The 60,948-nt window shown below is 38.9% G+C and overlaps 2 protein-coding genes across 3 annotated transcripts; both read right to left on the reverse strand.

The window, feature by feature from the left end:
- Positions 1-3,924: 3,924 nt before the first annotated feature.
- LOC131526623 (adhesion G protein-coupled receptor F5-like) lies at positions 3,925-11,292 on the reverse strand. Its single transcript, XM_058754969.1, has 14 exons — positions 11,204-11,292; positions 10,975-11,075; positions 10,765-10,832; positions 10,512-10,648; positions 10,194-10,388; positions 8,352-8,549; positions 8,070-8,204; positions 7,560-7,747; positions 7,298-7,468; positions 5,809-7,140; positions 5,613-5,654; positions 4,897-4,956; positions 4,707-4,761; positions 3,925-4,356 (listed from the first exon to the last, which is right to left on the reverse strand). The coding sequence occupies exons 2-14, from the start codon at positions 11,065-11,067 to the stop codon at positions 4,268-4,270; spliced, it is 2,763 nt and encodes a 920-aa protein (XP_058610952.1). The 5' UTR covers positions 11,068-11,075; positions 11,204-11,292; the 3' UTR covers positions 3,925-4,267.
- A 12,326-nt stretch (positions 11,293-23,618) lies between these two features.
- Positions 23,619-57,442, reverse strand: LOC131527640 (fibrillin-2-like). Of its 2 annotated transcripts, XM_058756875.1 has the most exons (44): positions 57,377-57,442; positions 57,028-57,141; positions 55,626-55,708; positions 55,297-55,345; positions 54,974-55,117; positions 49,808-49,963; positions 49,509-49,667; positions 48,691-48,849; positions 48,392-48,538; positions 47,933-48,079; positions 47,665-47,811; positions 47,288-47,434; positions 47,011-47,157; positions 46,708-46,854; positions 42,298-42,444; positions 42,029-42,175; positions 41,730-41,876; positions 41,362-41,508; positions 41,085-41,231; positions 40,779-40,925; positions 35,482-35,628; positions 35,213-35,359; positions 34,914-35,060; positions 34,546-34,692; positions 34,270-34,416; positions 33,966-34,112; positions 33,564-33,710; positions 33,179-33,325; positions 32,826-32,972; positions 32,554-32,700; positions 32,207-32,365; positions 31,734-31,834; positions 31,247-31,314; positions 30,985-31,121; positions 30,670-30,861; positions 30,056-30,256; positions 29,766-29,909; positions 29,275-29,450; positions 29,021-29,191; positions 27,243-28,574; positions 27,019-27,060; positions 26,333-26,389; positions 26,148-26,211; positions 23,619-25,978 (listed from the first exon to the last, which is right to left on the reverse strand). In XM_058756875.1, the coding sequence occupies exons 2-44, from the start codon at positions 57,038-57,040 to the stop codon at positions 25,890-25,892; spliced, it is 6,930 nt and encodes a 2,309-aa protein (XP_058612858.1). In that variant the 5' UTR covers positions 57,041-57,141; positions 57,377-57,442; the 3' UTR covers positions 23,619-25,889. The 2 variants fall into 2 exon arrangements, with proteins under 2 accessions (XP_058612858.1, XP_058612860.1); XM_058756877.1 differs by lacking the exon at positions 29,021-29,191 and having other exon boundaries at positions 27,243-27,425.
- Positions 57,443-60,948: the final 3,506 nt, after the last annotated feature.

The raw sequence follows: 60,948 nt of genomic DNA on the forward strand, positions 1-60,948 counted from the left end.
CTACTGGCAAACCTTGGTGTCAAAACAGTATAGTGGGTAAATTGGCAGTGGGCAGAATCACACACGCAAAACCATAAACAAACATTTCCGACAAGGAACTCACATTTCAAAGTAGAGTAACTGGTTGTAGCTCTACAATTGTGCATTGTAGAGTATGTGAACTTAGCATATTTCCTAAACATCTGCAAACATGGAATTTTTATGCCTTAGAACATTCAGCACAATTACAACACCTTTAAAGGCGCTTTGACACATGCAACTTCTGCTGTGACCACTGACTAACCAACTTTGAATGGGTTTAAACTAGTGCTGTCAAAGTTAACGCAAACGCAAATTCATTTTAACTGCACTAATTTTAATAACGGGCGATTAACGCAGGCGCATTTTCTGTTTGACCCGTGGCCTAGCCCGTAGTTGGAGAAATGGAGATGCAGTGTTGCCAACTTAGCGACCTCTTAAAAAAAGCGCCTATAGCGACAGATCTTTAGGGTTGCGCGTGCACACACCTCTCCCTCTCCCTCACTCTGTGTGTGTCTGCTCTGTTCAACGAGCGACGGAGAGGACCAGAGCTTTCAGTTAAACACAGATATTGTGTTGCTTCTCTAATTTTACATGCAAGTATAGCCAAAATCATAGCACAGCTATTGTCATTATCTTATGTGTATTTGATTTCATCAGACGACGGCTCGGTTATCAGGATTTTTGTGCAGATTAACATCTTGGAAAGGAGAGCTGGTTATGTAGTCTTAATGGATCGCGTTTCAGTCACTATTTCATAGTCATTCCGTTGTCTGACAACAGAAACAGTAAAATATACCCTTGCGAAAAAGAAGTTTATTCAAGTGTGCTCCTTTATACTTGTGCTCCTGGAATCCGTGTTTTCATAGTTATTCGGTAGGGGTGGGCGTATCGATCCTAATATCGATGATACCAATGTTGGTATTGGTATCGGATCGATACTAGCCTGATAAGAGCGATATTTTAGGTTAATTTTTTCTCCTATACACATTGTTTAATATGTTCAACAAAGTGTAGACGTGTCTGTGGGGGTATATTCCGCTCTTTTCACATCTCGTATGCAAACATCGCTACGCTGTTTTGTTGTCATGCCGTCACGTGATCCAGCGGCTCAAGGAGAAGGGTATAGGTGTGTTCGACTTCATGCAGCGCCGCACAGACCTATCGGCGAGAGCAGCCGCTTGCAGTCGGGGGCGGAATTGAAAGCGGAGACGTCAAGTCGGACACTTTCTGCTGCCGATAGTGATGCTCTCGCGGTGTTTGCATACTCTTCTCACAGATGAAGTGATTAACATGCAATATTTGTCAAATGCACAGACGTTTCAGAAATGTTTTCATGAGCAACAGAAACACTTTTTTATATCCTGCTTAATACAGGGCCATCTGTTCAAGAATAAAGTTCAACATAAACATATACTATTTAAATACCAATAAGCATTTATCAGTTTTTTTTTTTTTATTAAATGTGACTCAATATAACATTGTGACTATACAGTAAAAAAAAAAAAAAAAAAAAGCTTTTACTGTTCTAAAAACAGATTTGTGGTCAGTATTTTTTATTTTTTTATTATGCAAAAATTATACAAAGGTTTGTACAAGCATATACAACTCACAACAAGTACAAAAACAAATAAACATTCATGAGAATATGTAAAGTGAAACAATTCATGCCAGGGGTAAATTCATGAGAATATGTAAAGTGAAACAATTCATGCCAGGGGTAAAATTACAACAATTTAAAGTAACAAAAGCTTCATAGGTCTTTTTTTTTTTGCTTTTTTGTTCTTAATTTTATCTAATGTAGTAGGCTACCATTTGTTTAATCTATTTTTATAAAATGTTCAAAGTTTGGCTTAGGTTCCATTTTTTCACACGATTGTGATATTTTCCTAGTAAAATAATATTTGTGAGCAGTATTGGATTTGAAGATGTTAGAAACACAGGTCATTGTTGTCATGTGGTGAATTTGGCCAATCGTGAAACAGCTGTGTGGTCATCAGCGCTCCTGCAGTCTCTCTGGAGAAACTGCGCGAGCTGAGTCAGCCGGCTGCTCTCGAAACGCTCTCGCGGTACTTTGATGCCACACGTGACAGTGACGTGGCGTCGGCGCCGGTTCAAGTCGGACAAATTTTCTAACCGGCATGCACTGCTTCAAGTCAGCCGCCGGTCGGTTTTCATGGCGCCGCATGAAGTCGAACACACCTAATAACTGCAGCCTGGAGATCTCCAAATGGGGGCGGGAACTCCAAAACGGGGTGGGAGCTCCAAAATAGGGCGTGGCTTCCTCCCATTGACAGACAGGCACATGACACGCATGCGCAATTTTTTCTCCCAATCAACTTCAGCGCAAACTCCGCCCCATAGTTGATTCTAAAGATTTTATTGGTTGTGTCACTCACAGTGTTAATTTAATTTCCTACACTATGCTACAAAAAATGCTAACCCCTAAACCTACCCCACACCTAACCCTAACCTTACCCAGTGAAATCGGCTGCACGGCGGGATTGGCACTGAAAAGAAAGTTGCAGTTCAGGAGATAAGCAGTTAATATGATTATGCGATATGAGATCTCCGAGCCGGGCCGTTCATAACTCCCCAACCGGACAATGGCACCTTTTTAGTTACACCCAGCATCACTACCCCATCCTACCCTGTGAATTTCAAGCCCCGAGATGCCCCCGTTGCTTAAAACCAAACGATAGAGTAAAATCTTTCCCCTGCGCTGCGCTGAGACTGCTCGCGGGAGAGCTTGTGAGTGATTCTCGTTTATATCATTGAGGTTCAAACTCGGGTCCGAACACCACTGGCCACGAGCTTTGGGCTCTGCTCTCACGGAGCATAAATTTATTGATTTATAAAATGTTATTTTGAAATGTAAGTCAATAACAATTGGCTGAAACCAGAGCCAATGGTGAAAGTCTTTGCGCGAAGAGACCCCGCCCCATTTTGGAGGTTCTGCCCACTTTTGGAGTTCACGCCCCATTTTGGAGATCTCCAGTCTGCAGTTATATCCACTTGGGCTCAAGCGCATGCAGATACAGCGAGAGATAGAACAGCAGAACTCCGAGCTACAGAAGAAATGAAAAGGGGAGGAAGGAAATCCTTCACATAGTGCATATTGTATATAATTGTATACCGAATTTGTCCTTTTTATGCAGTAGGCATATCACTGTAAGGTGTATACTGAGTTTGGCCTTTTATTATTTCTAAATGCATTTAGCCACTTTAAAGGTTTTCATTATAACGGTTTTCTATGGGAGTAAAATGCTTAACATGTAATTTAGCACGTTTGCATATATATTCTGTACTCTGCAGAAATTTCTGACTTCCATGTGACCTGTATGTTCCACAGCTTTTTCTTCTTAATCAACAACACATTAAAGCCCAAACTAACTCAAAGGAAAACACTTCAGAATGGCATGTCATGACTCATGAGGGTGTAGCTGCCCCCTGCTGTCCACCCAGAGCTACATAACAGTAAATGTATGATATGATATCCTGATCCAGACTACAAACAAAATACTCATTTACAACACCTGTAATTTTACATTCTGTACTTTTTTCCCCAGTTACTCGGTTGAACATTTGATCAATATTATAAATCTGTACAGTACTTAATTTTTGAATGAGGTTGTTTTTACACGTTAGTTTCAAACAGTTTATATTATATTCAGGAAATATTTGACTCAGTTTTTAAAATGCATTTCTTTATGTTAAAAACGGCATACTCAGGAATTGGAAAAAACAAAACAAAAAACATTGCATTAAAGACTTAAGAAAACTACTTGAGCAAATTTAATATGAAGAGGCATTTAATTATTGGTGATGCAGTAACATTTAGAAATTTTGGAAACATTTAGAATTAAGACAAGGAAAAAAACGTATGTAAATGTCTGATATAAAACAAAAGTGAACTTTGCAAAACAGAGAACACTTCTTGAGTTGAAAATGACCCCAATTTGTTAAGAAGGCCTACAAATAAAAAGTCCACACCCTGCATTCACAGAATATACACAATAAAGCAAAGTCATATTGTAGCCTTATTTTTAGACTAATCCTATCAGTAAACACTCTCAAAAATAAAATATACAAAATATCTTTTGTCCCGACTTATTTACCCACATGGTACATATAGTACTTTAAAAAATACATATTAGAACATTTTGAAAGGGTACTGCCCTAGTTACAGTTTTGTACCTCAATGTCTGAGAGAGTATAAACATTTCCTCAAAAAAAAAAAAAAAAAAAATTAATCGTTTATAACAGCATATGAGCCACTGGAGCTTTCTGAAGATGGAAATGCTGAGGAAGGGTTGGCTTCTGACACATTGTACACATCTGCAAACAGTTAAATGTATGTTACTGACAGAACTGTCTACTGTCGTAATTGAACAGTTTTTTTAACCAAATTATAGATATATCTTATGGATAATAACTATATTCATATTAATATGAATAATACATATTAAAAATGTTACACTGTAAAAAGTGATAAGTTGACTTAACTTAAAAAAATTTTAGGAAACCCGTTGCCTTAAAATTATTAAGTAATTTGACAATTCACTTAACCTATTTTTTTAAATTATTATTTACTTTAATTTTAAAGCAACGGGTTTCCTCAAGTTAAGTCAACTTATCACTTTTTACAGTGTAGTTTTTATTACTGATTATTGATGTTATTTACTTACTCCTCCGTCGCAAGAAAGGCAGTCCAGATGTGGATGATATTCCTGCACTGGTGTTCTGCAAAGAGATATCAGCCAAAATAAATCACAAAGAATCAAAGTAAAGTAAAAATGAATATTTAAGCACTCATTAGGAGCTGAATGTTAGTAATGGAGCTAATAGAAGTGTGTGCTGTTTTAGAATGCCATTTACATTGGTATGGCTAGAAGTGAGTTTCTGTAGCAACAGCTTTCCTGGTAGTGACTCACGAACCTGCAATAAAGAAATCTCTAGTTAACTTATTTTGTTTTTAGAAATTTGTTTAAAGTCTCTTAAATGTCTGCCTAATATACAGAACACTTGATTCTGATTTGTCAATCATACCACCCAGCGGTCAGACATTGTCTAGTATTCAAAGAAAATTTTGAGTCTCGTAATTATTGGTTCAAGTTCAAGTCATGTCAGAAATGTCATATCTACAACTTGAACGCACATGAATTTCACTTTCAGTGTAAATAGCTGCTGAAATATTTGCAGAGAAAATGTTTCTTTGGTCAGTCTAAGCCAGGGGTGGGCAGCTTTGGTCCTTTTGCTTTTGGAGTTTTGCTTCAACCCTAATTAAGGTCTAAGGGTTACTAGAAAGCTAAAGGCCAAGTGAGTTTTTATCAAGGTTGGAGCAAAACTTTGAAGGACATTTTATTCTTTGCAAAAGCTTAAACTCCACTCAGTATTTTATTTCACTGGTGGGCAGCCATGTATTAAGCAGAATAAAAACAGTTTAAATAAACGTGAAATGTGAAAATGTATGGTTTAAGGAATATACATTAATACAGTATGTCTATAATGCCAGATCTTTAGATTAAATACAACATTAAATATTAAATTGCATTGCTTAAGTTATTTACAAAGTAACTGAAGTAAACTCATACCTTGCTGTCTAAAAGTGTTCCAAACACCAAAATAAAGAATCCCTAATGAAGGAAGGGTTACAAATACATGAAATTCATAAGACCATGGACATTTATAATAAATCAACTTAAAGCATTAAAGTGTTAATGTTATAGATATGAAATTACAATGAAAAAAATTAATCTTACTAAAAAAAATGGCATTATAAAGTGATACCTGCAGTGAATTGAGGAGTGCAAACACCACATGGATGCCAAAGTCACGTGACACCATGGTTCCAATTCCAAATCCCCATGTTAGACCAAAAATAGGAGTCAAAAAGGCCACACATCTGGCAATGACCACCAGGGCATGTTTCTCATCTGGTTGAGTTGCGGCACCAACTCCTCTCCTCAACATCTTGTACAGAACCACAATCAAAACCACAAGGTTTATGGCTACAATAGTGAGAGCTGGAATCACAAATGCCAGCAGAGCCATAGAGTCAGACCAGTTCAGCCAGCATGCATTTCTTTTGGAAATATAATTTTGAGGTCCAGCTGTTGATGCAACAGTAATGACTGCTATAAGCAAAGGTGCACCATAACCGACTGTGAAGGCAATGACCATCATTTTAGCCCTTGACATTTGAGACAAGACCATGACTGTACGGTAAAAGAGCAACAGTCCTGACATTAACATCCAGAAGAAAAGAGCCAGGTAAAAAAAGTGCATGAAGAAAACCGCTGGACTGCAGCGACCCACTGAGGTTGGCTGCTCTTTGTCTGCAATTGCAGCTCCAATGATAAAACAGATGTTTGCTATCAGCAGGGACACAGCAATGTTGACTATGGAGACATGTCGCATGTAGGATGTGTCATTTCTTCTTATTGACTTCCATACGATTTTCTCAATAATCAGGCATATAATCAAGCTGGCCATCGAAATAGCTACGCCAATATAAGTTATATAGGCTAAGGCCATGCGATAATTGGAATTGGAATCAATGGAAAACGGTGACATTAGGATTGAAAAAGAGGTTGTGTGGTTGCATTCACATGTAATGTTGCCAGTGTTGTTCCGCTTTACTTCACATCCAGTGGAATCCCATGTGTTGAGACTAAAGTTCCAAAAGACACACTGAGGATTTCCCAAAGACTGATTAGTAATGTCAAATGTAAAAGAAATGTTGTTAAGCGTTTCATTAACCTTAACAACAACCACATCTCCATTGATGCGGACATCTGATTTCCTGCTGTCATTAGTACCTTGAGAAGGCAGGACATTGTCAAGAGTTGTGAAGATTATGATGGTTATGATAGTCGCCTGAGGAACCTGTGGCATGACAATCTCCGTAGTTGAGTTTGGCAGTCTTGATGTTAAAGTGAATGAGTTTTTAATTGTAGTTCTTTTCAGCTGAATGGATGTTTCAAAAATCTCAAACTCATCTGTGAGACGGTCACTTATATCCTCAATAGCGCTCAGAAGTTTAATGCTGGTGTTATTTGTGCTCAATTTGTTCCATGTGACATTATCTGACACAATAATATCCACTGTTTTTAGAAAATGCTGAAAATTGAATATAAATTTTATGATTAAATTTGTCCCATAAAATGTGGAATTTGCTACACTATATACACAATACTATACAATTCCAATACAACTTGTGTAAAAGATAACACCTTGTTAAATTCAATTTAAAGTGTAAAAAAAATAATATACATACCTCCATTACTGGTTTATTGATAACAACTGATTGTGCCAAATTAGCAATTTTAGAGAGTATATCCACAATTGCTTGGACACTAGCAGCAGACTGGGTTATATTAATATTGTTCTCTGATGTGGCAATACTGAGGTTAGCCATAAATACTGGAATCTCCTCCACAAGCAAGGACTAAATTGCAAAGTATAAAAATATTAGAAGGTAATAGAAACATTTAAAATGCACAGGTGATTGTTCAGTATATACATGATCAATAGATTACCTCAACTTTACTTGTAAGTTTGTCGATATCTTCAAGTACACAGTTGTCCTCTACTGGTTTCCAAACATTTGATTCACATTTGTAAGTTATGGTGCCTTTCATGCCTGTTCCACAGACTCCTGTCTTCACATCATTTGTTTTTCCAACTCCAAGTTCTTCATTTTGACAGATATCATTCGATGAAGCATCTGATTAAAAGAAAGAAATGAGATTCAATTCTACAATTTATCTCAAAATATCACATTTTGAAAAATTTGGGAATAAATATTAACATAAAACAAATTCCTATCCATAAATCCTTTCAATATAATACTATCATTACAACCACAATTCATATCCCTTGTCAAAAGAGTTCATTTAAAACCAACATATTTTTATTTATTTATTAAATTTTTTTTTTTTACTGTTTACTAAAATTACCTAAACAAATTAGATAGCTGAAATCATCCAATCTAACGGCACAAGATTTGGATAAAAGCACTTTGATGTTTAAAAGAATGAAAGGCTCACCTGCTGTGATTGTCCTAACTGTAACACTGCTCTGGCTATATCCATAGTTCAGTAGTTGTGACAGACCCCTGAGACGACATGTAAAGATTTCGTCTGTACAATTTCCTTTTTGGGTGTATGTGACACTGTCGTTTCCTTATTGGGTAAAACAAAAGAAATGTATGAATAACATTAATTAAAGGGTAATATATATATATATATATATATATATATATATATATATATTTAATTTAAGGTTTAAATGACAACAGTAATTGTTTTATAAAAATCTTTATGTCGAACCTTGCATTAATACATTTTCACCCAGGACCCACTCAATATTGTAGCCAACATTAACAGAACATTTCAGTTGGAAACTGCTGCCATCACAGAGAAAATAGTGGTCCTTTTCACCCACAATGATATTGGGGCGTTTTTTAATAGCAATGTTTTGCCACTGAATGTATGGTACATTGCCTTGTATGATGCATGAGTATCGGCCTGCATATAGAGGGGGAAAAAAAGAAAAGAAAAATACATATTTTGTATATTCATACTTACTATTTATGTATATATTTATTTGCTCTCAAAATAATACCTTTATAATACTACAAAATAAATGTTCATGACATTCACATACTGTCAGTATTCACTTAGGACGTGTCTGAATCCACTTATGCTAGTTTAACGACGGGAAAAACGGTCGGTGCGCCTGGCGCATGGTCTAAAAGGGTTGTCCCTATTCTCTTAATGAACCAATCAGAGTCTAATCTCCAATTCACTTTAAGAGCCAGCTGAGCTCGCACCATGGCAGATTCACAATTTACATGCCAGAATTTGCAAAAACAAAGACAACCCGTCTCCAGAGAGGAAAAGGAGCTGCTTGTGCGCGATCAAATGGGTAGGCGAATTCTGATACATGCAATAACTATCCATTTATCCATTATGACATGTAGGCATTTTTATATGTAGCCTACACAATAATAATCTTTTACATTGTAATCCTTTCATTTTTAATATTTGGCATGTATGTATGTGTGTAATAAGCAGAGTGTACGCGTGTTGTGGACCCGCCTAAAGCCCAATTTATACTTCTGGTCGAACCTATGCCGTAGCTACGCCGTCTGTGTAGTACGGCGTAACCTACGCCATAGCCTGACGTACACCTCTCCAAAATTCTCGGTGCGTTCCAAACGGGATATATCGCCAAAGCCTGCAACCATTAGCCGAAAATTCGTAACGGCTAAAGCTAACGCATCTGGTCCGGCAGTACATGGGAAAGGAGACCAGAGGCTGTTTTTTTTAATGGATGTCAATGGAGGAGAGGCTTCACTACGCTGAATAAACAGCTTTTTAGAGGAAACAGCTTATCATTTAATGAATCGACAGCATATCTGCTAATCTTCAACATGTCTTCCACTAAGCAATACTTTTGGATTTAACTATTTTTAGAGTTCACACGCCCAAATTTTCAGACCTGCTGTCATGTCCCACAACCTCATCATCTGCCATCCATCACCCTGTTTTTATGCACTTTTTTGAGGTTTTGTATCAAAAACAAGTGATGGAAACACCCAATTTAAAAAAAAAAAAAATCTTAATTCGCAAAAATAAAATTTACGCTTGCTTGAGATGTTTTTTGACTATTGCGAAAAAGGGGTGATGGAAACGCATTTTGCGAACAAATTCCTCCATGTTCATAAAAAAAGTCATTTGACTTTGCACTATGGGACAGCATTAACTAACCAGCGGACCAATCTTGTTGCACAGTATCTGAAATGTTGTGGTTATTCTTAAATGCCCGAACAAGTCTGTCATCAAAGTATTTTTTATAATTGCCTCCCAGAACTAGCTTAAACGACTGTGTTTAATAATTATGGATTTGAAGGCATCATAGAGGACTGTGAAGATACTTCACTGGAAATAGGTCTTCAAAAGTATCTAAATGGCACAAGATGTTGTATAATAGAGGCGACAATATAAGACAAGACCAGTATTGTTACAAACCAGAGAACCCTAATTTGATATTGTTTAGAACCATTTTTCTTAAGAGTGCAGTATATGCTATAGTATATCAGTACTAATACACTAAAATAAACACTTAAATATCATAGACAGTACAAAAGTAAATCTCATGTCACTCACCACTGTCACTTTCACTAGCGTTCTTTACAGTGAGAGTTCTGTTGTCCTTTGAAATGAAGTATTTTGTGTTGTCCAGTGCAGCATCTTTGTTATCCACTGTCCATTTTATTTGTCCCTTTGCAAAGTCTGGCTGTTTACAGTTCAGGTCCACCTTTTGCAGAGGATATAACTGATCTGTTGTGAAGACTGTTTGATCTGTAAATAAAAACCATAAAACTCAAATCACCCAAAAACAAACAAAACCCAAACAATAAAATAATGAATATTATGGAACTAGGAAATGTGAAGCGTTTTAGATTCAGCACTGACTACGCTTACCACTTTGAGCAAAAGCATCTTTAACTAAAATTATTCTTTGTGCCCTTAGAGAGTCAGAAAGCTGTGTGTTTGCTGCTCCAAAATCAAGGCTGTTGGATGTTGCACTTATTGTGTAGTCTGCTATAACACTACCAGGCCTATGGAGTGAATCACAAACCACATCAATGTGAAGGCTCTGTATTAACATTATATTTGTTTGAAAAAGTATGAATAAATGGAAAAGTTTTGCAAAAATAGTTTTTGTAAATCATACCTGAAGCCAGTGACTTTTGCAGAACCAACCTTGTAGCCGGTTAGCTTATTAGAATAACTTGTGTCAATCTGTAAAAAGCAACAGCAAAAGATATGCTTGAAACATTTATAGAATATAAATTGATTGTATTTATAGTATTCAAACAATATACAAAAATCAACAAATTACACAAATAATATATTTCTTTAAAATATTAAAAGTAATACTCACTGCTGACTCAATTCGTTCAGATAACTCTTTGTAGGTTATGTTATTACGGTCAGTAAGCCTGATGTCAAAAGTCTGATTTATTGTCATTGACATTCCAATAACTGTAAAATAAGTGTACATTTATGTGTATTGTAACACCGGGTTTAAGCAACAATCCTCAATAATAATACTACCTAGTTGCTAGGGGTAGATGAAATGAACCCATCCCCAACCTCCCAAAAAATATTACCTCAGTTATGATTATTGACAAGCCTTGTATCTATTTGTGCCTGTGCAACTAAAAGCAATACTAAGATCATTATGTAATTTAGACACCAAATATTTGTGTGCAATATTTTAAATTTAGTTTCACAATACTTAGCTGTCTGTGTGGATGTTGTTGCTGAGGCTGTTAAATATTACAGTACAAAAAATTACCAAATTATGAATTTCATTTTTTTTTAACTGAATGAAACCAAACTTAAAAGTTAAAAAACAAAGGGTTTATGAATCTATATTTGCTTCTCTAAACATGCAAAGCAATAAATTAATTCATGTCATGAAACTATACTTTTAGAATCCAAAAATCTAACTCACTCTGTATCAAAATACAGATTGTTACTAACTGTAAACACCACCAACATTAACACAAGAATTAAGCAAGAGTTCTCTATACTAATACTAATCTTCACCATCATCACATGATTAATCTCAGATTTTTATTTTTTTATTTTTTTACTGGGCATACCTATTGTTTCCATAATTGTTTTTGTTGTTGATGGTTGTATTGATGTTGTTGGGCTTGATGGCATAGATGTTGATGGCTTAGATGTCGATTGTGTTGATTTTGATGGCTTGGATGTTGATTGTGTTGAGTTCGATGGTGTTGTTGGCATATATTTTGATTGTGTTGAGTTTGATGGTGATTGTGCATATGCTGATTGTGTTATGTTTGATGGTGTTGATGGCATATATGTCGATTGTGTTGCTGTTGATGATAGTGATTCTGTTGATGGTGTTGGCGTTAATGTTGATTGTGTTGCTGTTGATGGTGATTCTGGTGATGTTAGTGTTGATGGTGATGGTGTAGATGCTGACTGTGTTGCTGTTGATGATAGTGATGGTGTAGATGTTGATGATGGTGATTCTGTTGATGGGGATGGTGTTACCATTGATGGTGATGGCATTGCTGTTGATGATGATGGTGATTCTGTTGACGGTGTAGACGTCGATTGTGTTGCTGTTGATGGTGTAGTAATTGATTGTATTGATAATGTTGATGATATTGATGGTGTTGGTGTTGATAGTGATTCTGTTGATGCTGATTGTGTTAGAGATTCTGTTAATGGTGCTGTTGGTGGTGGTACTGTTGGAAAAATTTACATGACTGGGTTTGAAATGCAGCATGTCTTTTTGTGCCTGTAAACACTTTAAATCCTGTAAAATCTTTATAAAGATACTGACAAATCAGCATTAGTAACTAGTGTTGGGGGTTACAAGTAACGCGAGTTATGTAATAATATTACTTTTTTCAAGTAACTAGTAAAGTAACGCATTACTTTTTATTTTACAAGAAAATATCTGAGTTACTTTTTCAAAAAAGTAACAGCAGTTACTTTTTTTCCCATTTATTGACTGACAGTGCGCTGTGTGAACATGATGTCTGTCACGAATCTGGTCTGTGAACTTCCATTCACTCACCACCAGAGGTCACTCACTCACCACAGTATTCATTGCACTGATCACATTAGTGTTATTACATTACATCCATCGCACAGATCACACAGCTGTCACAGATTACACATTGCACTGATTACAGCTGAAACCCATTAGACATGCTTTATAAGCCATGGACTTTCTCTGCCTCACTGCCGAGTATTGTATGCATTATCGCTGCCCTACAGAGCCTTGTTAGTTTCCCTAGTCTTGCCTTTTTTCGGATTGTGTTTTCCCCTGCCTAGGACTCTTGCTTGTGTTTTGGATTACCTCTAGTCAAGCCTCTTTTGATACTGTTCGCCGATCGTCGACCCACGCTTGTCTTTGTTTACTCTTTGTCTCGCCCCTTGTTATACCTGTTTGCCACTGTTCGACCCTGCCTGTTATGACCACGTCTCTGCTCAATAAAAGCTTGCATATGGATCCTCACGTCTCGTCAGCCCCATAACAGAATACTCGGCCGCACAAGGATCCAGCGGCTTTCCATGCGGATATTGGCCAGGTATGGACACTGCAAGACTGTTATTAACCCTCGAGCAGGGCTTGCGATCGCTCGAGGATTATGTACAGGAGTACTTAGAGCTCGCATATTTTTCTGATCTGCCGGACTGTGTGCTCATAGATTTCTTTTGTGAGGGCATTAACCAGCCGCTCAAATCACTTTTAACCCTTTAAGGTCCTCGTTCGTCTCTAAAAGATTTTATGGACTATGCTCTATTGACTGTTGGTTCACCGTTCACTGTGGGTGTCGCGGAGGAACGCGACACCGCACTCAATTGTATGATTGCAACCGCGCAGGAGCACGCTCACAAAATGGCGGTGACAGCGGAGCCCGTTCACAAAATGGCGGCCACAACAACACCCCGTCATGTTCTTGCTGCCAGTAATGAGCCAGGTCAAGTCACAGTCGATCTTAAAGAGCCTAGTCAAGTCACCATTGATTTTCATGAATCCAGTCAAGCTACCGCTGATCGTCATGAGTCAAGCCAAGTCACAGCGTCTCTTCGTGAGTCAAGCCAAGTCCCAGCTGATCGTCACGAATCAAGCCAAGTCAAAGCTGATCGTCACGAGTCAAGCCAAGTCAAAGCTGATCTTCACGAGTCAAGCCAAGTCAAAGCTGATCTTCACGAGTCAAGCCAAGTCAAAGCTTGCATATGGATCCGCACGTCTCACGTCTCGTCAGCCCCATAACAATGTTACTGTAGTGCTAGACTAAATGTGATTGTGCATTAATTCATCCCACTCGCAAAAAAACTGATTTAGTATTCATCAAAATGAATTAAAACAGTGAAATGTAAAGTCAGAATATGACGCAAACCTGTAATAATTAAATGTTAAACAACACAAATGTATCTAATCCCATTTTATTAACCAATGCCTTTGCTGATGACCTTTGATCCAGTTCAACCGTACTAGGCAAAAATGACTTTAGATAAACTAACAATTGTGCTTTTTATTGTTGAAGAGTGAACCTTCCTCTCCTGTGTTCTACTGTACAGACGTGAATTTACTTTTCCTTCAGCCTGAGGTTTATTCATTCAGTTACGTTTTTAGGGAGTAACGCAATATTGTAATGCATTACTTTTAAAAGTAACTTTCCCCAACACTGTTAGTAACACTTAAAATCTTATCATTCTCCATTAAACTCTACAAAATAACACGCAAGATACAATATGCAATAATAAATACACAAAAATCTGAAAATAGAATGTACCATTGTCATTGAGGCTGATTTTAAATCACGATTAGAATAATGATATCCCTATTCAAAACATAGAAGGCTGAGAGTTCCATATTTGAATGAAACCCTTGAATGAAAACACTTCTGGACTTTTCTTTTTTTACTACCACAGCAAAGCTTTGGTAGAAATCATTTTTTTGCATTATTTTGTGGACACCATAATTCATTACAAAAGTATATAAGTTTAATATACATAAAATATTTGCATTTCCAATCACACTCATTCTGATAATATCTGAAAAATTTGATCTTTCTTATGCTAATATTTAGTCACTTAAAACGAAGGCCTAAATGAATTGTTGAAATGCAGTGTTATTATATTACAGTTTTTATGGTCACACTTTATTTTAAGGTCCATTTCCCACCATTAACAAATCATTAACTATGACCTTTGACTTTTAGTTTAGGTATTGGGTAGGATTAGGGATGCCGAATATGGTCATGCAGAATATGTGCTTTATACAGGTAAGTACTAATAAAGAGCCAATATGTGAGTATTGGTCCCAATGCTAAAAAGTGTTACCATTTTAACAAATCTCAAATGTTACATTTACACAACAACAATGTACTAACAACAGAAGAGTTTTTCCTTTATGTTTTTTAAATGTTTTGAGTACAGATGACAACGTTATCAAAACAAATCCCGTTCACACAGGTCCATGAAATTACTAAAAATGCTGCTTTGTAAAGAAACACTACGTGCCTGCACACATACCTATAGACTGAACACTTAATGCGTACATGCATGACATCACCGTTTTCACAAATTCACGTTTTAATAGTTTACACAGAGACGATAATGGTATAATTTTTAAAAGCTTGCAATTTAAAGCCCGATTTCAAAAATTTGTATTTTCAGGCCCCCAAAACATCTCTGGTTACTTGCGTAACCCATGTTCTCTGAGTAAGGAACAAGATGCTGCGTAACTATGATGCAATAGGAACACCCTCTGGGTGTGGCGATTGTCTGAAGCCCATATAGAATCACGCCAATTTATTGGCTGATGGCACGGGTGGGACCCCAACGCTCTTACGTCACCATCCTTATACTGGCGAACACGCCATCTGCTCCTCAGACTTCTCTGCCGAAAAAGGCCACGAGGAGCTTGGCAGCGGACGCAGCATCTCCTCCCCTACTTAGAGAACGTTCTCTTTTATAGGTTCACTCGACGCTGCGCAGCTATGACGCAATGGAAACGATATACCAAACACGCTAAGCTAAAGCGCTGCCGTATCTGGCCCGATGATGAACCAGATAGCATCTACGGCTGGTTCAAACGGACAAGACCCGGGAACCAGGAGCCATGTCAAGATCCAAATTATAAAACGTGATAAAAGAGAGCGGAGAGGAACATCCTGCCACTATACAAATATCCTCTAGGCGGACTACTCTAAAAGAAGCTTGAGAGGAAGCCACGCTCCTGGTAGATTATGCCCAAACACTGAGAAGTGAAGAAGAACCGCGCACCTCGTAAGCCAGCAAAATAGCTTCCCTCGCCCCATGACAAATTGTGTGCTTCGATGCGGCAAGCCCACGGCGGCCAGCACCAAAGCATACTAACAGCTGAAGAGATTTTCTACAATGGCTAGAGCGCTTCACATAGAGCTTCAATGCTTGGACAGGGCAGAGCATGTGAAGTCTCTCATCCTCACCTGAAGTAAAAATGAAGAGAATGGAAAGAGTGAAGGGTGACCACCTGAGAGTGAAATGATGTGGACAAGACCTTGTTTTGGAACATAACCTGGCCTGGGTTGTAAAGTTACATTAACCAGACCAGAGGCAAAGTCCACATACACCTTGCTGACAGAGAGAGCTTGCAAATCCCCAACTTGGCTTCCATTAAACCCTCCAGGATGACCGATAAGTCCTAAGAAGGAGTTCCAAGGGGCATGCTGGCCTCAGCCGCTTAACCCCATGCATAAACACGGACACCAACCAAATGTCTCCCCAATGGGACGTCATCCACTCTCTCTGAGTGGCAATGGCCGCAACATAAACTCTCATGGTAGTAGCAACCGCTCACGCTGCAAGCTTTTCTTGCAGGAACTTCTGCACTGGACCTATAGGGCAGCTGACTGGGTCCACCGCATGGGCTAAACACTGTGACTCAAAAACTTTCCTCTTGGAGGAATACAGCTTCCCCATGGAAAGGGCTCTGGCACTAGCAATGGTCTCCTGAACATCTGCAGGAAGACTAGAAATCAAAGCTGGTGGCCTTAGAAGGGCCATACCCACAGCTTACAGATCTCAGATTGAGGGTGCCAGATCTTGCCCTGAAGCTGAGATAGCAGATCTTCTCTGATCGGAATCTCCCACGGAGGGCAATCCAGAAAAGGAATCAGCTTCGAGAACCACATCTGGGACGGCCAGAACTGGGCTACGAGCAGGAGACGAACCCCATTCTCCTTCACCCTGCACAGGACTGCCAGAATCAGCTTGTTACAGATGGAAATGCATACAGTCTCAGGTTCGGCCATGGGTGAGCAAAAGCATTTATGCCCAGAGGTGCTGGGGAACTGAGGGAGAACCAAAGTGGGCATTTGGACGACTTCTGCGATGCAAAGAGGTCCACCTCCACCCTGCCGAACAAGTCCCAAATCTGGACTACCGTTCGGCGGTTCAGCATCCATTCCCCCGATCTGAGCTTCTGTCTCGACAGAAAATCGGCTGCGGGACATGAACCATCTTAGGGAGAGGAGCCTGTCTTGGACCCAAAGGAGAAGATAGCGTGCATATCTGTCCAGGGCAGAGGCGGACAGTAGTGAAGTATTTTTACTCTGTTGTAAACGTACTTTTCAAGTGTCAGTAATTTATCAGTGTTTTTCTTTAGAAACATTCCAAAGCATAATATTGTACTTTTTACTGCACTACGTTTCATATTAAATATCATTTAATATTTAATTACATTAGAAATGTATTACTTTATTACTTTTACTCAAGTAAAAGTAATTCAAAGATTCACTCAAGTAAAAATATACTAAATTTTTAATGTTCTTATGTATTAAAGATAAAACAAACAACAACAACTTCTATTCATGAAATGTAGTGCAGTAAAAAGTAAGACATTATGCTATGGAATGTAGTGAAGTAAAGTTTTCCAAAGAAAAACACTCTGATAAACAACAGATACTTTTTAAATTTACTCGAGTTAAGTAAAAATACTTCACTACTGTCCGCCTCTGGTCCAGGGTGCGTGACCGTGAACCTCCTTAATGGTTTATATGAGAAACTAGCGCCATACTGTCCGTCCTGGCAATAACAACCCCTGTAGTGAGGGGAGATGTGTATCAGTTGCCAGAGAGTGCTAAGATGTTCACATGTGCTAAGAGAGGAACTCCCCCGTACAAACTCCACACACTGGTCTGTCCTCAAAGACCGCACCCCAGTCCGTCAAACAGGCATCCTCAACGGAGCCAGAGCAGCATCCATGCACTAGTGAGTGTCCTTGGTGCCAAGGCCAGGCCAAAGGGAAGAACCTTGTACTGGTAGGCCTTTCCCCATACACTTACTGTTTTGTGTCACTGAGTGACCTGTGTGGGGCGCTGAGATGGTCCAGAATGGACACCATCATCCTCTACCGTGCAGGAGAGCCTCTGGCGTCCTGATGCGGGATTAGGAAGCCCACAGGGACCGATGTGAGGGCCTGGTCTGTGACTGGTACAGGGTCTGCTGGCTCTGGGAGAGAACTGAATGTGTCTCCTATTACGTGAGCTGCAGGTGACAAAGAATAGGGGGAAGAAGCCTGGTGCATCTCTCCCCGCCAACCCCCGGGTGGTTTGTAAGTTGGAAACTGCTTTTTTTTTTGTAAGTAAGGCAGGCAGAAAATGGCTGCTTCCATGATCTGGAGAACTCATGATGCAGATCGCTGAAGAAGAGCAGCTTTCTCTACGCTGGCCTCGAATTTAGGCTGCTCAGAAACCGCTCGTCGAGTTTAGAGGACTGGGATTCACGGGGCTCGTGGGGCCAATCAATAGAGAGCTTCTCTGAGGCGTGCTTTACAGCACGTCTACAAACTCTCCGGAAGGACGTGCTTTCTGGCCACTAGGCGGGAGAGAGCGTCGGCTGAAACAGGCCCGAAATCCTCGGAGTTGGACGCTGGTACAAAAGATTTTTCTAGCCCAAAAGAAATTGTTTAGCGCACCTCCGGGCTAGAGCATAAACAAACATACGGGGTCAACCCGTGAATCCACGCGCGCGTGCTCAGGCGAGAGAGGGAGAGAAAGGGTGAAGTCCGTCTGCTCACTCTCCATCGCTTCGAGCTCCACATCCTAACCCCAGGCCGCAGATTCAAGGGGGGCCAAGGCCACTTCCGGAGCGCAACGGGAAAAGACGGATAACTCCCTCTCAAAAAACGCGATTCTAGTGATTCTAATTTTCTAGTTTTCTGATTTTTAGTTGAAAACGTTGTTGTGTAAATGCCCTCAAAGACACATTTCTTAATACTTATGTTACTTTTTCAAAACTTTTCAGACAGTTCTCCTTACTAACTTTCAGCTTGGCACAGCAGTAATTTCCCATCCAATGCACTACCAAAACTCTGTCAAATCAAGTCATTCTTCCATAATACTAGCAAAGTTTGTTACCCAACAAACACACTTTGTCATTCATGAAACAATGACCTAAAACACAAGAAACAGGTAGAATTATACAGTTTTCATTTGTAAAAGATTTTTACAAAACAAGAGCTAGTTTGTGAAATTGCTGTTGTGATGTGGACTTCAGGATTCAATGGGATAGTGCCCCCTCAAAAAAAAAAAAATCCATCATCATTTACCCACACTCATGTCATTCTATACCTGCATGACTTTGTGTGGATAATAATACATATTTAGAAAAATTGTTTATTTACGTATTTATTTCTGTCTATCCATGCGATGGAAGTCTGTGATAACCAAGACAGTTTGGTTACCAACATTCTTCAAAATATCTTCCTTTTTGTCCCATAGAAGACAGAAAGTCATACACTTTTGGAATGACTTGAGGGTGAGTAAATTACTGATATTTAGTTTTTGGCCAAGCTATTCCTTTAAGTTAGATGTTTTTACGTACCTGTTACTGGTTGTGCACATGCTCTGTTATCACCTGGAAAAAAGATAAGCATAGATTAAAAATAATTTGCAAATGGTTCAAAAGTGTCTGACCTACAGGTCTTTTATGTGAATACAAAAAGAAAATGTATAAAATTATTTTACTTGTTATCTCGTTGACTCTTTGACAGAACTGTCTGTCATTTGGAATATCATTGATGCAGCTGCATGTGTTGTTATTGATGCCGTCACAGCTCCCATATACTTTGCATTTATCACATGGCCAGAAATACTGGTCCTCACATACACACTTGTATCCACTGTCATTGAAATTGCACACTAAGAAAGGATACAGTGCACATGTAAGCAAATTTTTAACAGATTAGCACTACTGTATTTGTGTTCAGAAGGTCATGTGATCTTCTTCACCTGTCGTGATGTCCACTTCTAATACTTCAACCACCTCATCTAATTGAAGTGGAAAGGTGATGGTCTGCAGATATTGCCTCATCTCATCGATCACAGAGATGCTTGTTGATTCCAACTCAATTTCAGACAAGATGTCTGTGAAGGGAAGTTCTGTGACAGAATCAACAAACAATCATTGTAAACACAGTTTTTTCATTGTATTTTTTGTAGTAGTGTAGTGTTTTCAGTGTACTTCTACCACAATATATACATTTCTATAATTAATTATATTAACAACAGCAATGTGTAATTATATATATATATATATATATATATATATATATTTTTTTTTTTTAAATAGCAGCCTACATTGTTCACTATATTTGTCAGTTTCTATGGGGGTTAATACAAACATCGTTAATGCTTAAATTATGATAAATCATTTTTATTTAAAACAATTTAAATGTATAAGGCTGTTAAATGTAATATAGATTTTCACTGTAAATATGCAAATTCATAGTTTTTACATTTAAAAAATAAATAAATAAAATTACCTGTTAAATTTAACTTTTTTTTTTTTTTTTTACTGTTTATGTTACGTTAACTTAGTTAACCAATTAACTTTTTTAACTGTATAGTATTTTAACAATATTTTTCTTTTAACACTACAAAAACTTTTACATGTTTTTGAGGGCATTTACTGTTGGCTTGTTTGGTCATCATTCTTACCGCTCTCCAGCACACACATCTCTCCATCACTGGGAAAACCACTGATACATCCACATGAGCCAAAACTGATGTTGCCACAGGCCTCATATGTCTGGCAGTTGTTGTATGACCATGCATAACCATCTTCACATATGCACTGGTAGTCAGACACATTTGGTTGGCACACTGACATAAATATAACACAACTGGTTAACAATAGAATGTTTACACAACATTGATGAAGATGAAAACTAAGCAGAAAGAATGATGGCTGAAAACTGGCTTTTAAATACCAGTTTAACAGGCTCACCTGTTGTAATGTTTGCAGAAGTAATTTCAGTACTGTTGTCCATTTGAAAAGGAAACATGATAAAGGCCAATGATGTTTTGATTTGTTCAATCACCACAGCTTGGGATACATTCATTTCCACAACCGCAAAGTATTCCAATAGGTCTATACATACAGGAAAATTAATGTGACTTTAATAATTATGCAGGCAGATAGTAAAGTACAAGACAAAACCCTTGACAGACAAAATACCTCTCCCAAAAATGTCAAAGTATATTAAGTTAATGTATCTTTTTTTATTATATGAATAGCACTTTTATTAAATTCCATGTATAGAGGACAAACTGTGACACATACAGTACCTGTGCTTCTTGGTCTTCTATGATGCAGTTGCCCATCTATGTAGCTAAACTGGAATAAAACAAATACACATTTATTTTACATATACAATTTTATCACATTAGTTGACCACAGTTGAAGCTTCATACTATTAATTTTATGTTTTATTGCTATAATCATAATGTTAAATATTTTAAATTAGCTTTTAATGGGTACAAAACATTTAATTCATAATGTAGATGAATATCTTATTGACAGTTCTGAAAATGACAGAAATATTCTGTTTTTCATATTGTATGAATTGCATTTATTGTATGAATTGCATTAATTCCTGTATTTGTTCCTACTGTAGTTCCCCTACCTCTAACTCGATACTTGATTCTGGGAAAACAGAATGCGCATTCGCATATGCATTCCGCATTCCATATTCACGGGTCAGCAGGACAGCCATGATGATTAATATGAAGTACTTTAATATTTGTCCTGTATCTTAGGAATTGAGAAATTAAACATGAGGAAAAAATACTAGTAGGAAAACAAAACATTCATTAACATGTAGTCCAGAAATTAAAGGTTGCAGAAAAGAAAATGCATACTGTATGTGTACAGTGCTGCCCGACTTCTTCTACAATGCAAATATCTAAACTTGTATCTACAGCCAACAACCGGGAAAACATTTTTGCGTGTGACTCATGGTGCCAAGAATTAGGACTGGCTGTCTTTGTCCATTGCTTGAAATGCTTCAATGTGGACATATCCGCATCTGCGTGTTCTTGGCAGGCTACTTTAGGTAAAAACTATAATTAACATTAAAATAACCCTAATTAATAACTATGTATCTACCATGCTGCCATAGCTGTTAGAAATTATATAAAAGTAGTATGTTGGCATAACATTCTTCTTAAAACATCAACACATTCTGTCCCATGTGATATCGGTATATTGTGTGTTTATATTTACACACATTTTGTTTTAGTTATTTTTACCATATTTTGCTATATGGTAGATTTTGTTATTTTAACGTGTTTGCACATTTGAATGATCATAAATCATTATGACCCCCCCCCCCAAGCAACAAATTCATAAATGTTTGGAACACTTTGAGGGTGAGTAAATGGCAATTTTCATTTTTCTTGGTGAATAATCCATGTAAGTAGATGTTTTAACAGTTAACTTGAAGGACAAGGGTACAATAACAGGTGTAAAGAAAGACAGAAGATACAGTAGACCAAAAAAACGTTTATTTGTAGTTTATTGTACCTTGACCGGCCATGTTTCTCACTAATGTCCGTCAGTCAAAATCACTTCAATCTATTTCTTCAGAATGAAAGGCAATTATATGACTTATCTAGACACCTTACATCTGTAAAATAGGAACTTCATTTAGAATCAGAGAACAATTATATGAATGTATTTAAAAAATAACAATTAAAAAAAAAAAAGAAAATTATTATTATTTTTTATTTTGAATGGCACATTTCAAAGTCAAGGTAAGAATGTATTTCTATGAACATACAAAAACGCAGTTTACAGCAGTCACACATTTAAAAGAATAAACACTCTTACCTTCCCTCTGGAAACAACCATGAAGAGATGCTGAGCTTTAGGGTCTGAGATTTAGTTTCTTTGTCAAATGATCCACCTCTAACATTTTACTGGAATGAATGTGTCTTTATGCAGGTCACCAATTGTGTGTGGATCACCTGCTAGACAAGTTTGATTCCCTCTATTATGTTCTCTTGTGTGAACAGACAAGAGGGCTGCATTTTAACAGAAACACTGTGGGTTACATTATCAACTCATATTTGATTACATTTGTTTATATATATTGCTAAAAATTAAGATTTTAATGTCTAAAGTCATCTTGCTGTTATACATTTGTATATAAAAACATGCACTACTTTCATGGACATGAGTATAATAACGTAATTATTATTGTCATTACATAACCGTATGTACACACCTTACAGCTGTTATTCAAGATCTGAATGGGAGTTACTCATTTGTTTTGTTTTGTTTGATTTGTTACTCATGATTCATCAGATTACTGTAAATTCAGTGAACACTATTTATATCTAACACACACACAGACACACGCACACGCGCACACACACACACACACACACTATATAACTTTATATATCAAATTAAGGGGTTGTCTTCTGTTATACTGCCAATTAGTTTAAAGGTTCACTCTCTGAATGCAATCAGTATAACAAATTACATATGGCATTAATAAATTGCTATCAACAAACCATGAATAACAATAAAGCTTGTATGACCAGCAATATTACACGTTAAATTAATATTAATGTAATTAATGTACGTCTATATTATATAATAAAGTTTTGTTCCACCATTGATAGAAATTTGATAGAAAAGAGCTCTCTGTTATTTTAACAGATGAAGAGCAGACCACAAGAGAATAGCATTTATTGTCTTTTTCATGCAGAGAAATATCAAGAGAATAGAAAATCATCTGGAGGAATTGAATACAGCGGACTGAAAGGAGCTTGACACAGATATCCTTGTGACACCACATTAAAATACCAGACACTAAAAATAAATCATTGACGGAAAATGTACAGCTCATTCAGCCAAACTGACGGGTCAGGATTATTTGTAGCACAACCTTATTATTTTAAATGAATTGTTTCAGTTCTTTTGAGTAGCATTTCTCTATACCAGAAGTGTCACCTATATTTTAAAATGCGGCAGGCTTGTCTGAAAAAAGGTGACTATATTAAAGCAATAAGCCCCAAGAAGCCATGGTTTACAGTGAATTTATAACAGCTGTTATAAATTCACTGTAAACCACGGCTTCTCAGGGCTTATTGCTTTTATAAAACGGTTATTCCATATATGTAGCAAGGTTTCACAAAATGAAACAAAGCAAATAAAATGTATTGATATTAATAAAAACATTATTCTTCTGCCAAACAATGTAGTTCCTCAGAAACTGTTGCAATTGCAACAAAGTGGTTGCCGAGCAACACAGAGATGTAAACAAAGGTGTATGTTTATAGAGTAATTTACAACAGCTTCGAAAGCAGCTCAACCAATCAGAATCAAGGACCAGAACTATCCGTTTTATAATTGAATTTTGAAGATCCTAAAATCAACTTAAGGTTTCACTTTATTTTGATGGTCCCTTTAAAACTTTCTATTGACTATAAGTAATGTTACACCTACATTTCTACTGACTCTCATTAGAGTGTTAGTAGTGTATTAGTTGACTGGTAGGGTTAGGGTTAGATTAAGTTGACACGTTCTTGCAAAGTTACTTATAGTCAGTAGAATATCTGTTGGGAGACCAACACAATAAGGAGTTAGTACACTGTAAAAAAAAAAAAGTTGAGCGAACTTAAAAAAAACATTTTTTACCAGCTTCAGCAGATTTTTGAGTTTGCTCAACTTGTTTTTGTGGGAGATTCTCAAATTTTTGTTGTATAAACTTAAAACAACAAGTTGAGAAAACTCAAAAATCTGCAGAAGTTTGTTGCCTTAAAAGTTTAAGTTGGCTCAACTTTTTTTTTTTTTTTACAGTGTAGATATGAAGCAGACAGTCTACTAATACTCTTATGAGAGTTTGTTGACATGTAGTTGCAACATTACTTGGTGTTAACAGAATGTTCAAAAGGGACCATCAAAATAAAGTGTTACCCAACTTAAATACCTAAATTATAAAATAAGTAGGCCTGCACTGACTGGCATGACAATAACACATCAAGCACTGCCCAAAACAGTAACAATATGCAAGAACTCACAATGACAATGAAAAATGCCCAAGGAAAGTATGTGCCCATCCCAAATGAGCAAGGTTTGCCAAAAGTGGCAAACTTACATAAATGCAAGTGTATGTTAAATTGGCAGTTTGTTTTGTAATCAAATATTCTAAATTATGAATAGTTGACCAGATTTTTGAAAAACATTTTCTAGTTGAGTGGTCAAAATATCAATTAAATCTATTGTGTTATCCTTGTATTTTATTCCAGCCGTAATGAAATTGAAATTTTCCTAGAAAATGATTAAAAGTGTAGTATGCCGTTTCAGTGCAACTACTGTCCAATACCATAAAGATGATAGTACCAGCTGAAGTATGATTACACAAGATTTGTATTTTAAAGAAAACCAGTTCGAAGGGAGCATAGTTTGCTTTTTGAAAATTCTTATTTGGGTCATTTAATCCAAGACATAGGCTAGAATCTGTGATTGTGAAGTACAGTAAACATCCACATCGGTGCGGTGACTGACAGCTACACATTCACCTCAAAACAGATTCATCCACGCTGAAGCCATGCCGGAGCACAGCCCATGCAAGCAAGATAATTCTGCACAAAGCTTCAATTCCAGGTTTTCAAACAGAGATGGCGACAAAGAGGCAAAACTAACAGACTGCAGCTTTAAATAAATACAATATGAAGAGACATTTAATTATTGGTGATGCTGCAGTAATGTTTAAAAATTTTGGAAACATTTGGAATTTATCATAACTGAGCAGAAAAACAGGATTAAAATGTCGGATTAAAAAAAAAGAGTCAACTTTGAAACTTACTCTTAATTTGTAAAAAAAAAAAAAAAAAAAAAAAAGATAAAAGTTCATACACCAAACACTGGAATCACAGAACGTTACACAATACATTATAAAGGCATACTATAATATTATTTTTAAACTAATAATTCAGAACATGCAGTAACAGAAACTCTTTAAGTGTTCATAATAGCATATGAGCCACTGGAGCTGTCTGAAGATGTAACTGCTGAGGAAAGGTTGGCTTCGGATACGTTGTACACATCTGAAAACAGATGGTTGCATGTTACTCACTGAACTGTCTATTGTATTCACATTAACTCATTTAGCAGTCACATTTATCCAAATGAGAAATACTGTGTAACAACATTAGAGATTCATCCAATTGAAAATACATTCATAAATATTAGCTTTAATATATGCCATCTACTTACGCCTCCGTCGCTTCCTTTGCAAGAAAGGCAGTCCAGATGTGGATGATGATCCTGCACTGGTGCTCTGTAGGGAGATATCAGTCAAAATAAATCACAAAGTAAAATAAAGCACTAAAGCAGGGGGTAAAAGCTGAACATTAGTAAAAGAGCTCATATAATATGTGTTATTACAGAATGGCATTTACCTTGGTACGGCTTGAAAGTTTCTGTAGCAACTGTTTTCCTGGTAGTGACTCACAAACCTGCAATCAAAGACCTCTAGTTAACATCTAGAAATTTCTTGAAAGGCTCTTAAATATCTCTTTATTACACAGCTCTCTGAAAATTTGAAAATGTACTTGATTCTAATTTGCGCCTTTCAGTGGTCAGATATTCCCTAATATTTGCTGTTCATGGCAACCGGTTCTACTATCATGCCTTTTGTAACATTCTGCATACTCGTATCTAAAGTTTTTGCTCTTATCCTCATACAAACGCAGCTGGCAGTATCTCAAGTTATTGATTGTAATGAAAATGGCTTTGGTACGAACTTTGATAGTCATATTACTGTAATGCTGTTGCAGTGTCTGTATTGCTACTAGGATGATTGTACTTTGTAGTGGGATATTGTTTTTTCTCATACAGATAAAATCATTAAATATTTTCAACTCAAACCAATATTTCATGTTCACATATGTGGTGGGCATTTACACAATAAGCAGGATAATCAGTCCAGTAACAGTCTAAATGAACCCCACCCAGTTGATATACTGTTGTCAAATTTATAATGTATGGTTTATACATAACATAATGGCAGATCTCTAGGTTAATTTCAAGATTACAAAGTTAAATGGCATTACTTAAGCTCTGTACAATAGAAGTAAACTCATACCTTGCTGTCTAAAAGCGTTCCAAACACCAAAATAAAGAATCCCTAATAGAAGGAAGTGTTAAAAATACACGAAGGTATCAGTTGAAATATGGTTCAATTTTAAAATACAACAACAAAAAATGGACATATATAATAAATTAATGTGCAGTATTAGTGGATTGCAGAAATTTGAAGACATACACAAAATGTAATCTTACTATAAATTTGACATTATAAAGTAGTACCTGCAGTGAATTGAGGAGTGCAAACACTACATGAATGCCTAATTCCTGTGACACCATGGTTCCAATTCCAAATCCCCATGTTAGACCAAAGATAGGAGTCAAAATGGCCACACATCTGACAATGACCACCAGGGCATGTTTCTCATCTGGTTGAGTTGCAGCACCAACTCCTCTCCTCAACATCTTGTATAGAACCACAATCAAAACCATAAGGTTTATGGCTACAATAGTGAGAGCTGGAATCACAAATGCCAGCAGAGCCATAGAGTCAGACCAGTTCAGCCAGCATGCTTGTTTGGAAGTATACTTTTGATGTCCAGCTGTTGATGCAACAGTAATGACTGCTATGAGCAAAGGTGCACCATAACCGACTGTGAAGGCAATGACCATCATTTTAGCCCTTGACATTTGAGACAAGACCATGACTGTACGGTAAAAGAGAAACAGTGCTGACATTAACATCCAGAAGAAAAGAGCCAGGTAAAAGTAGTGCATGAAGAAAACCGGTGCACTGCAGTGAGCCTCTGTGGTTGGCTGCTCTTTGTCTGCAATTGCAGCTCCAATGATAAAACAGATGTTTGCGATCAGCAGGGACACAGCAATGTTGACTATAGAGACATGTCGCATGTAGGATGTGTCACTTCTTCTTACTGACTTCCATACAATAATCTCAATAATAAGGCATATAATCAAGCTGGCCATCGAAATAGCTACGCCAATGTAAGTTATATAGGCTAAGGCTTTGTGATCAATGGAAAACGGTGACATTAGGATTGAAAAAGAGGTTGTGTGGTTGCATTCACATGTAATCTTGCCAGTGTTGTTCCGCTTTACTTCACATCCAGTGGAATCCCATGTGTTGAGACTAAAGTTCCAAAAGACACACTGAGGATTTCCCAAAGACTGATTAGTAATGTCAAATGTAAAAGAAATGTTGTTAAGCGTTTCATTAACCTTAACAACAACCACATCTCCATTGATGCGCACATCTGATTTCCTGCTGTCATTAGTACCTTGAGAAGGCAGGACATTGTCAAGAGTTGTGAAGATTACGATGGTTATGATAGTCGCCTGAGGAACCTGTGGTATCACAATCTCTGTAGTTGAATTTGGCAGTGCTGATGTTATATTGAATGAGTTTTTAATTGTAGTTCTATTCAGCTGAATGGATGTTTCATAAATATCAAACTCATCTGTGAGACGGTCACTTATATTCTCAATAGCGCTCAGAAGTTTAATGCTGATGTGTTCTGTTTTGTTGCCTTTGTTCAGTTTGTTCCATGTATCACTGACATTACCGGATACGATAATGTCCGCTGTTTTTAGGAAATTCTGGAAATTTAATTTAAAATTCTGTATTAATTATAAAATATAGTCCATAAAATGTGGAAATATTTAATAAACAGTATAAGGTATTTGGATAATCTAATAAGACAAAATATTATAAGATATTACTATAACCTAATATAAAAACATGATTGCCATATTTTTTTAAAATTCGTCATAATATAATATAATATAATATAATATAATATAATATAATATAATATAATATAATATAATATAATATAATATAATATAATATAATATAATATAACAATGAACAGGTTTATTCCACATTAATGGAAATAATGGCTATAACAATACAAAATTACATTAAGTAAAATGAATTATCAATAGTTTATCTTATCTTAACTAAACATTAGTTTAATGTAATTAAACAAGCATAAAAATATCTACTCATGAAATTTTACAAGCTTAAATGTGAATATACATACTTCCATCACTGCTTCATTGATGACAGTAGTTTGTGATAAGTCAGCAATTTTAAAGAGTATGTCAACAATTGCTTTGACAGTAGCAGCAGACTGTGTTATATTAATATTATTCTCAGATGTGGCAATACTGAGGTTAGCCATAAACCCTGGAATCCCCTCCACAGTCAAGGACTAAATTGCAAAGTACAACACAAATATTAGAAACCTTTAAAATGGCCAGATCATTGTATGTAGATACATGATCAATAGATTACCTCGAGTTTGTTTTTAAGGTTGACGATAACTTCAAGTACACAGTTGTCCTCTACTGGTTTCCAAACATTTGATTCACATTTGTAAGTTATGGTGCCTTTCATGCCTGTTCCACAGACTCCTGTCATCACATCATTTGTTTTTCCAACTCCAAGTTCTTCATTTTGACAGTCATAATCTGAAGCATTTGATTAAAAGTCAGAAGGAAAAAGATTAAATACAATTCAGTTTCTGTCAGAATAGAACATCACATTACACTTTATGCATTTTGGCACTTGAAAGTACCCTTGCAAACTACTTGCGCACTATGCTGAAGCATCATAAATAACTAGGGACAAATGAGTAAATAATAGGACCAGAACAGTCAAAACCAGATAATCAATTGTGATACGATCCAATGAAAAGGCTGCTAGACTGTAAAAACCATTCAATGCAACTGTACAACAGTAAAAAGCACTTTGATGCTGAAAAGAATGAGAAACTGAAGGCTCACTTTCCGTGCTTGTCCTAACTATGATGCTGCCATAGCTGTAACTGTAATCCTGTAGTTGTGGCAGATCCTTGAGACGACATGTAAAGGTTTCTTCTGTACAATTTCCCTTCTGAGAAGCGTAGTTTAATATGATACTGTTAGATCCTGATTGTGTAAAAAGAGAAATGGATTTGCTAGGAAATATATTAATAACATGGAGAATTTAATTAAAGGTTTAAATGACACCTACTCAATAACTTTTATATTAAAAAAAAAACATTTGATAAAAATCAGAAATTTGTATGTCCAACCTGAAATTAGTACTTTTCCACCAATGACCCACTCAATACTGTAGCCAAAATCAACAGTACATTTCAGTTGGAAACTGCTGCCATCACATGGAAAAGTACGGTATTTATCACCCACAATAATACTGGGGCGTTGTTTAATAATGACGTTTTGCCACTGAATGTAGGGTATTGTATTCCTTTGTATGATGCATGAATATTGACCTGCATATGGGGAAAAAATCACTACGGTATCATTAATGTATTAAGCAAATTTAGTCAACCGAGTACGTTTTGTTTACTGAACAAGGTTTCTAAACATGAAAGAACTTCATACCTTTTATAATGCATTTATTTATTTATTTGCTCGTAAAACAAAACTTTGTCAATGAGGTGATGTTCATGACATTAACATACTATGAAAGCAGCTTAATTTCGATTGGTTGAAGAGTTCATAATCTATGCCATATATAGTATAATTTCATATAATTATATGCTATAGTATATCAATATGCTAATGTACATAAAACAAACTGTGGCACAGTTTTACAGCAGTCTGTTATTTAAAACAATCAGCAGTCAGGCACTTTGTTATGTAATATCATAGACGAGGCAAAAATAAGTATTATGTCACTCACCACTGTCACTTTCACTAGCGTTTTTCATAGTGAGAGTTCTGTTGTCATTTGAAATGAAATATTTTGTGTTTTCTGCAAGATCTTTGTTATTCAATGTCCATTTTATTTGTCCCTTTGCAAAGTCTGGCTGTATACAGTTCAGGTCCACCTTTTGCAGAGGATATAACTGATCTGTTGTGAAGACTGTTTGATCTGTAAATAAAAACCATACAGCTCAAATCACCCAACAACAAACAAAACCCAAACAATAACATATTAAATATGATGAAACTAGGAAATGTGAAGGGTTTTAGATTAGGCACTGACTACCCTTACCACTTTGAGCAAAAGCATCTTCAGCTACATCTATGCCTTGCCTCGTTAGAGAGTCAGAAACCTGTGTGTTTGCAGCTCCAAAATCAAGGCTGTTGGATGTTGCATTTATTGCATAGTCTGCTAAAACACTACCAGACCTATGGAGCGAAACACAAACCACACCAATGTGAAGACATGTACTAACAATGTATTTGTTTGAAAAAGCAGTTAATAAATGGGAATGTTGGGTGAGAAAAGTGAACATGTAAATGGTAGATCATACCTGAATCTAAAGACGCTTGTAGAACCAATAATGTAGCCAGTTAGCTTATTAGAATAACTTACATTAATCTGTAAAAAATGCCCAATATTATTTTCCAATAATAAAAATTAAATAAAGTAATTGTGTGTGTTAATTCATGTTACAACATCATGTCCATGTGAGGATATTATATTTTGGATAGTATATTTGGACTGTTTCTGACTGTTGACTGGATGTTAGGGAAAAACAAATACAAAAATGTAATGATATAAAAAGCAATATAAAACTACTAGTTCCAGTCCATGATTCGGATTGGTCAGTGATACACAGAACCGTTGAGTGAAGCGGTCATTGCCATGCTTTATCATGAATAAAACACAGCTGTTGATCAATCAATAGTCAAGGACTGGAAATAACCATTTTATAAATAGCATTCAAACAAAATCTTGTATGTAAACAAATTACACAAACAATACATTTCATTAAAAATGAAGCACAGAATACTCACTGTTGACTCAATTTGTCCAGATAAATCTTTGTAAGTCTTGCTATTAGGGTCCGTAAGACTGATGTCAAAAACCTGATTTATTGTCATTGACATTCCAATTACTGTAAATAAGTGTACATTTATGTGCAATGTATCAACAGGTTTAAGCAACAATCCTCAATCTCTAATCATAAAACAATACAAATACTACCCAGTCAGAGGGGTTACACAAAGAGAACACTACACTAAATATTAATTAATGATTACACAATAAATTAATAAAAACATATTTCCTGTTATTAGTTATTGACATGCATTGCATACCATTTTTATACCCCTGCTAACACTAAGATGATCTTAATTCCTTATTCTTTTCTGCAATGTTTAGATTTACAGTACCTGTCTATGCTGTTGTTGAATTACAACAACAACAATATGAATATAATTTTATCCTGCATGAAACTAAACATCAGATTTTGTTTTACTGTGAATACCTGTTGGTGTCATTGTTGTTCTTGTTGTTGGTGGTGGTGCTGATGATGATGTTGGAGTTGATGGTGTTGATGGTGGTGGGGCTGATGATGTTGGTGTTGATGGTGTTGGTGGTGGTGGTGCTGATGATGTTGGAGTTGATGGTCTTGTTGGTGGTGGAACTGTTGGAATTGAAGAAAATTGACAAGACATGGTTTAAAACTTAAGCATATCCTCTTGTGCTTATTACTCTTTTAATCTTTAAAGATGCTGACAAATCAACATGAAGAACTTTCAATGTTCTATAAAAAAAATCTTATTTTTCTCATTATTTAAGGTAGTTATACATAAATCTGAATGTAGAATATACCTGTACATGTGTTATTGATGCTGATGGAGAGACTTGAGTTTGTTGCAGTGAATCCATCCAGACATGAGCAACTGTAATTTCCCTTTTCATTTGTGCAGTTGGCATTTGGACCACATACAGATGGACTGAACAGACATTCATTTATATCTGGAAAGGCAATAAAACATTTACAAGAAAATATGTCAATATTCATAATCATTTTTTAAAAACAAAAAAATATAATTAGGAAAAAAAACCTGAAAAACATGATCATGCAAATAAATGAATCGCACCTTTGCATGGGTTACTGCTATTAATAGCTTCATTCATTTTTGTGACGTTAAATCCTTGCCAACAAGAGCACAAATACTTTCCATTGTAATTTAAACAGTTAGCATTCGGCCCACACACCAACAAGGAGGTGAGACATTCATTAATATCTGAAATAAAACAAATGATAAAAACATGGATACTGAGAATATTAAAATGTCCAGTCTGAAAGCATCCATAAAGTATGCCAGCTTTGAATCATGCACAACAAATAGAAACTGATTTAAGCTTTCAATTATATCAAAAAAAAAAAAAAAAAATCAAGATTATTATTGCAGTGTCTTTGTGAAGATAGAACCCACTTCTACATGCTCACCATTGCATGGGTTACTGGTGCTGACCGGTTCACTGCTATTTGTTACCGTAAATCCACTCAAGCAGGAACAGCTGTAACTCCCATTTGAGTTGGTGCAATAAGAGTTTGGACCACAGACTTCTGATGTCTTAAGACATTCATCCACATCTTTATTACAGGAAGAGATATAAAAGAGTTTGCATAAAAATCTGATGGTCAGAGTCACAAAACTGACATGACTTGGTTTGAAAAGTCAACATATCCTCTTGTGCCTATAAATTATTTCAGTCTCCAAAGATGCTGATAAATCAGCATTATTAAGAACATTTAATGCTCTACACAAAATATTATTTTTCATATCTTATTAAGATAGTAAAACACACAAATCTAAATATATAGAACGTACCTGTACATGTGTTATTGATGCTGATGGGTAGACTTGCATTTGTTGCAGTAAATCCATCTAGACATGAGCAATTGTAACTTCCATTTTCATTTGTGCAGTTGGCATTTGGACCACATACAGATGAACTGAACAGACATTCATTAAAATCTAAAATAAAACAAATGATGAAAACACGACTGCTGACAAGATTCAAATGTCCAGTCTGACAGCATCCATAAAGAATGCCAGCTTTGAATCATGCAGGACAAATACAAACTGACTGAAATGTAGCTGTCAATTTTAAAAATCAAGGTTAGTAATGAAATTGATCTCCATCAATGTTATTGCAGGTCAGAGTACACAATGTGAAGCTAGAACCCACTTCTACATGTGTTATATGTTATGTATTTGTTACATGCTCACCGTTGCATGGGTTACTGGTGCTGACTGGTTCACTGCTATTTGTTACTGTAAATCCACTCAAGCAGGAACAGCTGTAACTCCCAATTGAGTTGGTGCAAAGAGATTTTGGACCACAGACCTCTGATGTCTTAAGACATTCATTCACATCTTTATTACAGGAAGAAAATAAAAATAGTTTGCATAAAAATATGATGGTCAGAGTCATAAATATATATTTATCATTATGCTTTTTGTGCCTGAATTTACAATAACAGGCATGAGCTAAACTCTCAAGTTTTTACAAATATCTGAATATAAAATGTACCTCTACATGTGTTATTGATGCTAATGGGGAGACTTGAGTTTGTTGTAGTGAATCCATCCAGACATGAGCAACTGTAACTTCCCAATGCATTTCTGCAGTTGGCATTTGGACCGCATACAGATGGACTGAACAGACATTCATTTATATCTGAAAAGAAAATAACACGTTTTAGAACAATATCTCAATATTTAAATACTTTTGTAATTACAGAAAAAAATAAGTAATTATGAATTTTAACATCTAAAAATCATGATAATGCAAATAAATGAATCACACCTATGCATGGGTTACTGCTATTAATAGTTTCATTAATCTGTGAAACATCATATCCTTCCCAACAAGAGCATGAATAGTTTCCGTTGTAATTGGAACAGTTAGTATTCAGCCCACACACCGATGAGGAGTTGAGACATTCATTAATATCTGAAATAAAACAAGTAATAACAATATGGCTGCTGAGAAGGTTAAAATGTCCAGTCTGACAGCATCCATAAAGCACATCAGGTTTGAATCATGTAGGGCAAATACAAAATGACGCTTAAGAAATATAGCGGTCAATTTTAAAAAGCTAGGTTATTATTGAAATTAAACATATGTGAAGGGAGAACCCACTTCTACATTTGTTACATGTTCTACATGCTCACCATTGCATGGGTTACTGGTGCTGACTGGTTCACTGATATTTGTTACAGTAAATCCACTCGAGCAGGAACAGCTGTAACTCCCATTTGAGTTGGTGCAATGAGAGTTTGGACCACAGACCTCTGATGTTTTAAGACATTCATTCACATCTTTTTTTTCAGGAAGAGATGAAAAAGAGTTTGCATAAGTCAGTCAGCGTCATAAAAATATATTTATCATTATGCACTGTGTGCCTGAATTTGCAATAATGGGCATGAGCAAAACTTTCAAGGTTTTACAAATATCTGAATATAGAATGTACCTGTACATGTGTTATAGATGCTGATGGGGAGACTTGAGTTTGTTGCAGTGAATCCATCAAGACATGAGCAACTGTAACTTCCCATTTCATTTGTGCAGTTGGCATTTGGACCACATACAGATGGACTGAACAGGCATTCATCTATATCTGGAAAGGGAATAACACATTCCAGAACAATATCCCAATATTTAAAATAATTTTCTAATTACAGTAATTAGAAATGTTAACAACATCTGAAAATCATGATAATGCAAATAAATGAATCACACCTATACATGGGTTATTGCTATTAATAGTTTCATTCATCTTTGTGACATTATATCCTCCCCAACAGGAGCAGGAATAGTTTCCGTTGTAATTGGAACAATTAGCATTTGGCCCACACATCAACGAGGAGTTGAGACATTCATTAATATCTGAAATATAACAAATGATAAAAACATGGGAAGATTAAAATGTCCAATCTGACAGCATCCATAAAGCATGCCAGCTTTGAATCATGTAGAATAAATAGAAACTGATTGTTCAGAAATTCAGCTGTCAATTATATCAAAAAGTGTGTGTGGGGGGGGGGGTGGACAATGTTCCCTAGCTGCATTGAAACGGTTTGGGAACACCTTCAGCATGACCACGCTCTGAATCACGTGTGTAATCAAAACAATGGATGGGTGAGACGTCACGGGTGGGGTGACGTAGAGACCAGGAAGCATATAAGCACATGCGGTGGAACCGGCATCAGCTTTCTGTCATTCAGCAAGCGCTCTGTGTGTGTCAGTCTTATTTGGTGTTGTCTGTCCATTATCACTCTTTATTTTACCAATACGAGTGAAGACAAACATAGGCGAGAGCGGGCAGCATCTCGGGCTGTGTGTTTTTCCCTGCACGCGCTACTTTACGGGTGGGGATACACGCAGTTTGTGTGCTGTCTGCTTGGGAGCAAAACACGCAGAATCAGCTCTCAAGGGAGCTGACTTCCCGCATTAAGCTGCGTTCACACTAGCAGTAGCCAGGGGCTGGCGATGAGGTCGCTAGTGGGCATTCCCACTACTGGTTGCCTTGACAGCGAGTCTTTCTTGCCGCTTAATTCAAACATTTTGGAGGCAAAAGACTAAATATAATCTAAATCTAAATTTTATCCGTACATACAAACAAAAATGAATGAGAAACAGAGCCTACTTTCTGTTATGTTTATTTCTGGCTGAGAGGAGAACAATCACATGAGCTCTACCGTCTTCTTTCCTATTGGTTGTCGCTCCCGAAAGTCGCTCTTCATTTGCATAAAGTTGAAGGATTCTGAACTTTGTCGCGTCGCTGGACACGCCCCATCCGGTCGCCAACGGTCGCTATCGCTCGCTGTCACTCGTGTAGCCGGAAATTGCCAGCTCTCCATTGAAATGAATGGGATTGTGTCGCTTTGTCGCTGTGTGTTGCTTATAGTGTGAACGGGGCTTTACGAAGTTGTTACTGCGTATGCTTTGCTCTCGGAGGGCTCTCTTTGAGGAGGGAGCCTTCACCAGCGTTCCTCGCGGTGCCAGCCCCGCTTTCGCTGAGGCGGAGTGGCGGCTGCCCTCACGGAAATCGCAGAAGGATTTGGTGGAGGGAATGGAAACGGGCGATCCCCTATGTTATTCCCTAGATCTAGCGCTCTCTCTCTCGGGGTTCGGAAGACCGCGTTGCGGTTTCTTCCCCCTTTGAGTAAGAGCTCGCTGCTGTAGCTATCTTCTCAGAGGAGAGTGATTTGTTGCTATGAGACGTTTCTTCTCGAGGGAAGAAAAGGTCTGTGTGTGAAATCAGTGCATTACGGTCATTCAAAGCGATGCTTTATATTTAATCTTTTCACAACCGGACCGTGTTTACTTTGACTCTGAGGAATTAAATGGTGTTATCGTCTGCGATGAGAAGTTTTATATATAATATATATATATATATATATATATATATATTTTTTTTTTTTTTTTTTACTTACTGTATTTAGTAGGGACTGAAGATGGGCCTCCTTTCTTCTCCCTCACTCTCTATACAGTAAGCGCTTGGGATGAATTCTCGAGTACGGAGCACGGTGCTCTCTCTTCCTCGGAGGAGGTTGAGGTGGCAGCAGGGGCTGCTGGCGGGAGCAGCCCCAACCGTATTCCAGCTCCTCATTCAGGGCCGAAGGTTTCTAGCAGGAGGCGGATCTGCGGACTGTCATTTTTGCTGGATAATCTTCGGCTAAAACATCCTGACGCCTATGGCCCAGGACTCTTCCCCAGAGGGGCCTGCCCCCCGAAGTCCTAAGCCATAAGCATCCAGACTCTCTTACTGAAGACCCGCGTCATCTTCCTGGAAGACTAAACTGGTAGAACCAGAGCCTGCTAGGCAGGACCCACGAGACACACTTGGCAGGGGCTCCCACACCGCCAGGTGACCTACTAAGGGAACCAGTCTCTTGAGAGTGAGAGAAGCGCTTGCAGGAAACCACTGCGCCCTGAAACATTGTAGGTGGCAGGGTTGGCAGAACGATCTCCTGAGGGCACTGAGGAGAGACGGGCACCGTATAATGAGGTGTAACCGCTCTTCCCCAGAGGGGGCCGACCCACAAAAGTCCTACATTAGACTTTTGTATACCACATCACACGGTGCCCGTCTCTCCTCAATGCCCTCAGGAGATCAGTCTGCCAACCCTGCCGGTGTTCCAGGGCGCAGCAGTCTCCCGCGAGCGCTTCTCTCAGTTACCGCCTGGTAACGTAGCGGTACTAATAGGCTCGCCACCTCCACGGAGGTCTCTAGAGCAGCTAGATCTGCCATCCCCCTGCCAGTCCTCCGCTTCAGAGCACCGAGCTAGCAGCTCTAAGTATACCAGAGGCCAGTCTCAAGAGACTGATTTCCTTAGTAGACTATTTGGCAGCGTGGAAACTACTGCCAAACGTGTCCCGGTGCGTCCTGCACACTGTAGAGTGAGGCTATAGAATCCAGTTCGGTTCTCCCCCGCCTCAGTTTAACGGGGTCATCCCCACTCTGGGGGGTCCCGAGCAGGCTCTGGTCAGAAGGCCATCGAGGTGGTCCCTCCTCACATAGTAGTGTCCAGGTTCTACAGCCGTTACTTCACCATTCCGAGGAAGGATGCAGGGTTGTGCCCTATTTTAGATCTGCGTCATTTGAACCGCTCAGTCAGACGACTGAAGTTTAGCATGCTCGCACTCAAACAAGGTCCGAGGACTGGTTTGTCACGATCGATCTAAAAGGTGCACATGTCTTCATCCTTCCTCATCACAGGAAGTTCCTGAGGATTGCTTTTGGGGGCAAAAACTTACCAACATCGAGTTCTTCCTTTTGGCCTTGCACTCTCACCCTACACTTTCACGAAGTGTGTGGATGCTGCTCTGGCTCCTCCGTGATCCCAGGGCATCCGCATACTCAACCACATCGTATGGCGGTTCGACATCGAGATGTCGGTCTCGCTCACATGAAAGAGCTGGGGGTTAAGACTAAACGCCAAGAAAGGTGTGCTTTCTCCATTACAGAGGACCACTTATTTTGGCGTGGTGTGGAATTCGACCACGATGCAGGCACATGTGTCCCCTGCTCGGTTCGAGTCAATTCTCACGGCAGTCAAGAGGGTGAAAGTAGGCCGGTCACTCACTGCCAAGCAGTTTCAGAGACTGCTGGGTCTGATGGCAGCTGCGTCCAACGTGGTTACTTTTGGCCTTCTGTACATGAAACCCCTACAGTGGTGGCTCAAGACCAATGGGTTCTATCCGAGGGGAAACCCGCTTCGCATGCTCAAGGTCACGCGGCGCTGCCTTCGTGCCTTAGACATGTGGAGGAAACCTTGGTTCTTATCTCAGGGCCTGGTGCTGGGAGCTCCTGGTCGCCGCGTATGCTAGCAACGGATCCATCACTCACCGGTTGGGGAGCAGTCATGAGTAGCCGCTCGGCCCGCGGTCTGTGGAGTGGTCGCCATCTCACGTGCCACATCAACTGCCTGGAGATGGTGGCCGTGTTTCTAGCATTAAAATATTTTCTCCCGGACTTAAGAGATCACCATGTGTTGGTGCGCACTGGCAACACAGCGGTGGTCTCTTATATCAACCACCAAGGAGGTCTGCGTTCGCGCCCCCTGTACAGGCTGGTTCGCAAGATCCTTGTGTGGTCCCAGGGCAAACTCCTCTCGCTGAGAACAGTTCATATTCCTGGGCATCTCAAGATGGGAGCAGACATCCTGTCGAGGTAGGGGCCAAGACCCGGGGAATGGAGACTTCACCCCGAGGTGGTGAAGCAGACTTGGAGAGTTTGGCAAGGCTCAGGTGGACCTGTTTGTGACTCGAGAGACATCGCACTGTCCCCTCTGGTTCTTTCTGACTCATCCAGCTCCACAGGGGCTGGATGACATGGTACAAATGTGGCCGAGGCTTCGTCTGTACACCTTTCGCTCTGCTCCTGGGAGTTCTGCAGAGAGTGTGCCGGACGGACAAAAGAGCCCTGTTCTGGCCGGGCCAAGTACGCTCGGACCTGATTTCCCTTCTAGATGGCTCTCTGTGGAGATTTCCGTCAGGAGGAATCTCCTCTCTCAGACGGAGGGTACGATCTTTTATCCCCACTCGGAGCGGAGGAAGTTATGGATGTGACCCCCGAGGGAGCACATCTCATAGCTTCCGGTCTCTCAACTGAGGTTGTTGAGACCATCCTCCAACCCAGAGCTCCCTCTACGAGGAAACTGTGCACCTTGAAGTGGAAGCTTTCACTTCTTGATGCGGAGACCGCCAGCTCAACCCAGTCAACTGCCCAGTTGGTACAGTTCTGGAGTTCCTGCAGGCCAGTTTCTCCACAGGGTTGACCCACTCCACCCTAAAGGTCTACTTGGCGGCCATTGTGGCCTACCACGCCCCTTGTGGTGGCCAGTCAGTGGGCAGACACCCACTAGTTACACGTTTCCTCCATGATGCGCTGAGGCTGAGGCCTCAGGCCAGAGAAGCTTATGCTAAGTGGTGGATTAGGATGCTATTCCATAGTCTCAAGTCCTCTGATCTCCCCTCTCCTTGGGGTTCAACGCTCCCTCTCCAGAAGTTGGCCTTCGGGACATGGTCCCCGCCTACTTTAGCCACTCCTGGCTCCCTTTTCTCTCGCCCTAGCTGTGCTTTTCCACGCTAGGCAGGGATTTGAAAGTCTGGCGGCGTGGGCATCTCATTCCCAAAGCGTTTCTACGCAGCTCGAGTTCCTGAAGGGGAACGTCTCAAAGTTACGTACAGTTGACGCTGCGTTTCGGGGCCACACTTCCGGCATCCCTGCGAGCGCTTGCTTCCTTCCTAGAAGCTGACGCCGGTTCCACCGCACATGCTTTTATGCTTCCTGGTCTCTACGTCACCCCACCCGTGACGTCTCGTCCCTCCACTGGTCTGATTACACATGTGATTCAGAGCGTGGTCACGCTGAAGGCATTCCCAAAGCGTTTCGACGCAGCGTCTTGTTCCCTCAGAGAACTAGGGTTACATACGTAACCTTGAGACGTTATTGCAGCTCAGAGTACACAATGTGAAGCTAGAACCCACTTCTACATGTGTTATATGTTATGTATTTGTTACATGCTCACCGTTGCATGGGTTACTGGTGCTGACTGGTTCACTGCTATTTGTTACTATAAATCCACTCAAGCAGGAACAGCTGTAACTCCCAATTGAGTTGGTGCAAAGAGATTTTGGACCACAGACCTCTGATGTCTTAAGACATTCATTCACATCTTTATTACAGGAAGAAAATAAAAATAGTTTGCATAAAAATATGATGGTCAGAGTCATAAATATATATATTTATCCTTATGCTTTTTGTGCCTGAATTTACAATAACAGGCATGAGCTAAACTCTCAAGTTTTTACAAATATCTGAATATAAAATGTACCTCTACATGTGTTATTGATGCTGATGGGGAGACTTGAGTTTGTTGTAGTGAATCCATCCAGACATGAGCAACTGTAACTTCCCAATGCATTTCTGCAGTTGGCATTTGGACCACATACAGATGGACTGAACAGACATTCATTTATATCTGAAAAGAAAATAACACATTTTAGAACAATATCTCAATATTTTAATAATTTTGTAATTATAGAAAAAAAAATAATTAGAAATTTGATCAACATCTAAAAATCATGATAATGCAAATAAATGAATCACACCTATGCATGGGTTACTGCTATTAATAGTTTCATTAATCTGTGAAACATCATATCCTTCCCAACAAGAGCATGAATAGTTTCCGTTGTAATTGGAACAGTTAGTATTCAGCCCACACACCGATGAGGAGTTGAGACATTCATTAATATCTGAAATAAAACAAGTAATAACAATATGGCTGCTGAGAAGGTTAAAATGTCCAGTCTGACAGCATCCATAAAGCACATCAGGTTTGAATCATGTAGGGCAAATACAAAATGACGCTTAAGAAATATAGCGGTCAATTTTAAAAAGCTAGGTTATTATTGAAATTAAACATATGTGAAGGGAGAACCCACTTCTACATTTGTTACATGTTCTACATGCTCACCATTGCATGGGTTACTGGTGCTGACTGGTTCACTGATATTTGTTACAGTAAATCCACTCGAGCAGGAACAGCTGTAACTCCCATTTGAGTTGGTGCAATGAGAGTTTGGACCACAGACCTCTGATGTTTTAAGACATTCATTCACATCTTTTTTTTCAGGAAGAGATGAAAAAGAGTTTGCATAAGTCAGTCAGCGTCATAAAAATATATTTATCATTATGCACTGTGTGCCTGAATTTGCAATAATGGGCATGAGCAAAACTTTCAAGGTTTTACAAATATCTGAATATAGAATGTACCTGTACATGTGTTATAGATGCTGATGGGGAGACTTGAGTTTGTTGCAGTGAATCCATCAAGACATGAGCAACTGTAACTTCCCATTTCATTTGTGCAGTTGGCATTTGGACCACATACAGATGGACTGAACAGGCATTCATCTATATCTGGAAAGGGAATAACACATTCCAGAACAATATCCCAATATTTAAAATAATTTTCTAATTACAGTAATTAGAAATGTTAACAACATCTGAAAATCATGATAATGCAAATAAATGAATCACACCTATACATGGGTTATTGCTATTAATAGTTTCATTCATCTTTGTGACATTATATCCTCCCCAACAGGAGCAGGAATAGTTTCCGTTGTAATTGGAACAATTAGCATTTGGCCCACACATCAACGAGGAGTTGAGACATTCATTAATATCTGAAATATAACAAATGATAAAAACATGGGAAGATTAAAACGTCCAATCTGACATCATCCATAAAGCATGCCAGCTTTGAATCATGTAGAATAAATAGAAACTGATTGTTCAGAAATTCAGCTGTCAATTATATAAAAAAAAGGTGTGGTGTGGGGGTGGGGGACAATGTTCCCCTTCAGGAACTCTAGCTGCGTCGAAACGCTTTGGGAACACCTTCAGCGTGACCATGCTCTAAATCACGTGTGCACACTGCACAATGAATCTCTTATTTACATCGTATCTACACTTTGTTATAATGAGATGATCCCCGAACTTGCAGAACTCAGCACATGACAAAAACTCTGCATTTTGATCGGTAAGTGGATTCTAACTTAAACACTTCTGGTCTTACTTAAGAAATCATCGCACATGTCTGTGAACGGCTACATTGCTCAACGCTGCAAATATGTTTCGCCAATATCAGATGGGGCCCCCTGATTCCCCGGGGCCCTAAGCGGCCGCTTACCTTGCTTATTGGTTAAGTCCGCCCCTGGAGAGAGGGCTCAACGCTCCGCCTATCTTCCTCTGAGGAGGTAGACATGGAGGACGTCGATGAGCTTTCGAAAAGCAGATTGTTTGCACAAGCATATTGTTTGCACAAGCATATGAATGAATTCATTATGAACAGCATTTCTGGGGAGCGGAGCTCGCGCAGCCAACTCTCGAGGGGGCTGATCGCGCTTCTCCCCGCTGCAAACGCTCCGCTCCCACCGGGCACGATCCGAGGAGTGTGTCCGTGTCTGTGAGTTTGTGGTTCCTGGTCCCGCTGCTGCTGAGGCACGCCGGCGGTTGAGATCACGGGGATCGCATATGGATCTGGCGGACAGTTGGAGAAGGGCTCGCCCTTTCTCCACCTGCATTCCCTAGATCTAGCGCTCTCTCTCTCGGGGTTCGGAAGCCCGCGTTGCGGTTTCTTCCCCCTTTGAGTAAGAGCTCGCTGCTGCAGCTATCTTCTCAGAGGAGAGTGATTTGTTGCTATGAGACGTTTCTTCTCGAGGGAAGAAAAGGTTTGTGTGTGAAATCAGTGCATTACGGTCATTCAAAGCGACGCTTTATATTTAATCTTTTCACAACCAGACCGTGTTTACTTGTCTGTTTTTTTTCGACTGCATTTGATTCTGAGGAATTAAATGGTGTTATTGTCTGCGATGAGAAGTTTTTATATATATATATATATATATATATATATATATATATATTTTTTTTTTTTTTTGTTTTTATTTTTTTTTTACTTACTGTATTTAGTAGGGGCTGAAGACAGGCCTCCTTTCTTCTCCCTCACTCTCTATACAGCGAGCGCTTGGGATGAATTCTCGAGTAGGGAGCACGGTGCTCTCTCTTCCTCGGAGGAGGTTGAGGTGGCAGCAGGGGCTGCTGACGGGAGCAGCCCCAACCGTGTTCCAGCTCCTCATTCAGGGCCAAAGGTTTCTAGCAGGAGGCGGATCTGCAGACTGTCATTTTTGCTGGATAATCTTCGGCTAAAACGTTGTGACGCCTATGGCCCAGGACTTTTGTGGGCCGGCCCCCTCTGGGGAAGAGCGGATACACCTCATTATACGGTGCCCGTCTCTCCTCAGTGCCCTCAGGAGATCGTTCTGCCAACCCTGCCACCTACAATGTTTCAGGGCGCAGCGGTTTCCCGCGAGTGCTTCTCTCAGTCTCCGCCCGGAAACGTAGCGGTACTGGGAGGCTCACTACCTCTTTGGAGGTCTCTAGAGCAGCTAGATCGGCCATCCCCTGCCAGTCCTCTGCTTCAGGGCACTGAGCTAGCAGCTCTAAGTATACCAGAGGCCAGTCTCGAGAGACTGATTCCCTTAGTAGACTATTTGGCAGCGTGGAAACTACTGCCAAACTTGTCCTGGTGGGTCCTGCACACTGTAGAGTGAGGCTATAGAATCCAGTTCGGTTCTCCTCCGCCTCAGTTTAACGGGGTCATCCCCACTCTGGTGGGTCCCGAGCAGGCTCTGGTCATGGAACAGAAGTATTACTCCTTTGAGGAAGAAGGCCATCGAGGTGGTCCCTCCTCACATAGTAGTGTTCGGGTTCTATAGCCGGTACTTCACCATTCCAAGGAAGGATGCAGGGTTGCGTCCTATTTTAGATCTGCGTCATTTGAACCGCTCAGTCAGACGACTGAAGTTCAGCACGCTCGCACTCAAACAAGGACCGAGGACTGGTTTGTCATGATCGATCTAAAAGGTGCACGTGTCTTCATCCTTCCTCATCACAGGAAGTTCCTGAGGATTGCTTTTGGGGGCAAAAGCTAACCAACATCGAGTTCTTCCTTTTGGCCTTGCACTCTCACCCCACACTTTCACGAAGTGTGTGGATGCTGCTCTGGCTCCTCCGTGATCCCAGGGCATCCGCATACTCAACCACATCGTATGGCGGTTCGACATTGAGATGTCGGTCTCACTCACATGAAAGAGCTGGGGGTTAAGACTAAATGCCAAGAAAGGTGTACTTTCTCCATTACAGAGGACCACTTATCTCGCCGTGGTGTGGGATTCGACCATGATGCAGGCACATGTGTCCCCTGCTCAGTTCGAGTCAATCCTCACGGCAGTCAAGAGGGTGAAAGAAGGCCGGTCACTTACTGCCAAGCAGTTTCAGAGACTGCTGGGTCTGATGGCAGCTGCGTCCAACGTGGTTACTTTTGGCCTTCTGTACATGAAACCCCTACAGTGGTGTCTCAAGACCAACGGGTTCTCCCCGAGGGGAAACCCGCTTCGCATGATCAAGGTCACGTGGCACTGCCTTCGTGCCTTAAACATGTGGAGGAAACCTTGGTTCTTATCTCAGGGCCTGGTGCTGGGAGCTCCTGGTCGCCGCGTATGCTAGCGACGGATGCGTCCCTCACCGGTTGGGGAGAAGTCATGAGTAGCCGCTCGGCCCGCGGTCTGTGGAGTGGTCGCCATCTCACGTGGCACATCAACTGCCTGGAGATGCTGGCCGTGTTTCTAGCATTAAAACACTTTCTCCCAGACTTAAGAGATCACCATGTGTTGGTGTGCACTGGCAACACAGCGGTGGTTTCTTATATCAACCACCAAGGAGGTCTGCGTTCGCGCCCCCTGTACAGGCTGGTTCGCAAGATCCTTGTGTGGTCCCAGGGCAAACTCCTCTCGCTGAGAACAGTTCATATTCCTGGGCATCTCAAGATGGGAGCAGACATCCTGTCGAGGCAGGAGCCGAGACCCGGGGAATGAAGACTTCACCCCGAGGTGGTGAAGCAGACTTGGAGAGTTTGGCCAGGCACAGGTGGACCTGTGTGTGACTCGAGAGACATCGCACTGTCCCCTCTGGTTCTCTCTGACTCATCCAGCTCCACAGGGGCTGGATGCCATGGTACAAACGTGGCCGAGGCTTCATCTGTACACCTTTCGCTCTGCTCCCGGGAGTTCTGCAGAGAGTGCGCCGAACGGACAAAAGAGCCCCGTTCTGGCCGGGCTGAGTACGCTCGGACCTGATTTCCCTTCTTGACGGCTCTCTGTGGAGATTTCCGTCAGGAGGGATCTTCTCTCTCAGACGGAGGATACGATCTTTTACCCCCACTCGGAACGGTGGAAGTTATGGATGTGACCCCCGAGGGAGGACATCTCGTAGCTTCCGGTCTCTCAACTGAGGTTGTTGAGACCATCCTCCAACCCAGAGCTCCCTCTACGAGGAAACTGTATGCCTTCAAGTGGAAGCTTTCACTTCTTGATGCGGAGACCACCAGCTCGACCCAGTCAACTGCCCAGTTGGTACAGTTCTGGAGTTCCTGCAGACCAGTTTCTCCATAGGGTTGATCCACTCCACCCTAAAGGTCTACGTGGAGGCCATTGTGGCCTACCACGCCCCTCGTGGTGGCCAGTCAGTGGGCAGACACCCGCTAGTTACAAGTTTCCTCCATGATGCGCTGAGGCTGAGGCCTCAGGCCAGAGAAGCTTATGCTAAGTGGTGGATTAAGGATGCTATTCCATAGTCTCGAGTCCTCTGATCTCCCCTCTCCTTGGGGGTCAAGGCTCACTCTCCAGAAGTTGGCCTTCGGGACATGGTCCCCGCCTACTTTAGCCACTCCTGAAGGCGTTCCCAAAGTGTTTTGACGCAGCGTCTCGTTCCCTCAGAGAACTAGGGCTACATACGTAACCTTGAGACGTTATTGCAGCTCAGAGTACACAATGTGAAGCTAGAACCCACTTCTACATGTGTTACATGTTATGTATTTGTTACATGCTCACCATTGCATGGGTTACTGGTGCTGACTGGTTCACTGATATTTGTTACTGTAAATCCACTCAAGCAGGAACAGCTGTAACTCCCAATTGAGTTGGTGCAAAGAGATTTTGGACCACAGACCTCTGATGTCTTAAGACATTCATTCACATCTTTATTACAGGAAGAAAATAAAAATAGTTTGCATAAAAATATGATGGTCAGAGTCATAAAATATATATTTATCCTTATGCTTTTGTGCCTGAATTTACAATAACAGGCATGAGCTAAACTCTCAAGTTTTACAAATATCTGAATATAAAATGTACCTCTACATGTGTTATTGATGCTGATGGGGAGACTTGAGTTTGTTGTAGTGAATCCATCCAGACATGAGCAACTGTAACTTCCCAATGCATTTCTACAGTTGGCATTTGGACCACATACAGATGGACTGAACAGACATTCATTTATATCTGAAAAGAAAATAACACATTTTAGAACAATATCTCAATATTTAAATAATTTTGTAATTATAGAAAAAAAATTAATTAGAAATTTGATCAACATCTAAAAATCATGATAATGCAAATAAATGAACCACACCTATGCATGGGTTACTGCTATTAATAGTTTCATTAATCTGTGAAACATCATATCCTTCCCAACAAGAGCATGAATAGTTTCCGTTGTAATTGGAACAGTTAGCATTCAGCCCACACACCGATGAGGAGTTGAGACATTCATTAATATCTGAAATAAAACAAGTGATAAAAATATGGCTGCTGAGAAGGTTAAAATGTCCAGTCTGACAGCATCCATAAAGCACATCAGGTTTGAATTATGTAGGGCAAATACAAAATGACGCTTCAGAAATGTAGCGGTCAATTTTAAAAAGCTAGGTTATTATTGAAATTAAACATATGTGAAGGGAGAACCCACTTCTACATTTGTTACATGTTATATATGTTCTACATGCTCACCATTGCATGGGTTACTGGTGCTGACTGGTTCACTGATATTTGTTACAGTAAATCCACTCAAGCAGGAACAGCTGTAACTCCCATTTGAGTTGGTGCAATGAGAGTTTGGACCACAGACCTCTGATGTTTTAAGACATTCATTCACATCTTTTTTACAAGAAGAGATATAAAAAATATAATTATCCTTATGCACTGTGTGCCTGAATTTACAGTAACAGGCTTAAGCAAAACTTTCAAGGTTTTACAAATATCTGAATATAGAATGTACCTGTACATGTGTTATTGATGCTTATGGGGAGACTTGAGTTTGTTGCAGTGAATCCATCAAGACATGAGCAATTGTAACTTCCCATTTCATTTGTGCAGTTGATATTTGGACCACATACAGATGAGCTGAACAGACATTCATCTATATCTGGAAAGGGAACACATTGAAGTTTAACCAATGATATAACTGTACTATCATACTTTGCCATTCTATTACAGAGTGCAGGTTAAATGAAGCAGTAACTGTTGTTGGTCATGGTACTACTGGAATTGAAGAAAACTGACATGACTTGGTTTGAAAATTAAGCATATCCTCTTGTGCCTATATACAAATTCTTTCAGTCTTCAAAGATCCTGACAAATTAGCATTAAGAACATTTAATGCTCTTCTCAAAAGTTTATTTTTTAATATCTTAGTATTTAAGTTAGGAATACACACAAATCTGAATATAGAATGTACCTGTACATGTGTTATTAATGTTGATGGGTAGACCTGAGTCCTTTGCAGTGAATCCATCAAGACATGAGCAACTGTAACTTCCCAACTGATTTGCACAGATGGAATTTGGACCACATACAGATGAGCTGAACAGACATTCATCAATATCTGGAAAAGGAATAGCACATTTCAGGACAATTTAGCTCAATATTCCAAATATTCAAACAACAGTGTTTAGTGAAGACTTGATTATATAAGACTATTCTAACAACTTCAACATCATCAACATAAAACTTGATAATGCAAATTCAATGAATCACCTCTCTGGCAGAGTGGCCCCTCTGAAGGGAGAGCTTTAATACATCCACAAGTGCCTCCCACAATGCCATCACACACCTGATAGGCCCTGCAGGTGTCATTGGGCCAGAAATGAAGCTTCTCGCACTTGCACTCGTATTCTGTTTCATTTAACCCACACACTGTAATAGTAATCATAAGGTAAGACAAAACAGTTTATATTATTGCTCAAACTTAATATTTGACATATTTGACCCAGAAAGGTTTATTAGAATCTTGAGTCACTCTGCCTGTTTGTAATAATGCCTGTTAACAGTGGTCAATTAAGCCTACTTTTTATCTTAAATATTTCACCCAAAAACTTTATTACAATGTAGAAAAATGCAACAATATTTTATATTTCAATATTTTCAAACGTTATTATTATGATGTCATACGATTCTGTACTGACTTGTTAGCCAACAAAATGTTACATGTCTTTATGTCTAATTTAAGTTCTTTCTTAACCAGCTTCTCTTGCCAGTTTGATGTTCTTCCAAGCAATATGCATTTCCTTCTTTTAATTCCAGCAATTTAGCAAAAGAATTGTGCGTAAATTGAACACTGAAGCCATTTTTATCGAAGTCAGAAGTCATGTTGCTAGCTATTTCTAAATTGCTGTACGAAAAGACAGGAGACCGCGGAGTAGCGCCACTGCGTTGCTATGGAGGACAACAGGCGCTCAGTACTGCAATTTACCAATTCACACTCAAATATTCCAGAGAACCGTGTAATTAGGTTTAATATTCCTTTAGCAAATGTTTCATTTACAGCTGACATGAATGAAACATTAGGTTCTTACCTGTAGTCATGTCGATATCTGTGATGTTTATGTTGTTGTTTAGAGGGAAAGGCAGACTGGTATTTGTGATGAGATACCTTAAGTAGTCCACCAGGAACAAGTCAGACAAACTTACAGCGATTTCAGTCTCATACTCATACAAAAACTCAGAAAGTGGCTCTGCAAACAGTAACAAACAGTAAAGGTTTGAGCAGAACAACTGCTGCAATTTTATTCTTACAATGTTAAAAATGTTTCCAATTTACCAGACTATTATAAATAGGAAATATTGTTTTTGCACAAGTTTGCATTTGTTTCACCTTGGCAGAACTGTCCGTCGGCTGGAAGGGCATTGATACATGTACATGAACCATCAATGATGTCATCACAGGCCTCATATGAATGACACGTGTCATTCGGCCAAACAAACAGATCCTCACATTTACACTGATACATTGTGTCATTCAGAGAACACACTGAAAAACAGAGAAGGAGTGGATTAACAGAGTAGGCCCGGACCACAAAACCAGTCTTAAGTTGCTGGGGTATATTTTTAGCAATAGCCAAAAATACATTGTATGGGTCAAAATTATCCATTTTTATTTTATGCCAAACATCATTAGTATATTAAGTAAAGATCATGTTCCATGAAGATATTTTTCTACCGGAAATATATCAAAACTTAATTTTTGATCAGTAATATGCATAGCTAAGAACTTCATTTGGACAACTTTAAAGGTGATTTTCTCAGTATTTAGATTTTTTTTGCACACTGTTAGACATTTCTGTAATTTCCACAGTTATTTACTGTATATCACCCAGTGTAATACTGCAAATTCCCTTTACAGTAAATAACTGTAATACCCTTTGCATCATGGGAATTTTCTGTGACGTCAGACCCCACATACAGAGACGTACTGTATTTATTTTTAAATTGCTGTATACTACTGTAACGGTCTCTTTGGCGCCATTATACTGAGGTCGTTTTATTTTCCTCATTTCTTACATTTGGATTGACACAATTTGCCCTGCACCGTGTCTACAACGCCGCAACAGCTTGGGACTGACTACACTGGATGTGTTACATCGCTTCTAATGATTGGAAAATCCGTTTGTACTTCGTGTCAGAAACAGCGCAAGCGCTTGGAGTACATCTGCACGTCAGAAATATACCGGCGCATCAGTTTACTGTCCGCTTTCACTGTAGATAATATATATATAATGGGTATATTGTTGTCTGTTGTCGAGTCGCACCGCGCCGCGCCACTCGCGTCCGAGGAAGTAGCGGGGCAGCGCCGCAGGGATGAACCTGCTAGAGTGGGAGAGCTCCGGAGAACATCTACGCTGTGTGTCGATGCACTTTACGAGAGAATAAGACCAGCAAGCAAGGTAAAAATATATATATACGTTTGTCTGTGTGTTTGTGTCAGATTTTTGCAGTTTAACCCATAGTAACATTTAACATTCTCTTAGGACTAAAGACATCATCGGAAACCCTTGCACTGGAAGATAGGGTCTAGGAACAGCACATTTCCAGCAGTGGTCAAAATCCACCCTCAGGGAGAAGAGAACCATGATCCAGGATGAAGGTCGAAACCTTGAGGAAGAAGGGAGAAGAGCAAAATCCATCGAGCTTGCAACTCAAGATGCCTGGACGAGGTGGAACCTCCCCAAGAGAACAATCACATGGGGTGAACTGTGGCGGCTGGAGCCCTTCCGTATATCCTTTCTACTCCGGTCAGTGTATGACACCTTACCAACCCCAGTCAATTTGCACAGGTGGGGGAGGAGGGAGGACCCACTGTGCAGGTTGTGCGGCGGGAAAGGAACAATGGCGCACATTCTGTCAGGGTGTAAGATCGCATTGACACAGGGGAGATACAGGTGGCGCCATGACAAGGTGTTGGCAGTACTCGCAGACATTCTGGAGCAGGAAAGGAGGAAGAAACAACCAGCCAAAGCAAGACCACTGCTGAGCACCATCGCCTTTGTGAAAGAGGGCCAAAGACCTGTCGTCCACAGCCAAGCCAGGCAGAATCTCCTGCAGTCAGCCCAGGGATGGGAAATGGAGGTTGACCTCGGGAGGAAACTCCACTTCCCCGAGGCGGTACTGGATGTCGAGGATTCCCAGCTCAATCTGTGTGGAATCTATTGACAAAGGTTGGACTGAGAGGCCACTTGAGGAAAGCAGCTGTTTGGAGGCTGGGAGAAGCGTCATAGAGAGCCTCCTGTTGGCTCTGGCACAAGAGAGAGGGCATAAGCTGGAAGCCTGGAGGAGAGGGGCAGTGACCTGGCCAGTCACTGCTGACCCGCCAACTGGAGGGTGTTGTGGTTAAGGGTCGAAACACCCAGAGAAGGTTGGGGACCACCTGACGACCTCTCTTCCAGGCCGAGGCTTCATCCATTAGAAATGGATGTATGCTAGCATCGCAGATGTATTTTACAACTCTTCAACATGGCAGTTACAGAACTTTACCATGGTAAACTGCGCTGTCGTTTCAAACTTATTGAATTAAGTTACCGAATTAAAATTGTTTTTAACGAGCACCGCTTATCTTATATTAACATTAGGTTAACTAATGTGAAATTTAGTTCAGGTGTTAGTAGTTAATGTTGGCCAGTAGCCTATTGAGAAAATAAAATCGTATGTTAGCTAAGTTAAACAAGTTTTATGGCTAGCTGCCTTTTCTAGTTTTAGAATTAGTTTGTTATAGTTTTTAATGGAATTTAAGATTTACTGCATTTTTTTTGTATTTGTGTTTTAAAGGCAACTGCAATGAAGCATCAAGAAAGACATGAGCAGGCCAGCCACCCTGAGACATGGTAAGAGAACAACTATGGTTTTGAGAGGTTTGTGTATTCTATATGAGGTTTGCCTTTTAAAAGTGTGCCATTTCTACTTCTTGTTTTTCAGAGAAGACATTTCTGTCAAAGTGGATGTGAGCAAAGATGGTGGCCACGTTTTGGAGCAGCACCTGGGTTTTGCAGATGGCTATGTATTCTTTGGCTGTTTGTCTTTTCCCCATTATGTTTCTGTTGCCTAAAGATTCGTTGTGAGGATGAATCCAGAGGACACAACATAATGCACTGCAAAATGTCCTAAGACAGGAGAAATGGTGAAGATGCACTGTTCCAGCATTGGAAGTCTGTATTTTTAAGTGTTATACATGCAATGTTTTAAATAAAGAATTTGATATTTTATAATTATTGTGTCTGTTTTAATTGAATGCCAGTAGTACCTATGAAGAGTAAAAATAAAATGAATTCTACATAAAAAATATAAAATCTAATGAAATCTATATTAAATTGAATGAATTACAGTAGTATACTGATAAATCAAATACAGTTTGCTACTGTAAATCTTAATTGCAGTAACTTACTGGCAACAGTATTGCCAGCAAGTTACTGTAAAAACCCTTTGAAATGTCTAACAGTGCACCCTCAGATTCCAAATTTTCAAATAGTTGTATATCGGCCAAATATTGTCCTATCCTAACAAGCCATACATCAATGATGTAGAAATCTCAATTTTGAAAAATTGACACTTATGACTGGTTTTGTGGTCCAGGGTCACAAATATAGTTATGTTCTTACATACATATATATATGAAGAGTTTATTTGCAAAAACAGATAACTCCATTTTTACAAAATTTCAAAAATCATGTTTTTTATTATGTTATCACGTTTTTATTGTTAGTTAGCTGTTTTTTTTTTTTTTTAAATAGTCAGAATAACCCAACTGCAGTTTGATTGAGATAAATTGGAAGGCACAATGAAAAAAACATGATTTTTGAGAATTGTTAAAAACAGTTATCTGTTTTTGCAAATGAACTCATATACAGGTGCATCTCAATAAATTAGAATGTCGTGAACAAGTTCTTTCAAAAAGTGAAACTTTCATATATTTTAGATTCATTGCATGTAAAGTAAAACATTTCAAAAGTTTTTTTTTTTGTTTTAATTTTGATGATTAGAGCTTACAGCTCATGAAAGTCAAAAATCAGTATCTCAAAATATTAGAATATTTACATTTGAGTTTGAATAAATGACCATCCCTACAGTATAAATTCCGGGTATCTCTTGTTCTTTGAAACCACAATAATGGGGAAGACTGCTGACTTGGCAATGGTCCAGAAGACGAACATTGACGCCCTCCACAAAAAGGGTAAGTCACAGAGGGTCATTGCTGAAAAGTGTGGCTGTTTACAGAGTGTTGTATCAAAGCATATTAAATGCAAAGTTGACTGGAAGGACGAATTTGGGTAGGAAAAGGTGCACAAGCAACAGGGATGACTGCAAGCTTGAGAATACTGTCAAGCAAAGCTGATTCAAACACTTGTGAGAGCTTCACAAGGAGAGAACTGAAGCTGGAGTCAGTGCATCAAGAGTCACCACGCTCAGACGTCTTCAGGAAAAGGGCTACCAAGCCACTACTGAAGCAGAGACAACATCAGAAGCGTCTTACCTGGGCTGTGGAGAAAAAGAACTGGACTGTTCCTCAGTGGTCCAAAGTCCTCTTTTCAGATGAAAGTAAATTTTGCATTTCGTTTGGAAGTCAAGGTCCCAGAGTCTGGAGGAAGAGTGGAGAGGCACAGAATCCATGTTGCTTGAAGTCCAGTGTGAAGTTTCCACAGTCTGTGATGATTTGGGCTGCCATGTCATCTGCTGGTGTTGGTCCACTGTGTTTTCTGATGTCCACAGTCAACGCAGCCATCTACCAGGAAATTTTAGCGCACTTCATGCTTCCTTCTGTTGACAAGCTTTATGGAGATGCTGATTTCATTTTCCAGCAGGACTTGGCACCTGCCCACACTGCCAAAGGTACCAAAAGCTGGTTCAATGACCATGGTGTTGGTGTGCTTACTGGCCAGCAAACTCACCAGACCTGAACCTCATAGAGAATCTGTGGGGTATTGTCAAGAGGAAGATGAGAGACACCAGACCCAACAATGCAGATGACCTGAAGGCCGCTATCAAAGCAACCTGGGCTTCCATACCACCTCAACAGTGCCACAAACTGATCGACTCCATGCCACGCCGCATTGCTGCAGTAATTCAGGCAAAAGGAGCCCCAACTAAGTATTGAGTGCTGTACATGCTCATACTTTTCATTTTCATACTTTTCAGTTGGCCAAGATTTCTAAAAATCCTTTCTTTGTATTGGTCTTAAGTAATATTCTAATATTTTGAGATACTGATTTTTGACTTTCATGAGCTGTAAGCTCTTATCATCAAAATTAAAAGAAATAAACATTTGAAATATATCAGTCTGTGTGTAATGAATGAATATAATATACAAGTTTCACTTTTTGAATGGAATTAGTGAAATAAATCAACTTTTTGATGATATTCTAATTATATGACCAGCACCTGTATATATATATATAAACTTTAGTAGTGTCACTACTTGTTGTAGATTAATTGCAAATTTAAAGACATTTGAAGGATCTTTAGCCAAAGAATGATGATGATTTGACAGGCTCACCTGTTGAAATGTTGAAAGCTGTAATTTCAACAACATTGTCCATTTGAAATGGAAGTATGACAGAGTTCACAGAAGATCTGATTTTGCTGATCGCTACAGTTTCAGATGCATTCACTTCAACAACTATGATGTATTCCACTGGATCTATACATATGACAACATGTGTGTGATTTCAGTAACCATGAGTGCTTTTCAAGTCAAACAACATCAAGCCACTCTCTCAGAACAAACAGACTATTAATTAAAATAATGTATTTACTGTCATACATAGAACATAAAACTATTATTTGTATTTGAGTTGATGACAAAACTGTGTACCAGACCTGCACTTCTTCGTCTTATATGATGCACTGGCCCATCTTTGTAGCTAAACTGGAATGATATAGTAAAAATATATATATAAATAAATTAATTAATGAATTAGTAAATTTATTAATAAATTCCAAAAGTATTTATTTAATAATTATTTAAATATAAGTGTTTATCACATGACTCAACAGTTTTTGGGGTCAGTGTTGCATACTGTATATCTTATATATAATAAACATTTGAAATAATCTTAGATTATATATCAGTTTAAAAAGACAGGAATGTTCATCATCCCATTTCATATTTGTGTGTGATAAAATTTACAAAAACATTCTTTCCTTACCTGTAAGTCCATACTTATTCCTGAGAAATCAAGAGTTTCCACAACCCACACATGGGTCAGCAGGATAGCCATGATGATTCTTACTGTAATAGGCCAAAAACGTATTATTTTAAAAAATGTATTACTATTAATTATATAAAATGTGTATCATATCAATGTGAAATATCCTTGTTGTAAACTGTTAACAAAAAACAAAAAAAAATGAAAGAAAAGGCACCTTAAAACTGGTGCAGCCTGTAGGTGGTAGACTTGAGCAACCTTAATGACATGAGACATATATTCTACACTTGCAGAAAAAAAGGTACAAAGCTGTCAATGGAAAAAGGTAAAAAAGATACCTTTTAGAACCTAAATTGTATATATTAGTACCTTTTGAAAGGGTACCACCCCAGTAAATGTGTTGTACCTATTTTCTGAGAGAGTAGCTTGGACCTAATAGCCTTTTAATAATAATAATTCAGTATGCTTAATTATGTGCTTTTTTACAAGTTAACATCTTTAGAGATTATTGTTAATCTTCCATGGTTTGGAGATTGGGTAGAACATAGCGTTACATGGAATTTTTTTCCATGTTCACCTGTGCTGCAATTAATTTCACCGATATACAGATGTAAGTTGTGATATTAGATGTTTTTTTGTTGTTTGTGTAATTGTGAACATATGAAAATATAATAAAAATATCATAAATATTGGTTTTATTGTTAAGCAATATTAAATTATTACAGAAACTCCTTAAGCAGCGTTGAAGCTTTCAGAATATTTTTCAAGTAAATATTTCCTGCATTTTTAAAATGAACATTTTGAATGACAGTGTATTTACTGAAAAGTAAAATAAAATTGTATTAATTAAAATAAGCACAATGTGATACAAACTTTGGTAATTGCTTAGAACAAGTATTGTCTTAGATATTACTCATTAGATATTATATTACTTAAGCTAAATTATTTATATTAACACTGGGTCCCTTTTGTTCCTTGCTGTTGAGCCTTTTACCCCCTCATATAATTATGATTTTTTTATTTTTTTATTTATTTTTAACCAAATTAACTGCAAAATGTGTTGCTCCATCAGGTTGCATGGTTCCTAGAATCTTACTAAAAACAGGAATCTGTTTTTTCCCCCGTTGTAATCTGTTAGTTATTAATGCTGTACATGTTAATCAGTAACAGTGCACATATACACTGACAAATCTGGTTTAAACAGATTTGTTTCAACAGTGTCAATTAATATTTTTCATATAATTATCATTGACAAAAAAATAAAATTATTTATTTTGTTGAATTAAAGGGGAAAGCAATCAGAGGAAAATATTGGCTTCCTTTGATCGTGATAAACTGCCAACTAAAAAAAATAATGCAACCATACTTAAAGATTTCTAACCAAAGTATGTATTTTTTGTACCTTCAATGGCCATGTCTCACATTCAAGGTAATGAATCAAGGTAATACAAATCATGTAAACATATTTCCTCAAAATGTGGATTTTCTTTTATTCATAAGGACATCCAGGAGTTTTCTGTAAAGCAGAACATGTTGTCATAATTGACATGTCAGAGTCTAATAACCATAAGTGTCCTATATACAAAATACAGGTTTAATGATACTAAAAAAGCATTATCAAGATAAAAGTCACACAGAAGTGGTCGTTTAAACTTTTAAATGTATTCATAGTCTATCAGAACAAACAACAAATAAACGAACAGCAGATGAATTTCACATTTGAAAGAAGAAACAGAATTTAGCACTCTTACCCTGCGTCTGGGGAAAAAAACCAACGCTGGCATGATTGCCTAAACTATGAAGTTATCTGTTTGAAGATCTAGGTTTTTGTTTCCTTGTGAAATGATCCACCTACAAAAAAAAAAAAAATCCCCCTTAGTTTTTCCTCCAATAGTTTCCTTGCATTTCTCAACGATGAAAGCACCTTTTGAAAGACATCTCAACATAATTAGAATATATTAAGTGAGAGTGAGTTTAAATTTTGAGATTTAAATCTCAAAGATTTTTTTTAATACCAAACATACCCGAGTTGAATAATACATTTATATTTTACATTTATGCATTTAGCAGACACTTACAACTGACTTAGAAGAGAGGAACACAAGTTTGTGAATTGGCCAACAGCAATATTTGTAATATACAATGGCAGGTATAGTTATAGGTTACGAAGCAAGCTAAAGAGGAGCAGAAAAGCAGATATTTTTTTAACACACTTCTTTATAACTCCTGTAAACTCAAGCACAACCGGTCTTGAAAAAAGCAAGTGGCAAATATTCAAAAGGCCACACCAGGGTATACTAAGAATGAGGAAGAAATAACAGCAACAAGGGCTGCATGATAGCCAACATCACAATGGCTTCTTCCTTTCAAGTGACACCCTACAAACACCTGAAAATTTCACAAGAACAGTTTTTCCTGCAGACTATATTTAGCCTGAACAATTAAAACTTTCATAACGATTCAGTCTATCATAACTGACACATTTATACCATCTACAATTGTACATTTGTAAACTACATAAACTGTACACTTGTAAACAGCATATCTGTACATTCATTAAAAAAAATATATATGCTTTTTTTCCCCCTGTATATTTCTACTTCTGTATATATTGCTTTATTTAATTTTCTGTTTTTCCTATCACTGATTTTTGAGACATGGGAGAAAACATGTCCAGCAATTGTAACTGCTAATAGGTTTATAAATGAAAATATTTTCAATTGTAAATGTTATGAGGGGTTAATAATAGAATGTATTCAACACAATTATCCCTTTCAATTTAATTTTTACCATTATTATATCAAATTTACGACACTTATTGTCTTCTCACTACATCTAAAACAATGTGTCCACAGAGAAGGGTTCATGTGCTATAAAATGGATAAAAATGTTTTTTAACAATGAAAAAGAGTTTGTTTTATCAAAAGCAACACTTAATAATATCTAATATCAAAGCAAGGTTGTTTTTCAGTGACACATGCGTGTTTCATAAGGTTTCAAAGTTGTCCCCACTTTTTGTCAACACTGTCAGACAGTCATTAAAAAGAAAAAAAATCAGGGAATATCAGGGGCAGCTGTCAACAAATGACCCCCTTGCCACATTCCACCTTTGCAGAGTGCAGACTATATCAGTGTCAGACAGGCTCTTGTAAGTTTCATTGATTTAGAATATTTTAAATCATAATATTAATATCTCCTGTGTCACAACCATGATGTCAACACTCCTGAAGCAGGTTCTATAGCATTAACAGAGAAAACAAAATGGCTACATGAACTCCATTTGTTTTGTGAAAGAAATGACAAATTTGTCAACACCGTCAGGTGCCCCCCAGGGATGTGTTCTCTCCCCACTGATCTTCTCCTTGTACGCAAATGACTGCACCTCTACTGACCCCAGTCAAACTCCTTAAGTGTGCAGACGACACCACACTTATCGGCCTCATCCAGGAAGGTGACGAGTCTGCTTGGAGACAAGAGGTTGAATGGCTGACTGCCTGGTGCAGTCTTAACAACCTGGAGCTGAACACGCTCAAAGCAGTGGAGATGATCGTGGACTTCAGGAGAAACCCCCCTGCACTCCTCCTACTCACCATCATGGACAGCACTGTGGCAGCAGTAGAGTCATTCAGATACCTGGGCACCACCATCTCTCGGGACCTGAAGTGGGACAATCACATTGACTCGATTGTCAAAAAGGCCCAGCAGAGGCTGTACTTCCTTCACCAGCTGAAGCTCATCTACCTCACGAACGGTTAAATGTCTCCCCCACTGTGCAATAAAACATGTGTAATACCCACTTCCCATAACTTTATTTATTATTCATATGTTGTTGATTTAACATATTTTACATCTATTCAAATTCCCTTGCATTATTTGTATATAGTAAACCTGTACATACAATTATTGTCTATTGACTTCTTGTCTATTGTGTATTGTATTTCACATATTTATTTTAAATCACTTGTTTATTTTGTTATCTGTGTCTTGTCACTTGTTATCCTGTCTGTGCACTGGAAGCTTCTGTCAGCAAGACAAATTATTTGTGTGTATAAGCACACTTGGCAACCCAGTCAACAATTTGATCTCACAATGATGTCACCATGAGCTCACAAGATACTCATGATGTGGTCAAAATGTGTGGGTCACAGTGAGCTAAAAGTGTAACCACACAGCACACTCACTGTGTGCTCATACTATGTTCGTAATGTGAGGCCACTGCACACTCACTGTGCTTTCATACTGTGGTCAATGTGAGGCCACTGCACTCTCACTGTGCTCTCATACTGTGGTCAATGTGAGGTCACAGCACACTCACTGTGCTCTCATACTGTGGTCAATGTGAGGCCACTGCACTCTCACTGTGCTCTCATACTCTGGTCAATGTGAGGTCACAGCACACTCACTGTGCTCTCATACTGTGGTCAATGTGAGGCCACTGCACTCTCACTGTGCTCTCATACTGTGGTCAATGTGAGGCCACTGCACTCTCACTGTGCTCTCATACTCTGGTCAATGTGAGGTCACAGCACACTCACTGTGCTCTCATACTGTGGTCAATGTGAGGCCACTGCACTCTCACTGTGCTCTCATACTGTGGTCAATGTGAGGCCACTGCACTCTCACTGTGCTCTCATACTCTGGTCAATGTGAGGCCACTGCACTCTCACTGTGCTCTCATACTGTGGTCAATGTGAGGTCACAGCACACTCACTGTGCTCTCATACTGTGGTCAATGTGAGGCCACTGCACTCTCACTGTGCTCTCATACTGTGGTCAATGTGAGGCCACTGCACTCTCACTGTGCTCTAATACTGTGGTCAATGTGAGGTCACAGCACACTCACTGTGCTCTCATACTGTGGTCAATGTGAGGCCACTGCACTCACTGTGCTCTCATACTGTGGTCAATGTGAGGTCACAGCACACTCACTGTGCTCTCATACTGTGGTCAATGTGAGGCCACTGCACTCTCACTGTGCTCTCATAATGTGGTCAATGTGAGGTCACAGCACACTCACTGTGCTCTCATACTGTGGTCAATGTGAGGTCACAGCACGCTCACTGTGCGCTCTGTTGAAGAAAAAATTATTTTGGTTGATTTTCTATATGCTCATGAAACATAGTGGAGTGTTTATTTCTAGTTTCTTATATGAGTGGAAAAGTACAGCTGGGGAGAGCTTTTGAGCTTGTAACCTTGAGTGCGTAGAGTGTATAAACCACAAAGTTCAAAATAAAAACTTTATGAACCGCTCCATTGTGAACATATGAGCTGTAACCACTGCAAGCTGTAAAGTAAACCGGAAGAATTTGTCCAAACTCAAATG

This window comes from Onychostoma macrolepis, chromosome 20, assembly GCF_012432095.1.
Source record: "Onychostoma macrolepis isolate SWU-2019 chromosome 20, ASM1243209v1, whole genome shotgun sequence".
NCBI classification, from domain to species: domain Eukaryota; kingdom Metazoa; phylum Chordata; class Actinopteri; order Cypriniformes; family Cyprinidae; genus Onychostoma; species Onychostoma macrolepis.

Bases quoted from the DNA above. Each gene is read 5' to 3' on its own strand.
- LOC131526623 (XM_058754969.1), bottom strand. From the start codon at position 11,067: ATGTCAATGACAATAAATCAGACTTTTGACATCAGGCTTACTGACCGT. The intron at 8,205-8,351 runs GTTCGACATAAA...TTACCCAATAAG, and splicing joins TGAAAATGTATTAATGCAAG to GAAACGACAGTGTCACATAC. The intron at 4,357-4,706 runs GTAAGTAAATAA...AACTGTTTGCAG, and splicing joins GCCTTTCTTGCGACGGAGGA to ATGTGTACAATGTGTCAGAA.
- LOC131527640 (XM_058756875.1), bottom strand. The intron at 48,850-49,508 runs GTAAGAACCTAA...TTACTATTACAG, and splicing joins AGATATCGACATGACTACAG to TGTGTGGGTTAAATGAAACA. The intron at 34,417-34,545 runs GTGTGATTCATT...TTTTCTTTTCAG, and splicing joins TAGCAGTAACCCATGCATAG to ATATAAATGAATGTCTGTTC.